Raw genomic sequence first — 72,089 nt, 5'->3', positions numbered from 1 at the left:
GAAGGGTCAGGGATGGTGAGGGAGGGGGGGAGGGGAGTAAGTGTGGATGAGAGGGAAGGGGGAATTTTCGAGCTAGTTAAATGGCTCAGTGGGCCAGGTAGAAGATAATGTTCAACACCTTTTCTCTTCTCATCCAGTGAGATACAGGAGAACAGCTCCCCTCAACTGAAGGAAAAGTAGAGAGAGTGGGAAAAGGAGAAGGAAAGGGAACTTGTCAACACTTGTTGACACTATCTACCACCAACCCACAAACACCTTCCAACTAGTGAGCAAACTTTTGAATGAACAGAATGCTCACACTCAATACAGCTTTTTTCCAAAATAAGGATTTTGTTTTAAGGTAATGCATTAATACTCTATAAGACTATAGTGAACTGGAATATGTGGTCAAATCAGTGCTTTTAGTTTACTATGTTGTAGGTACTGTATGACAGGTCATATGGCTGACTTGTTTTAAAAGATGATACATTTAATCTGGCAACTCTGAAAGTGACCTGTGTGCCTATCCCAAAAGGAATAACATTACATCAAACAAGTGGCTCTTATTCAAATGCCCTTAGCTGCAACAAGGGGGAAGTTTTGTTTTGCAACGACAGGCAGCACCAAGCGATCAACAAAATATTGAGGTAAAAGATGGAACTAAAGCTATAGGCCGGCTGGATTCTCAATAGACAAGACTGATCGGCGGTGATATTCATTACGAGATTAAAAACGTTCACTCTGCTCTGATCAATGACTCGGCTTACTTTGATGATGCTTTCTCTGCACCAGCAGCAGTGGAACACTATTACTCTAACACTCAACTTGCCTGTTCCAGTTCATTTAGGCTCCTGTCTAGTTACTTGAACCCACGAGGGGGCTCCGGTCAAGTAATGGGACCTTTTATAATGGTCTAGAAAAGGCTCGTTACTGTACTGAACAGTCAATTTTTGTGACCTCAATCACACACAGCTGGGGAAAAGCACGAGTGTACTGAAGCGCAAACTCTACTCAGTAAACACTAAATGATGTGACTCAGAAGTTAGGGGAGACTAAGAAGTCCGGGGCAAGACCGCTGATCTAGGGATGCTCTACGTACTGTACAGCTCCAAGCCTTAAAGTGAAGTTTACCTACTAGTCCACGCGATCAACGCCCCGAGCCCCTCTTTGCCCGGCTGCCCGAAAAACTCTTAACGTCTCCGTCCGGATCGTCTCGGGCACGCTGGACGTCCGTAAACACCCTACCAAATAGGCCACAAACTTCTTTCTAATGAACATGTTCAGCAATGATATATAAACGGTTAGAACAACAAGACAACTTGGACAGACAGACAAACGATCAAAAGAAGATTCCATCAACTTAACTGTGCTAATTCCCCAAGCGAGAAAATAAGTGCCAAGACGCGCTTTAGCTCATTCACACGGTAGGGAAGAGAGATTGCATGGTACAAAAAATGTCAAGATAATGTAAATGACCCAATGCTAGAGAGGAAATGCTGGCCTCAGGATTATATTGAGGATATGCAACCCCAACCCGGGTGGGCATTTTGGGGGTCGGGGCGGGGAAAGGCTGGTTAAGCTGGATCTTGGTCGCCCAACTCGCTCACCCCGGGCCGTAAGTCAACATTGAGCTGGGGAACATAAACGCCCACTTGAGACACCGAACACCAAAGAGGGATTAACGGAAAAATGGTCTTAATTTAAGACCCCATGAAAATATACAAGGAAATCATAGTATTAAAAAAGAATTAACCTACCTAATATTTAAATTTCTTATCACGTACCAATATCAATAATAAATACACAACAAATGATGCAATGGATCTTTTCAAACACAAAGAGTGTGATGAAAATGCCGAACTTAGGACGAAGGATTGGAATGATGGTGCCAAGTCCTTTCCCGTCATCACAGCAGAGCTCCAGCAGTTAACAAATTCACTTTGCACAGGGAATGCAACCAACCAAAATGTCCACACCATACTCTGGATGAGATTTAATCCTTGACACAGCAAATACATCTAAATATACAACTGGTTACCATGTTAAGTTAAAGCATGCTAAATTTACAGGAGATATCTCACTGGTGAGCAGCAACCATAGGCATAAGTTATCAGAACTAATGAATGTACACAGAAAACCCATCCCTTTCCCCGTAACTGCGTTTCTACAAGCACTTCTTCGGAAAGCACTCGAGTCATCTTCTCTCCATTGCAAAATGGTGTAGGTGATGTAGACATCTTTGGCAGTGTTGGAGAGAGGTGTTGGTATTGGAGCTCCACTGTGGGAAGGGGTGGTGGTGGTGGTGGTGGTGGTAGAGGAGGAGTAAGAGGAGGTGGTGGTGATGGTGGTGGTGGAGAGGTGAAGGGGCCACCGCCGCCACTACCACATTAGCTTACATCCTGGTCCTCCACATCCTGCACCTGTTCTTTCTCTCTCTGCTCTCCATCTCCACCTGGAACACAATATATATATAGAGTCATAAACTGTAGTGACTGCACCTTTTGTCCACACACTACAAAGATGAACCACCTAAAAGGTGTTAAACACAAATGTTAACCGAAGTTACAAAGAACAAAATCTAAGACAGTTGTTAAGTCAAAGTGGGCCATTGTTGACATAGCACAATATTACTCGACAAACTGTATGTCCACAATATGTAATGCCCGAGAACTTTTAAGTACGTGTGGATGGAGATGGTCACATGGTGGATAATTCTACAAGGTTACACTTACCATAGTTAGTTAATATGAAGGGCAGCGTCTACATACACGCAGTCTATCTTAAAGTAATGACGGAAGTGTTGGTAAAGCTTCAAGACCAACGAGCGTGTCAAAGAGAACAGCTAAATAATAATACGACCTAAACAAACAGCTAAATAATAATACGACCTAAACAAACAGCTAAATAATAATACGACCTAAACAGCTAAATAATAATAACCTAAAACAGCTAAATAATAATACGACCTAAACAAACAGCTAAATAATAATACGACCTAAAACAGCTAAATAATAATATGACCTAAACAATCAGAGACTTAAATTAAGAAAAATTAACCTAACCCAATAACTACAAAAATGCTATCAACATCTAAATAAGGTTACCTACTTCTTGTGTGGTGATGCTGCTATCAGGAAGAAGCCTGGAGCTGCCTAACTAATTCCAGCAACATCTGCAGACCTCAGATGAACTTAACTCTATAGCCATATAAAAAATGTAAAACTATAATAGTCAGAAAGCAATTAAGTGTCAAGTTCCCCCTATGTGTGTGTGTGTGTGTGTGTAAAAATGCTTGAGAAAAAAAAAGTAATATATTTGTAAACAAGACAAGCAAGGTAAACATTATATGCTCCCCTTTAAAACCAGGGAAGAGAGTAGGGAGAAGGGTGATAAATGATCTTGTTTCCATAAAGATTTCCTTACATTACCACCTAGACATTTCCTTACATCACCACCTAAACATTTCCTTACATAACCACCTAGACATTTCTTTACTGGTGTTCGTAGGGGTCAAGTCACCATCACAGACCACTATTAGTTGCCCTTATGAGCTCTGTCGTAGGGGTTTACATAGATGACGTTACCCAGGAACTCACTTTCTCCCTGCATATCTGAGGTCCATAACGTGAGGTTGTCTCGTAACAGCTGCATAATAAGAGTAGAGTCCTTGTAGCTTTCCTCTGATAATGTGTCCAACTCTGCAATTGCATCATCAAACGCAGCCTTCGCCAGACGGCATGCTCGTTCCGGACTGTTCAAAATCTCGTAGTAGAAAACGGAGAAGTTGAGGGCCAGACCCAACCTGTAAGATAAAACAGTCACTTGAAAAGACGCGCACAAACACAGAATAGGAAGAGACAGAGGCAATATAGAGTTCTGAAATGCCAAAAAAATACTTCTAAACCATCTATGAAACCTTAAGAAAACACTAAACATATACACATGAACCAGCTCATTAATGAAAGTCACCCGTACCTAAAATTAAACACGAGAGTAATATAACACAGCCAATACCAATGACCACCAAATAGTACACAATGGCCATCAATCACATTCCTTATATTAATGTCAATCAATCACATTCCTAACCTTACCATCAATCACACCACAAGAAAATGCAACAATCACAGTCAAGTTAAAAAAAAATAAATTTCACTCTAAGAAAGAATTAATTCCTCTCGGCAAGATTAACAACACAACCAATACAGTAAACATCAGTTGTGACCAAGGAGGGGGAGGAAGAGAGGAAAGGGAGGGAGGGAGGGAGGGAGGAGGGAGGGAGGAGGGGAGGTGAGGTAAGGAGGAATGAGGGAGGGAGGGAGGGAGGGAGGACAGAAGGAACTCACCTGATGGGATGTGTGGGGGGCAGCTCTGTCATGGCAATATCGCTGGCAGCCTTGTACGCCACGAGGGAGTTCTCAGCGGCTGCCTTCCTGTCGTTACTCGTGGCAAACTCGGCCAGATACCTGTGGAGGAGGGCAGACGTACGTGTGTGTCTCTAGGTACTGCACCAAGAATATATATTTTTTTTTTATGTTGGTCGGGGCAAAGTGGTTAATTTATTTGAGCCTCTGCACCAAAAATTTTATTGTTGGTCGGCAGAGTATTTTTTTTTAAAGAGCAGTAACATGCCGTTTAAAGCCACTGGGATATATATATAAATATATATTTCTGGATGACCAACAACTGTTAAGGTACACTTCACTGGGGTCATTCAGTGCGGGAGTTGCAGAAACATTGGCAAGGGTTCGAGAGCTTTCACAGTAAAAAATAAATAAATAAAAAAAAGGGAGATTCTGAATTTTGTTAGAGAACAATTTTAAAGTTTGAATAATGTCAACAAGAGTGAGGTACAATACAGTACTGTATCCCCATGTTTAGGGTTAGTGTATGCGACAGGAGGCCACATTACTTTTACTGTTCACTCTTCATCCCAGTGACAATGACTAACAACTCAATCCTTTAACCATGTCCTCAGGGGTAAATATTGTTCCAGAACATCAAGGTTTTAATGAGGATAAAAGGCTTCTAAGTGTAGGTATGCTGGACAACAACACCTGTAGTTCCAGAACAGCACCGGTCTAGGGGATCCCTGGAACAATTCACGCTCAAACTTGTGTCTCACCTCTTCGTACAGCAATTGTGAAGACAGAATTATGTCAGCACATCATAGCTAAGGATACAAAGCAATGAACCACACTACACAAGGGTTCAATTTAGCCTAAGCAGAACAAAGAATTGTTTTGAGTAGGGTAATGTGGGTGGTGGTGACGGTGGCCTTGAACAAAATAGCATTTGTCATAAAACAGATTCTAAAACATCTGAGGAGGACAATCTAAACGAGCGGTTAGGGGAAACGACTTCCACGGAACTATATTTACCCCTGCTTCTAGTTCTTCCGTTGCCAGTGGCACACTCGGCAAGATACCTGTTGGCAGAGATGTCAGAGCTCGTAAAATACTGCCAACAGGGGTTCCTGGACGAGTCGCACACAAGGCTTCACATGAGCATGTCTTGTCTTTCCACTGCCTCCTGCCAATACTAAATTTAGGACAAAAACAAAGGCTAAGATGCCTGTTAAAACTGAAGAATGAACCAACTTAACTGCAAAACTAAACTCTTTCTTGTAAAATTTAATAACTAAATATATATTAACCTGAGACACCTAAGATGACACAAACTACCAAATTAAAGCAATTTCCCAACATATATAATGGAAATTTTCACACCTCAACCATACACATCACTACAGTACTCTGACATACCCAACACTACCACAACTCTCCCCTTATCAAGTGTGTACTGTACTGTGTGAGGAATGTCCAACTTGCCCACCATCTTCCCCAGATCAAAACTTCACCCATAAATGTTGTTGAAGCAGACAAGCATTTTCTTACTCAAGCTACACTGAGGATATTATACCTTGCCTAACATTATTTCCCTGCTATCTCCACTATGTTATCCCACTACTGTACTGATACTTACTACATTTTCAACCTATATTTGAATTTGCTGTCCAGTTTATCAATCTATGCATAATGGATGCTCTTTTTTCCTTCACTTGTCATGAACTCCTACAGTACAATGGTGGAACCAATTCATAATATCAGTGATGAGGAATGTATGTGTGTGTGTGTGTGTGTGTGTGTGTGTGTGTGTGTGTGTGTTAGTAATGATTACAAGTTGCTAAAAAAAATAAGAGACTGATGGGTGGAGAGGCTGAAGGAGGTCGAGATGTGTTACACCTGTACAATGGTAATAGCTCTTCCACACGAGAACATTACGTTGATACCATACGTGATACTCATAATTGTCACGTTCCAAAATAATGAAATGCTTTAATATATAAATGAGTAACTGTGGTTAATATTTGTCAAGATATACTGTACAGTGAAACCTCTATTTAATGGACTATGTGGAGAGGGAAATCCATTATATCAAGGCTCCATTAGATGTGAAACCCCCCATCTAACGGATTACGTGGATAGAGAAGTCCGCCATATGGATATTTCACTCATCTAACGAATTGTGGATAGAAACTTCTGCTATATGGAGGTTTCACCAGAGAGTTGAGCAGCCAAGTATGTTTCACCAGAGGAACAGGAATGACCAAGATGACCTACACAACTATATCCATGACCTCACCTGTGGTAGTCACCCTTCATCTTGTAGAAGAACACACGGCTCTCTCCAGCAGAAGCGGTGGGGATGAGGTGTTTGTCCAAGAGACCCAAGATGTCGGAGCAAATATCCTTTAACTCTTTTTCCACCTGAAGAAAGTTAAAAAATAAAATAAAATAAATAAATAAAGCATACATTTTAAGTTTTCATCATCATACACAATACTTAAAAGGACCAGGATGTCCTCAGTGCATGAATACAAAGGGTCGAAGGAAGAACCTGCTGGACTAAAGGAATAAGTCAAGAGTATTTGAAATTATGTGAGCAAAAGTTGTGGTGGCAACACTGGTGAATGATGGAATGCCGTACAAGGTCAGTTCCAAGGTCAAGTCTGAAAGAGTTTACTGTACACAACAAAATGATGGGTGGCATTGGAAGGGTTCAAGTGGGGTGGGTGGGTGTGTGTGTGTTGTGTGTGTGTGTGTGTGTGTTGTGTGTGTGTTGTGTGTGTGTTGTGTGTGTGTTGTGTGTGTGTGTGTGTTAAATTTTTCCAAAATTTTAAAAATTCTAATTTTAAATAGTAGCAAATTCCAAAAATGCCAAGTCACATTTCTTTGATGCACAGTAGTGTTGGTTAAGAAAGGTGTGTCTCACTCTACAAATAGTCACCTACAGTACCATGATTTGTATTTCAAGTACTGATTACAGTAAATTATAAAATGTTAACCAATTATCAAACAAAATTACAGAAAACTTGAAGAATCAACTCATAATATTTTGTTGTGAATGAGTAAAGGAAAAACCACATTACACCTGCAAACACTGTACTGTACATACTGTAATTACCTTTAAAATTCACATCTATTGTTTACATGTCATCTAAAACAACATTTTCTCTGAATTCATCACCAGTTAGGCTCAACGTTTACATCTGCGTTGATGACCAGCTCGGCAGTTTTCACAAGTACTGTACATATTCCCACCCATCCTGTCTGCTACAATTAGTCTTATAAAATTCTATGCACACATTTCCAATAATTACAAAATCCAATCCTTAAGGAGAACTTGGAATGTGTTGTCCACTAACCCCTTTACAGACTCGGTACTGTCACTTATTTATCTCGACATTGAACAGGTATTTGTGGTCGAAGTCAACACATCCACAGGTGAACAGTTTTATGTTTAATCAATGAGGAAACTTGAGTATTCATAAACAAAGAACAAAAGTCGTGCTCAACAACTAGACTTAATGTCAGCCACAGTGACCTACCTGCAGTAACACGAGACAGAGGAACCATTTAGCTACGATACAAACCTGTGTCCTGTAATTCCTGATCATCTCCAACTTCTCCTCACCGCCCTTGTTCTCTTCTTTCTGCTCAATAGACGAGATGATCCGCCATGAGGCTCGTCGTGCGCCGATGACGTTCTTGTATGCGACAGATAAGAGGTTTCGCTCCTCTACTGTTAGCTCCACGTCCATTGACGCCACCATCTTCATGGCTTCCACCATTTCTGTAAAAGACAATATTCCCTATTTAATATAACCATGACCAAATTTGTCAAGTCATAAAGAACAGCATAAACGAGACTCAATGACAAGAAAAGATTTTACCCAAGTAAAGTACCGGGTAGTAACGGTACAGTCCGAGTCAAAAGCTCACTCCCTCCCAAAATGAAGCATTGACCCCTAAACGAGATAAAACAGGCTAAGTACTGTACTGTAATTTCAGAGATTCATTCCTGTGACTCAGTTTCACCACGGGGAGCGAGCTGTTGGCATTTTGTGACCCAACCTGTAGCGCCAGAGACTAACTTCTATAGGTTCAGGACAAGTTACTGCCTCACACACAATGAGGTTATGTCTATTTCAAGCCAATAAATTATCTCTAAACCTACTGTGAATCAGACTGTAACTCCTACACATTAACCTATATTTAACCCCTAAAACAGCGGTCATCATCGGTGGAAATTTCATGTTCATTTGTGTTCCACTGTTGTACACCTGGAGGGGAGTCGGGGAATAATTGTTAGACTTTAAGGGTTAATGTCACTCCTCACAGGGGCATGTTTGGACCATAGTAATTAATGTTAAGTTATTTCTTAAGAGATATGGTAATAATTGAATCACACCTAATGGGTCTCATCTCTACATGGCAGCATCTATAAAACAACAAAATTCCTGTAAAGTATTCAAGCTGGAAATATCTGAACTACTAGTGGCTAATGGAACACCGGGACAGATGTTACAGTACTACCCGAAGGACAGTCTACCTTCTTACTCTCTCCTCATGGACTTGCCTTACCTGACCAAATTAACAGCAATTGTAGTTTATAGGTTAATATTTTGTCTTAAGAGAGTTTCTTTAGTTCCCAGTATCTCTTTATCAGTGTGTGTAATCTATTTACCATTCCACACATACAGCACAGTACACTGGTCCCTCTTGCATCATTGTCCTTATCACTGTATCCGCCGCCTCACCTCTCGCCCTTTGTTGGGGGAAACCCAGACATTATAAATGGATCACAGTGTTCACTCTCATAAAAGCAGAAGTTAACCCCACGTCTCACTAGATAGCAACACACACAGCAAGCCAGGTTTACTATGCTATGCAGTTCTACTCTCGACCGCTGTGCCGTGTACACACTTGTTCTGCCTCTACATAACTTACAACTACATGCAACAGTCACCGGTTCCCATCAACACCTCAAGATGCTCTCAAACTGGGACAGATTCAGCGTGGTGTTACCGTTTCAAACCCTCGACTCACAACAGCGCCACACAATGTTTCTTATATCCACTTTGAACATTTTTTTGACCACTCATCGCCCCAAAACTGTCATATTGTACCAAGCAGGAGCAGATATTTCAGCTGCTCAAGCAATAGCAAACAAATAATGCTAAAACCCCAACCAAAAGATCCATCATCACATTAGAAGCCATCACTGAATTCAGCTTAACTAACCTAAAGCAATAGGGTAGTGTACTGTACAAGCTTGGGATTGCTTCCATGTAGATCTACACCCTCTTAACATTCTCAAAATTACTTTGACTTCCCCCCACACTCAAATCCAGAGGGAACCACATCCTACTGTTTCAATTTGTCATAAATTATTTTGACACAATGTCATTAAGCAATTTAAATTTTTTTTTCTATGATAATCTTATTGCACCTCCCTGCTCCTCCGTCCCGGAACACCTCCCCCCCACCTCCTGTGTCTGTCTCTGATATCCAAATTTCAGACAAGTGAGATCATAGAAAACATTCATTAAATAAAGAGTGATATCACTGTACAAGTTTCCGTCGTCCCAATTCACGGAAGCTGTGTCAACGGCAACACATTCCTCCCGAGAAACTGTCAGTGTAATGTGATGACCAGAAGTGTGTCCCTGTACCCCATCCCAACCACATCTATCATCTCCTCTACCAAGGTATGCTCCACAAGAACTCATCTTTCATACCACACTGTCTTCTTCCTCAACAGTGTTTTCTTCACATTCAATATTCCAGCAATATAATGTGTGGCCGCAATGGAAGAGGAAAGTTCCAAGGCCAACAGAAAAATCTGCTTAGTTGTCTCCCACAGGAAGAGATGTAGATAAACCCTAAAATGAAACACCCCAGTGGTCAGTCCCTTCATGTTTGTTTCCCATAATCCTCTTATAAAACAACTAAAGCTCCCTTAGGTTTATGTATACTGTACTGTAGTTGTCTCCACGGCTGACACTAAACCCTCTTGTCCAGTTAAGCCCCATCCTTGATTCAACACATCCACCCATCCCAAACCTACTGTACCTGTGTGACATTTAATTCAGAGACAGAAACACCTTGCTCAGAAATGCAAGTCCTTGTATGACTCCTCTGCACTGCCAGCCCAGCCTACCCAACACACGCACTCATCAAACAGTACTCCTTATTACAGCCATAGTTATCATGCACTATAACACTTCACTAATTATCCTTACAGCACAGGGAAGCATGTAAACTGTGACCACCACAATGGCCTGCACAGTCTGGGGAAAAACACACACACACACACACACACACACACACATTAAAGCTGCATACATATTATAACTCAGGGAACTACCAGCTGCCAGTAAAATGCATGTGGTAGTTACTTAAACTTGTAAAATATTAAAGCTAAGCTGACTGTGATGCAAGTGGCTCTCCTCGGGGGAAGTGAGATTAACAGCACCAACACACAGATAAAGTCAATGAAGCCATTTATGAGGACATGTACAGTATATTCAAAATTACCTGTACACATCTGGGGCTGGGTCAGGTCTTTAATGTACAGACTGTCAAAGATACACAAAGAAAGCTGCCCTATTTACCCAATTCTCTCTGTAATAAGTACTGTATGTCCCCTCTCAGTGTCCATCATCACAAACACCTCTACTTTTCATAGGCTAAGATTCATTCACTTCCACTAAAGAAAGACAACTGTCAGGATTTAACCAACTATGTTATGACCTCATCTAACATTAAACCATTGTTGATGATTATGCCTCTTGCTGAAACTATCGATATACTGTACTATAAAGGTACTGTGTGTAACAACTTTTCACTAGTACAGTAATGACTTGGTCGAATGGTGAAACAAAATGCAGCTAAATAAATCACCACCTTGAGCTGCTATGGACTGTATATTTCTGTTATAAGATAAAAGATTTAGGTAAGTTAAGGCTCTTATAGTAATGAACTTGTTATTGATTTTATCTGTCAAGAGTTATCAATGTCCGTTGTTGTATTCTATGCCGGACATGTTAGGTCCCATGAAGGGAAACACTACCAAATAAACATGTTGTTTATCCATTCATTGGTGCTCTTAATTATCCTTTGTATAAGTGGATTAGAAGACAACAGTTTATTGGGAAAAATTAAAATAAAATAATAAAATTCCAGCAAGCTTATAGGATCAACTGCCTCATCTCCAACACACAGCAGTTACCACCAGACAACACCATCAAGGGAGATCACTTTACCTTTTGCAGGATCTAAGACGATAAAAAATCTGGTATTGAGCAAGGAAATAAAGAATGTTGCTCACCATGACACTGTAGTATTCCTGAGGGTGGGGTGGGGTGGGCCATGCATGAACCCGACCCACCCTAGGATCACTGGGTGGGGTGGGGTTTGGGTGGGGTCATGTGTCAGTGATCAGAATGTTCAGTAATGTTAAATCTCTGGGAGCATCATAGGAGCTGCCTTTCCTATCAAGATTCAAAACATGATTATCAAAAATTAAAGTTGTTGTTGTTCATTATCAAACATGCATTCAGTATAAAAGAAATAAATTTAAAAGGAAAATTTGAAAAAATAAATGTGAGGCCCATTTTCTAAACCTCTGCAGTTACTGGTGTATTGATCAATCATGAACAGCATCCCCGGGTGTAGATGTAACAGCATAAAATAAAGCTGTGAATTATTGATTAATCACCAGCACAGCATCCAAGGCTGTACCATAGATGTAACAGCATAAAATAAAGCTGCAATTATTGATTAATCACCAGCACAGCATCCAAGGCTGTACCATAGATGTAACAGCATAAAATAAAGCTGCAATTATTGATTAATCACCAGCACAGCATCCAAGGCTGTACTATAGATGTAACAGCATAAAATAAAGCTGTGAATTATTGATTAATCACCAGCACAGCATCCAAGGCTGTACCATAGATGTAACAGCATAAAATAAAGCTGCAATTATTGATTAATCACCAGCACAGCATCCAAGGCTGTACCATAGATGTAACAGCATAAAATAAAGCTGTGAATTATTGATTAATCACCAGCACAGCATCCAAGGCTGTACTATAGATGTAACAGCATAAAATAAAGCTGTGAATTATTGATTAACCACCAGCACAGCATCCAAGGCTATACCATAGATGTAACAGCATAAAATAAAGCTGTGAATTATTGATTAACCACCAGCACAGCATCCAAGGAAGTAGATGAAACAGAGCAAAATCAAACTGTATGAAGACCTTAAGTTTAGTGAGTTCTGAATACATCCACCTTACCTTACCTCCCCTAAAAATCAATGTCAAGGTCCTGATATAATAAAGCACATGTCCAAGATCTTACCAAGAATAGTCCAGATTCTCTAAACACTCTCGTTAAGGTGTAGAAGAGGGGCACTGCTACACTTACCATATACCGTGCTATACATTATATCCCATGCAAAATCTCCCCAAGCATTACGGAATTTTCATAACTAATTCCATTTTTGGAACTGCCTCGCCTCATTCTGGAATTGTCTGGTAGGTTTTTTTCGTCGCCACCCCTTACCTGCCACTCAGGGATCTAGTCAGTCAAGTGGTCAACGGACACCTTGCAGTCATGGGGAAGACGTCTTTGACTACCACAAAACATACAGTACATAGGGGAAATATTTTACAAAACTCAAAAGTTCTTTCTGAAACAAAGCACAAGGAGATAATCAGTCTCCTGAAGGATCCCAGTTGATCCAGGAGCCGTGGGCATCAAAGCTAAACAAGTGACCGAGTTTTGTCGCTGGATCAAGGAAAATAAATCCCAATTACTGAACCCGGTAATTCTCCTGAACTGAACCTCATAGATATTTGTGTTCTGGCAAATAAATAATAAAGTTCTTAACTTATACCACAACCTCAGGTCAGGTAGAGGCTGGGGGAGGCGTGTCAGTGCTATTGTCCATCACCAGCTCGCGTGCCAACCCTCGGCTCAGGAACACCAAAGAAGGGCAAGATTACATAAACCGTAGCAAAGACTATTAATGAACTTTGTCCACAGCCTATGTTGTCACACACTAGTAACAGCTTATTGTTCTAGTTAAAAGAAGGAGTCTGATTAAAAACTACGAGAAATTATTATGTAGGTCACAAGCGAGATAAATGGTCATGATTCCCAAAATGTACACAGCATAATTCACCTGACAAAGAATCATGCACAGGAAGAGTAACAGTATGTGTCGACATTTGACCATACCTAACCCTTCTCGGAGCAGGTGACAAGAGTCTAGGTCAGTGTTTCGCGGGAACAAACAATTACCCATTTTCCTTCTACCTACCGAGTATTGCCCATTTTCCTTCTGCCTGCCGAATTATCCCGTTTAAAACCCACGAGTAATATTCTAAGCATTAAAATCAATATATGACATAAAAGAAAATTTATATACCCTTAACACCTTCTCTACGGGGACGCCATTTTTTATATTTAGCCAACGGCAAACGATTTTATTTAGCTCGGAGGCGAAACCGCAAACAAGGGGTTAAGCTTACACACCTCAGCTTATTTCACCTGATCGTTAACCACCCAAGCATAAATTACCCTAACTACCTAATCCAACCTCACCACCTCGTAGATAACTTTCACGCGATTAATATTCATACGGGATAAACTGGGGTGTCTAATCTTCAGGTGACCAATAACTTTTTTAAAACATCTATGGGCAATTTTCACACGCACACCTCTCACGCGTTAGGGCCAACGACACCACCTCCAGTTATGGCAGTTTTGTTGAAATTTCTCTCTCACCCTTTTGGTCAGCCGCTGTACTGTACTAAGAGAGGGAATCAATAGCTCAACGTGGGGTAAGACTCGTATTAACCTTTTATACTTCCGGCTTTAACCCGATTGGAGATTAATGCTCCGTCGCCACCAGGACAAGGTGTGGCCGCATGGAGGTACATAACGCTGTATTGGTCTGCCGCGACGCTTTACTTAACTAGATCACGCTACAACGCTCGTCAGGAATTGTCCCAAAGTATCATCAAGCGGCGATAAAAACTCTCTGATAGTTTGGCATTAGTTCGTGAGTCGCTCGGTCAGCCTCTAACCTAACCACACCCACAACCTCCCGCGTGGTGAAACAACTCCAGGAATAAACACTCGAGACTCTGAGGACTACACAGAGCTCTGAGGTCCACCTTGAGGCTTTACACCACATTACCTGGACATAATTCACCTTTCCTCACACACCTGTCTCTCCTTTCACCTGTTAATTACTTCCTCAAAGGTAATAAGACTTTAAAACGTATATTAAGAGGTGAAACCAGACCCTGATTATTGGAACATTCCTTTGTAACTTAAGGGAGAGCATGGCAGCCATTTATAGTGAGGTTCATTATATTATTGACTATCTCCCTCATCTGCCCTCCCCCCCCCCTCGTCCACGCCCTGACCCTGACCCCCCCCCCCAACCCCCCTCTTGGTGTCCTGGGGTGGTGGGAGGGGTCGCCGTCCCCCCCCATAACCTATATCCCTAGATAATGTGTCCTGGAGGGTGGAGAGCGAGAGGCCATCACCTCACCCTCGACCTCCACCAATGATCGATAACACGCGGTCCTATAACTGCGCCTTTTCAAATGTCAAAAAATTAAGAGAGGCGGCTGATCACGCCCACTCTCCCCGCGCCGCCCACCATCATTATAACAACCATTATCTAATATCCCGGGCATGGAGGACAACAGGGTAGAGTAATACAGGCCCCCATCACCTCCTAGGGCTGGTATAAACCTCATAAGCCTGGACCTCACCGCGCCTCGACTGTCAACTTGAAACATCATCGGGCTAGGTACCTCGTCCGCCCGCCCTGTAATATTAACACCAAATTATCCACATTATAACCATCCTACCGTCATATCTCTCTGCTTGTTCGGCGAGCTTGGCCCTGTACACATTATCCTCTCTCTCCGTCATGGTGGAAACGCGCTGATGACGCCGATAAATGGGGATATAGGGAAGTTTTTGGCACAGCACAAGAACCTTCGCACAATATGGCCGCACCCGACAGCTGTCTCGCCCAGCCGTGTATTCCTCCGCGTCTACACCTGCTGCCTCGCCACACCCGCCACCTTTGAACCACCGCGCAGAAAACTGAACCAAACATTTTACATTAAAAAACCATCTAATATTAATTTAAATCTAATTAATTATCTATATATTACAGTCTTATCTCCCCATATATCACCTTAATTCCCTTCAAATCTTATTAATTCTTTATAAATACGAAAAATAGCCTCAAGAACACTTTTAAATGCACTTTTTAAATCTGTCAAACTAAATAATTCTTCCTCAATACTCATTTAAATATAACATAAAAATTACAATCTCACATACAATGAAAATAAACACATTAACTCCCTCAAAACACCCTGAATTTTCCCTCATATTGTTTTAACTCCTTCAAAACTTAATTAATTCTCCATAAACACAGAAAAACTTAACCAAAACCCAGGACAAAAATGACCTAAATTACCCCTTAAAACAAATAAGTTATCCATCAATACCGTCTCATCTCCCTCAACACCAAACTAATTATCAATAAATATCAAAAACTCCCTCAAAACATTCTCCCTAACCCACAAACACCGCCACCCATTATATAGAAAACGGCTTAAAATAAAAATAAAATAAATCTATTAACTAACTACAAATACATTCAGTAACAACCTATATAATAATGATGATAATAGTAATAATAATAATAATAATAATAATAATAATAATAATAATAATAATAATAATAATAATAATAAAAATAATAATAATAATAATAATAATAATAATAATAATAATAATAATAATAATAATAATAATAATAATAATAATTATAATAATAATAATAATAACAATAATAATAATAATAATAATAATAACAATAATAATAATAATATCAATAATAATAATATCAATAATAATAATAATAATAATAATAATAATAATAATAATAATAATATCAATAATAATAATAATGCAGTATTATTATTATTATTTATACAGTAAAATTGCCATACAGGTTTACAATTGAATATGTAATATAAATCCAGGCATGTATACAGTAATAATATGAATACAAACAGTGTATGTATACAGTGTAGTGAGAGGCCTGGGAGCATACAGTGTAGCAAGGCCTGGGGAGCATACACAGGTAGTAAGGCCTTGGGAGTATACAGTGTAGTAAGGCTCTGGGAGCATACAGTAGTGAGGCCCTGGGGAGTATACAGTGTAGCACTGGGAGAGCACAGGTAGTAAGGCCTGGGAGACACAGTGTAGTGAGGCCCTGGGGAGCATACAGTAGTAACTGGGAGAGACAGTAGCAAGGCCTGGGGAGTATACACAGTGTGCAAGGCCTTGGGAGCATAAAGTGTAAGGCCTTGGGGAGTATACATAGTAAGGCCTTGGGAGTACAGTGTAGTAATGTCCAGAGCACAGGAAGGCCCTAAGAGAGCAGTGTAGTAAGGCCTTGGGAGTATACAGTGTAGGAAGGCCTTGGGAGTATACAGTGTAGTAAGGCCTTGGGAGTATACAGTGTAGTAAGGCCTTGGGAGTATACAGTGTAGGAAGGCCTTGGGAGTATACAGTGTAGTAAGGCCTTGGGAGTATACATGTTAATGCAGGCTCTGGATAGTATAGTGATAAACTCATTTCAAATTGTTATATCCGATAAACAATTAATAACAGTTATTATTGATATGAACACTATATTTTAATACACACGAGGCTATTAATGAAAAAAAATCATCTTTTGTATTTTGTTTTAGTTTTTCTCATACGTGTTCACTGAATCTGATATTTTTCCTCTTGTTATTGAAATAGATTGAACAGTTTTTTTTGAAAGGTTTGAAAAATATTGACGTTTTATAAATACCGTATGGGTGAATTCTCATCGATTAGGCTGTCTGCCTCTCTGTCTGTGTTTGTCTGTCTGTCTCTCTCTCTCTCTCTCTCTCTCTCTCTCCTAATGTAATCTAACCCAACCTAACTTAACCAAACCTCACGAGCCTAACCCAACCTAACCAAACTTAACCTAACCTAAAAGAAAATTAACATAGGTATCTAGGTTAAGTTCTGTTGAATCGACAGTGTACACCATTACTAGTTCATCTATACACGTACATGCATGTATGTATGTATGTATGTATGTATGTATGTATGTATGTATGTATGTATGTATGTATGTATGTATGTATGTATCGACTTGTGAGGATTAGCCTTGGTTGAGGACGCGCCTTGACTCATAGAGGTGAGGGAGTGAGTCATGGGGGTGAAGTAGTGAGTCATGGGGAGTGAGGGAGGTGGTAGTCATGAGGAAGGTGAGGAGAGTGAGAGGTGAGGGAGGAATGACAGACACGTTGACAATGATACGAGATGATAAGTTATCTGAAGGCTGCCTCCCCACAGAGAGGGCAGATCAGAAAAGAGAGAGAGAGAGATACTGTCCCAGCCACCCTCCCTTCAAATCTTACCCTTACACTATAACACAGACACCTGAGTAGACCCACACTACTGATGAAGGGAACCAGCAGCCCCACGCCCCCGCCCCACTACTACGTCTGTCTACCCTTTCCTCTCTCTGCATATGCGTCCCTGTCTGTCTGTCCCTCTGTCTACCCGCCCCTGTCCATATCTGTCTACCCGTCCCTCTGTCTGTCTGTCGATAACACAACCATCCATTTTCAGATCCCGAGATACCGTCGTGTACCCTGATGACCGAAAATGGAACTAAAATTGATTACTCGGTCACTGGGTCAAAGGTCACCTGATCAATAGTTGTTTTGGGGGAGGTCACGTAAAGGTCAATTGAGAGAGATGATCCTGCTTACACACACACACACACACAGGTGACCCACACACACACACACAGGTGACCCACCACCTGTACACCATATCACCACTATCATAACCTACAACTCACACCTTTAATAACCTTAATTAAACCTTTGCTCACCTGGCGAAAAAAAACACCTGAAAATTTTAGCATAAGTCAATTTCCTTTCTTACGAGAATTTAAATATAAGTGTTGAGGGCTAAGTCGCTTTAAGTACAGAATTTGTCTTTGACGTAATAATATACTTTACGATTTATTAAGTAATTTAGTAGTTTATGGAGTTTTAAGTAGAACGTTGTCTTAGGAATGTACTTAAGGGTAAAATGTAAGTATGTGTGAGGTGACGAGTTAGGGAACGTGATCTTGGTGTATATACTGGGATTATAAAATGTACTGACTCATTATTGCTTATGCTACTTTCTTCTTCTTCTTCTTCTTCATCTTCTTCTTCTCCTTCATCTTCTTCTTCTTACCTTTCGTCCTTCTTCCCATCTCCACCTCCTCTTCTCTACCACTTCTCCTCCACTCCCTCCTCCTCTCTATCCCTCTCTCCCTCTCTTCCTCTCCTCCAAGTCAACCATTGCCCACACATGATCTTGGTACTCGTAAGCATGTTGCAATACTCGAGTGATGATGCAAACGTCCACCTCTTCATACTGCTAAGCTCTTTAAGTGTGTGCGTGTGCGTGTGCGTGTGCGTGTGCGTGTGTGTGTGTGTGTGCCCTGGTTAATGGCCCCGTGTCCTGAAAACATAACATTAACCACTCGTAACTTAACCTCAGAGATCATATTACAACTTTAGGTTATTAATCTGTTTTATATATGGTCATTAATGGATCACCTGAGAATTAAACACCTCAGCGTTTAAGGTTCTGTTTTAACTTTGTGTTTTAAGAAAGATTTAAAATACTGAGATTGTGTTTAATTTATGCTGCCTTGAGGACGACGGTTTACTCTGAGTACGATAACTTAATCCCTTGAGTACGATAACTTAACCCCTTGAGTACGATAACTTAATTCCTTGAGTACGATAACTTAATTCCTTGAGTACGATAACTTCACCCCTTGAGTACGATAACTTAACCCCTTGAGTACGATAACTTAATCCCTTGAGTACGATAACTTAATCCCTTGAGTACGATAACTTCACCCCTTGAGTACGATAACTTCACCCCTTGAGTACGATAACTTCACCCCTTGAGTACGATAACTTCACCCCTTGAATACGATAACTTCACCCCTTGAGTACGATAACTTAATTCCTTGAGTACGATAACTTAATTCCTTGAGTACGATAACTTCACCCCTTGAATACGATAACTTCACCCCTTGAGTACGATAACTTCACCCCTTGAATACGATAACTTCACCCCTTGAGTACGATAACTTAACCCCTTGAGTACGATAACTTAACCCCATTTATGTTATCTGTTTATTTATTTATTAATTTCACCCAAAATAATTATCATAAAGCCTAACTGGCAGCCACATGTGACGTCACCAATGTAAACACTAACGTCAAGTAGCCATGATTCTTGTCAGGTAATTATAATCAGACACCTGGTTATCTTTGAGGGGGGGTGGGGGGGGTAGAAGGGAGGGGGAGAGGAGGAAGAGAAGGGAGTGGGAGAGGGAGGTGAGTGGGAGAGGGGAGAGGAGGAAGAGAAGGGAGTGGGAGAGGGAGGTGAGTGGGAGAGGGGAGAGGAGGAAAGAGGTAAGGAAGATTGACACAGCAAGAGTGTATTGAGTGGTCGAAATGTCTGTCTGTCTGTCTGTCTGCCTGTCTGTCTGTCTGTCTATTTATCTATTTATGTGCAAGACGAGAGTAGACACACACACACACACACACACACACACACACACATACACGGATGTTTCGTGATGGCCGATGTAATGGTGACGTATGTGTGACGCCATCAATAACAGGTGTGATGTCAAAGGTATAGTGGTGACGTAGGAGTGACGTCATCAATTACATGTGTGAGGTTACAGGTGTGGTGGTGACGTAAGAGTGACGTCATCAGTGACAAGTATAATGGCGACCTTTACCTGTTAGGGAGGAGAGAGTTGGACTGCCCACTTTCTCGCCCACTTACACCACCTACACCATCACCCACACCACCACCCACACCATCACCCACACCATCAGTCGTTATAGCCGTTAACGGACAGACAATCGTTAATAATGCGAGAATTTGAATTTAAATCTTACTACTATTTGCATGTTGTAATGGAAGGGTAAGCTGCCCCCCCCCCTCCTCTCTCTTCCTCCTAAAACTGTTAATAAAATGTAATTAAACAAAATATTATCGGTGGTTTAAACAAAATATTATCGGGGGTTTAAACAAAATATTATCGGTGGTTTAAACAAAATATTATCGGTGGTTTAAACAAAATATTATCGGGGGTTTAAACAAAATATTATCGGGGGTTTAAACAAAATATTATCGGGGGTTTAAACAAAATATTATCGGTGGTTTAAACAAAATATTATCGGTGGTTTAAACAAAATATTATCGGGGGTTTAAACAAAATATTATCGGGGGTTTAAACAAAATATTATCGGTGGTTTAAACAAAATATTATCGGTGGTTTAAACAAAATATTATCGGGGGTTTAAACAAAATATTATCGGTGGTTTAAACAAAATATTATCGGGGGTTTAAACAAAATATTATCGGTGGTTTAAACAAAATATTATCGGTGGTTTAAACAAAATATTATCGGTGGTTTAAACAAAATATTATCGGTTTAAACAAAATATTATCGGTGGTTTAAACAAAATATTATCGGGGGTTTAAACAAAATATTATCGGGGGTTTAAACAAAATATTATCGGTGGTTTAAACAAAATATTATCGGGGGTTTAAACAAAATATTATCGGTGGTTTAAACAAAATATTATCGGGGGTTTAAACAAAATATTATCGGTGGTTTAAACAAAATATTATCGGGGTTTAAACAAAATATTATCGGGGGTTTAAACAAAATATTATCGGGGGTTTAAACAAAATATTATCGGTGGTTTAAACAAAATATTATCGGGGGTTTAAACAAAATATTATCGGGGGTTTAAACAAAATATTATCGGTGGTTTAAACAAAATATTATCGGTGGTTTAAACAAAATATTATCGGTGGTTTAAACAAAATGTTATCGGTGGTTTAAACTAAATATTATCGGGGGTTGTCATAATTTTCAAGGCGTGACGGACAAGGCTCACGGGGGGCGAGAGTTAAGTGTTGCGTTGATCGAGCGAGTAGTGACTGACCCTGCATTTGTTGTAGCTACACCTGACTGACTGACTGACTGGTTCATTAACTGACTAATTGACTGAATGACAAAGAATGACACTAAAATATTAAGATATAACGGTCACACACACACACACACACACACACACGTGACAGATGCTGAATGGTTATCTCAGTGGGCGAGACGTGGTGGATGTTAATTGGTTAAAGGTTACCTGTGTGTGACGTGGTGGATGTTAATTGGTTAAAGGTTACCTGTGTGTGACGTGGCGGATGCTAATTGGCTAAAGGTTACCTATGTGTGACGTAGAGGATGTCAATTGGTTCTAGGTTACCCACTGTACGTGTGACGTGTCGAATGTTAATAGGTTAAAGATTATCTATGTCTATGTGTGACGTGGCGGGTAGTAAGTGGTCAGAATGTGTGTATATTAAATCACGATATTCCAGGGAATAAAATATAATAATACTAATAATAATAATACTAATAATAATAATAATAATACTATTAATCAGTTATCAGTGACACACACTGACACAGATACAGACGCACACACACACACACACACCTGCACAACACACACACACCTGCACAACACACACACACACCTGCACAACACCCTCCCAGTGCGCATGTTTCAAGCACAACTCTACCTCTTCCTCCTCATCCACCAAGCACCACACCTAATAATGTCTCATCTTGAGGACATAGCATTATTAATCTGTCATATCCATAATTAATCGTCCATTATTTCAGAGCTTGGTGGAAGAAATACCTAAAATGGAGTGAATTTAATGTGTCGACGAGTAGAGACAGCACAGAGAATCGATCTGAGAGGGAACCACTTCTCTTATAGACATTATCTCCAGCATTTTGGAGTTGTTATTGAAATATTATGTAAAATATGTATTAATTAGTATTTAGGGTTCGGTATGTATTTAATAAGGGGGGTTGTTAGTGTAGAAAAGTGGTGTTGTGGTTGGGACTAGTTTGTGTAGCGGAGGAGATGGATGACCTAAAGCACGCGGTTACCATGGCAACAGTCAATACTAACAGTCTCAACAACCTTCTCTTAGCATTTAACCACAACTTACACGCTCATTACACCTCATTTAACTTCATTCCTACTCCTATTGTGTTAATGAGGCTAAAATATATCACTCTTCATTCATTGGAACTGATTTACGGTGGAAGTTTAAGAAATATGATTATTGAGGGAGGAGAAGAGCCTTTGGTAGTCCTGGCCAAAGTGTCCATTGACGGAGGCGGGAACACGGTAACACACCTCCCTGTACCTCCTCTACTACCTTAAACACTAATATATACGTCTATTTACTACAACAGGTACATCTTTCTCTTGACTACATTAAACTTATCGCCGTAAATATGAAACAAAGGAGTGCCGGTAGTTATCGTTCACCTGGCATCATCTTCTACGGGTGAGTCATTCAACGTCTACGGTAGCAACCTTAACCCCGCTAACATGTCACATATCTTCATTAATAGACCAATAAATAATATCAAAATTAAATCTCAGTAATAATGTAATAAAATAAATAATATATACAAGAAGGAGTAATATATGTATGGGTGATAGGTAGAGTTAGAGGGTGTTATATGACGGTGTAGTGAGGTTAGAATGCGGGGTTCTGGGTAGAAGGTAAAGTCATGCACAGATACACGACTTTGAATCAGGATGCCGACTCGCTTAGTCACTTGGGAGAGTCACACACCTACACACATACCTGGTCACCACACTTACCATTACTACACCATCACACACACACAGATGGTCACCACACCATTAAACACACTCATGGTCACCACACACGCACACAGAAATACATATACTGTAGATACAACTTCATTTAATACACGTAACTCTCCCTAACACCTATTCCTTGGCACTGGGTCATGGAACTCCTTAACTCAGGGTGTGGTTGTTGTGTTGGCGACAGCTTCTACACCTTAAACAAATTTACGCCTAGGTGACCATTGGGCCGGCCAGCCTTGTTACACGAGGGGCGACCATTATGGGTGTGTGTGAGCGTAATGGTGGGTGTTTATATTGGATGTATTTACGTACATAACACTTGCGCTTACATACACGTACTGTACACACACAAGCATGTAGTTATACCCTTACATACATACATGATTCTGTGACCTTTGACTCCTTGCAATGACCTCTTAGAAACTGTAGGTCAGGTCATAAAAAATGGAACGCTAATTGGTATATATAATTCTGTATTCATGAAGAATTTATCAGACGCCAACCACTTAACAAATACTTCTCGTTTTGGTGGTGATACACGACTGTTTTCGTCAGCCATTTTGGAGTTCCTGAATAATATTGACACGAGTTATATTTTCTTTATCATACATTTCAATATATAATAAATATTCCTCAATTTAATGATTCTGTGAGTTGAATATTGGTGATGAATTCTGCAAGCGGCACACGTTAAATTTTCCACCTTAACTGGTAGCGTGGGAGTGCATCTAAATGACTCACTTACGCTACAACACCAAGATGGATTCTCAAAATAATATTATTACTTTACATTTTCCACCTTAACTGGATATTGTCAGCACGTCTTTAACTGACTCACATGAGGAATGAGACCAAAATAACTTTCTAACTTACACAGGGAAATTTGTCACCAACTTATGGGTTTATTTAACTGGTGAAATCTAGAAGGACATTGAATTAAGGAGACATCTAGTTATGAATATGTTTATGCTTAATCTCAAAAAAACTTAGTCAGTATATAGTTCTCAATATTTTTAATCCCCTCCTTGTCAATATTAAGAGGTATATATAAATTATCTGTGTCTTTATGTTTATTCGTGTACTAGTTTTGTCCCTGTGCTCTAAAATTTAACACTAATTACTCTGCACTACATAGGAACCACACGTCATTTCTTTCATAACTCCTAAGAAAAAATAACAATAATAATAATAACAAAACACCATCTATGGAGTCAACTTGAAACTAACCCCACCAAAATGACCCCGTTTAGTAATTTATATTATTATTAAATGACAGCGGGATACGTATATTGTTGAGGAGGTTTTATACTTACTAAGTGGTAAAGTAGGATGATGGGGGAATGAAAGGGGAGAAAGAAACAGTGGGTGGAGAGAGAGGAGGAGAAAGAGGGAATGAGATTGGGCGTGGAGAAAGAAGAGGAAGGATGGAGGGAATGAGGGCTAGATCACACTCAATAATGCTTCTACTGTTTGTTGATATTCATGTGAGGCCTCTTGTGACGTCATAAGAGAAGGAAGACTCAGTACCCGGATATCTCCCAAAAGGACTCCAGCTACGATAGTCCTCCCCTCAAGGATAGTCAGTACACACAAACACGTGTATAGTAACGGGAGTTTGACGATATAGTTAACAATTTCACTTTATATGCAGATGGGAGTTTAGAAATATCTTCTATAGAAATAAAACAGCAAAGACAGACAGACAGACAGATAGATAGACAGATAGATATGCAGTAAAATTGTGTTATAAGTTCGTATTAATTCATAGACAGATAGACAGTTCACATAACCTCACGCTTCATCAACTACTATTGTCTTTTAAACGCATAATAAAGTTAATAATTAAACTAGTCCATTAACCATTACAATTAACAATAAATAATAACTCCATAAATAATTAAAGACGTTAAAAGCTTGTTATCACACAAACTTATAGATAATAATGTACTAAGTCAACCTGGTCAACAAAGCGTGAGTGTTGCGTTGTCTGGTTAAACTCCTGTTGCTCGTAAATTAATCCCAACGGACGTAACAAGTACACGGGCACCTTATTACAACGGACAAAATTCCACCACATGTCTCCCTGTTGGATACAAATTCACCAAGAGTATCAAAAATATCCCACTAGCTCTAATTTCTGTTCGGCTTCAAGTCCGGGTATCCCTGTCTAAGCTAAGCTGTGCTAGGATAGGCTAGGATAGGCTAGGATAGGTTACGTAACTGTCCCAACACACTCTATACCACATACCTCTAAACGTATCACAACAAATAATAAATTCCCCGAGATAACAAGCCACCAAGCCGGGGCCCTGCAGACCGGGATCCAAGAGACCTAACAGTTTATTTGAAGAAGAGATTATAAACGGAGTCATATTTCAGGTAAGAGAGAGAGAGAGAGACAAATGGAGGTGGTAGAGAAGGTGGAGTAGGAAGTTGGCTGCTTACATCCGGGACTGTCATGGCTGGCGTGACATGCGGCCAGGGTGGGTGTGGGGGGGGGGGAATCATTACATTCTTGGCCACGCCCTCTACTACCTCACGTCTTCCAATCACTGCGTTAACTCCTATCTACAGAATTAATCATATAGAATTTTATAAAGGGTATGACAGAATATCCCTCACACCTTCCATCCCAAGAATTTCACTTTTAACTAACATTCATACTATGTAATTACCTGAAATGCTTATTAATTATCTAGATGAAAAATAATACTGGAAATGTGACGGTAATTAGTGGAAAGGTGGACATTCCTTCACCATTTTGTAAGACTTGTGGTTAACTACCAAGATATGACTACCACAAGACAGTTAGTTGACCTTTGCCACAACAGTAAAATGTCTTGTTAGTTGGTAATGCAATGGATAAAGATTTTAATGACAGACAAGGGGATAGTTCAGTTTTAATTTACTTCAAAGTCTTAATGAATTTTAGATAATAAATTCCCTTCATAATACTATAATCTTTTCTAATTCTAAAACTTAATGTGGTGATAAAAAATTTCCTTTATGGAAAACTGAAAAATAATGTTACGCATCGCTAATATTTTCCCATGATTAAAATTCAGTTTCTTCACCGAATATTAAAATGTTCAGTGAAATTAAATTGGTTATAATGGGGTATAAAGCATTATAACTGGTCTATGGTGTAACTGATATTATCACTGTTTTAAAAAGAAAATTAAGAGGAAAAAATATCACGTCAATATTATTATTAATTGGTTAGTACTGTACCATTGTAACCTGTACTAGTAGGCCATAAAATAGTAATAATACTAGTAGTAGAAGTAGTGGTAATAGTAGTGTTAGTAATTATATTATTAAATATCATGGGCATTAGGAACCTTAGCTTATTTCACCTGATGATTTAACACCCAAACACTACCACCATTGAGTTAGGTTAACAGTAAGGTGAAACAGGCTGAGAGGTTCCTAATCTTCACGATATCAGTAGCAACACAAATTATAATCACCTGGGAGGGAAACACTGCCGCCATCAACTCCTACACATTTTCAAAAGGTTCACATGTTAAATTTCTTCACTATAGCCAATATTTACAAGTAATCATTCGTCCACTCAAGCCAAGATATGATAATTGATAAATAAATAAAGATAAGAGTATAGCTGTCAAAACATGTGCATAAATTACACTCGACCTCTTAAAGACTCAAGCTGAAGGGCAGGATAGTCAGTGCTGCCTGTTGGACATCATAAGACCCTTCCCTTGTGATCAATAATTATTCTTTTCCGCATTTAAATTAGGTTATAGAGATATTTAATACAGAAGAAAATATTGTTCTTTATCTCAAGAATACCCAGTGTGATCATCAGGAATTGTGTTGTAAGTTATTCCGGGTTTTTTTTAGATTGTCTTCACCAGAAATTCAAAGTCAACTGAGATTATGTTTTCACGCCCACCACCATCACCTATTTTCACCTTCCTAAATATCTAGTAACTTATTTCACTGTCTAGTTACTGACACTTGTAATAAATTTTGTTACTTTATATTTAAATTAACTTTTTTGAATATATTGATCCCGTTTATACAATGATTAATGGAGAAAGAACCATCTCATTAGACCAGCTCATCCGCACAGTAAAACGTTTATGATATATATAAAAACATATACAGTATAATGCTATATTTATCTTTATTTTTAGTTATTAATGACTTATGTATTTCTTTCCCTGGATACGCACTTAAAGTACCCTAATTAGTTGTTGAACCGTCGTAACAAAACACCCCCAATCTAATATTTTCAATTAGGTTAGGTTAGGGTGGATTTAGTTAATTCCCGGACACTGTCTATTTGCCTCACAGTTCAACACATCAACCAGTTAGATACTTCCTATGTCTCATCTTAGGAGGAAAATTCAACCCGTGATGGTAGTAGTTATGGTTGTGGTGGTGGTGGTAGTCGTGATAATTGTAGTCAAGGTGATAGTACTGTAGTAGCAATTGTAGTTGCAGTAGTAGTCATTGCAGTTGTGGTAGTGCTGTACATGGTGGTGGTAGTGAACAGTGATAGAGAGGGTAGTTGTAAAGGTAATATAATAATTTATGTATTTTTCAATCTTCTCAAGGTTTTTCCCACTGTCATGCACGGTGACCAAACCCAAGGCCATACACACACACACGCTCTCAACTATTCCCTGCCATTCATTACCGTAGCTCCTGTATTCTGCTGTAATATTCCCTTCATGTAACAAGATTAAATATTTAGCAGCAGGAAGAACCCAAGCAATGTATAATTTGAATAGGACACTTACATACAAAACTTAATTATTGCTCCAAATATCAGATAAATCATTAAATACTTATCTAACACTAATAACTACCTAATTACCTTGTTAACTTAAGCTATGAAGGACTCTAAGCACATTATATCACCCCATGAAGAATAATTTCAGTATAATATATCTGAAGAAGGAATAAGAGAAGCTCTACAAGTGGCTACAGGAGTATAGGAATACCTCAGGCTGGTACACCTCCTCAGGCGTGGTGTATGTTCCTTGATCTGAACCTAAGTATAATTTCTAAACCCAGGAACCAAGTACTACCTCATCACTGGGAACTTACAAGAGGCTGAGAGTCACAAACCCCAAAATTTTTCCCTGGTGATTCGGTCAATGTAGCATTTCCTGACAACTTAGAAATGGCTAACAGAATGCTACGCGAATACAGGTTTTGGTACATGATATATAGTCGACTCCATAAAATAGGTTTTTAACCATATAACCAGTATTGCATTCCTGTAATCCAGGCATGGGCAACCTTTCCTCAGTCATGGGCTGCATTACAATTTAGGTAATTTTCTGCTGGCCTACCCACCAAAAATTTTCTGTGGGCCTATCCACCAAAATTTATATCCTACTTAACCCAAAGGTAATGTTAATATATTTGCAGGGACAGTTTACAAACCGCCTTTTTCCCATTCATGAAACATATCCATCATATTAATTTTTAAAGTAACAGAAGATGAGTGAAGCAGTCTATGAATATGTTGATTTTTCCTACAGTTAAAACATTTGTCTTACTTATGAGACACAAATATCTCAGTGTAGGTACTCCTCAGCACGCTGATTCCGAATCTACGGTGCACGATTCGATTGCGGGGTAATTAGTGGTTGCTATGACGCTTGAAAATTTTTAATTACTGGAAGTACTTAATTTGTTAAACCCTGAGTGACCACTGCCCGTGGCTCCACTTGGACTTACCCACCCTTAGTTAATTCCCAAGTGACCCACTGCCACATAGCAGCTTATCCATCAAACAGACCGCGCCTAACTTGGGCCGTAATGTCACACAAGTTAAAAGGTTTACCGTATATTGTTGACTATATTTATTTATTTCATTGTTACATTTTTCTAGTTACTTACTCTTAGGTGATGAAACAATAACAAATTGTGTGAGAAGATTAATCTTTTAATAAATATTGCTTTACTCACCATAAAGTGGCTGCATCTACCTGAACCACGGGCCACATTAAATAGAATTTCTCTATCACTCCACAGGCTGCGCAAACACATGGTCCGGGCCACAGGTTGCCCATGCCTGCTGTAATTAATGTTCACGGAGATATTTACACGTCTCCAATGGACAAGAATACACCGTTCATTAACTCAGTAACAGGTTTCTCTCCTCTGGTGAGTCATGGCTCTCCATTATCAACAATGAAGGAGTGTCAAGGCTGTCCCAGTTGCTGAGTCATGTGCGGTGAATTCTTGTCTGTTTTGCATCTTTGTAAATAGTGGGTAGTGGTATATACACAGGCAACAGGCACAAAAAAAAACTTCAGGGACCCAATTTCACAGTGTCTGAGGTGAATCTATGCCATTCTGAGACAAGTGGCAACAGAGATAAATACTTAATATAAACAAGATTAATGTTGAAGGAGACATTAACTGAACATCCTCTACAAGACACATCACTACAGACAACACCTATCCTTACAAGATGAACACATGGCCATTGTCAAAAACCCAAGACATCTTTTTAAGACAACATAGGAACACAAACACATCTTCAATATGTTTATAATAATACCACAAGTTTCAATATGTTAAAAGGAGATGTTTTAAGTGCTATCAGAAACAGTAAGGAGAGAGAGGAGACAGCAAGAATCATGACTGTTTTAACCCCTTCACTACAGGTATGTCTCTTTTAATATTTTGATTTGGCTAACGTCAGGAGATTTTATCCAGTATAGAGGGATTAAAATTCAAGTTTGAGAATGTTAAACTCTGCCAGTATATATCATCTCAATACATACAGAAAGCCCCAACTTGGCCATAATGTCACTCGAGTTATTGTAACACTTTAGTACAATCAAATTAAACAGGGAAGAAGGGCCAAAAAGAAGTTTTCAGTTTTTATTACAAGATTTTCATATACAGTATTAAAATATTGCTTTATATCTACCAGTAAAGAGAGTCACATCAAGCTGGTGTAGACGACACTATATCAAGCAGGAGTAAAGCGGGTCTCTCATTGCAACTCTTTGGACCACACTCACTATATAAGGCCTTAGATAACCTTCCATGAATCATAACACACTCATCAGCAACTGAGAAGTGACCACATTACCTCACAGCTCTGACTGACACTGGTGATAGCTGCTACTTCACTCAAGATCAATCTAAGGTTCCATCCTACACAATGTAATTATCAACTAAACTTAATTATAACATTATGTCAATTTGAAGTTACTAAGGGTAGTTGACATAGGTCCATACACACCTCTAACTGCTCTATGTCACATCAAACGCTCCATGCAGTTTGTTATATATCAATGTTAAGTCCTACACTCGTTAACATATTCAGGGATAACCATATGAGAAATTGGAACCCAGTACATTATTGCCATGCCAGTAGTTTGATGCCGGACAGTGAATAGACTGATCATAGACCCAGGAAGATAGGAGGAGGAGGAGGAGGAGGAGGAGGATCTCTCTTACCTGCCCCAAACATCCACGACCAGAACACATGAACACACCTGGGACAAACTCAGTAAAAGACTTGGGTAAAATGATGAGAATAATCAGGCATCCATCATAAGGGTCAGATTATAAATATACATCAATTATAAAAAAATAAAGATAAAAATATTCTGATATAATCCCCTACCATCATATTATTCAACTAATTCAAACTAATCAATTAACTCTTTGCACTTAAGAATAATAATCCCCATCTTGTTTCCTCTTAAACAGTAATGCAATATGGTCATTTATCATCTTATATTTACAGCAAGTTATTGGGTCATTCCCGGCAAATTCATCAATATTGATCCTAAAAAAAATCATGATCTCTAGACTTGGCAACCACTACCCTAAACGAAAGTTACATTAATAACTTCAACGTTTGTTTTTGTTATCGCTCTTATTTGTACTTATCATTAAGGAAACTATCTCATACATACACCTACAACCAGATCATTGAGGGAATTAATGTTCTTATGCATCATCACTAAACAAACCCTCATTCTGTGTTCACGACTTTACTCTTGGTTCAATTCTGTGACATTAATCTTTTCCAGCTATTGTAATTAAAGTTATCCAGCTATTTAACACTTAGGGAAAGATCAGTACATTGTATCGTAATAAATGTAATGTAATGCCTCCTTCTGGTAACTTATTTGCTATAGTAATCTGTACAGCTTAAGAGTCTTACTATACCAGGTCAGAGAGGAATGATAAGAGTTTGTTGGAGAATTTGACTTCTTTAACAAACTCGTATATGAAGCATTTTTAAAGTAATCATCTGCATAAATAAACTATATTTCGTACTCACAACGTCTGACAGTGAGAGGAATAACATGAAGGAAATACTGTACTCAATATGCAGGAAACATTAAGTACTTGTTACGTCCCCTATGGCCAAAATTGGATTCCCATTTCTCCATATACGAACAACAGGGAAAGTCATTTAGAAATTAGTAATGAAATATTCTACATAATGAGTGAGTCACAAACACTACAAAATTTCTACAATTGTTTTGCACTAAAAGCATGTGTTGCAAAATGTGGTACTGTATGATTTTGGTTATTTCACCCTGAGTAAAACATTATTCTTACCCTCAGCTTAAAGGAGACAAATGCTAACTTGACCCACAGGTTACTACAGTATTATAAACCCACGCTGGTGACCGACACACACACGCTGATAACTAACACACTCAAGGGAGTAATTCTAGTATTCAGAACACTTCAAAATTGTATAAAACATGAACTGTCAGCAATACAGTTAGTATGCAAATTAGATTTAAAATATTCATCTAAATTCTATGTATGGTTTCATAATGCAAACATGCAAGAATAATGGTTATTTACCTGAATAGTTCAAGAGGTAAAAAAAATGCCTTATAGAAAAGCTTTTGCAGTGCACCGCAAGGCATTGTAAGAATTGTACATACAACTTGGATAAATGATTGAGCTTGTAATATACAGTTTGTGTAGTTTTTATGCAAATAGAATATCTTCTCCCTGTCAAGGTGTCAGATGCTACTTGAAAAACATAATACCTGACCTCTGAGTCTGACTGTAAAACTTGTAAAGTAAGTGAGGTCGACCTTCACATTAATGGCAACAGTTCCAGCAGACTTTCCTTACTCCTCCGGCACCTCAATCTGTCCCATTGGTTTCATGTCCTCAGCCACCTTGAACAAACATCCGGTGCTGGCCACAATGTCCTCGATGCTCACACCATCCGCAATCTCTGTCAACGTCAGACCATTTTCTTTGTCCACAGTGAAGACACACTGAAAAGAAATAGGAGTTTCTTTCAATATCAAGGAAATATTCATCACATTAAAAAACATAAGAGAAGAATGTCCTCTACTGTACTATATGTTCTTCTCTTTTCTGACTAATAACTTATTAGTGAGGCAACAAGTAAAAATTTCCTAAGTACGTTTATTTATATCACCAAACAAATCAACCTTTAATTATACATCCTCCAAAGTCCCATGTACTGTACAGTCAACCAGATGCCTCTCTTGTTGCTCCACGAACCCTGAGATTCAGACTCGTGAACCCGAAGCAGGAGACCGATTCATTACTCCTTCCATTGATGCTTCGTATTCACGCGTTTGAATCCCGAGGTTCGTGGAATAGCAAGCAGAGGCTACAAGACTTCTGTTGGTGACTGTATCTGTATCTGCCATCACAAGAGAACCATCAGAACATAACACAGCATCATAAACACTGGAGAAATGCCAACAAGAGCACCAAAGAAATCTAATACAGACATAATGAAAAAGGACAAGTAACTAACCTTTTCAGTAATAATCATATCAACACAGTTCTTGCCGGTGAGAGGGAGGGAACAGGCTTCAACTATCTTGTAGTCTCCCTTCTTGGACGAGTGTTCCATGGTGACCACGACCTTGGTGCCGGGCGACGTCACCAGGTCCATGGCTCCTCCCATTCCCTTCACCATCTTGCCCTGGTGAATCAGGAATACTGTAATACTCCCATAAAGCTTATCACCGCCCTAAGCTAAAAGACAATAGCTAAGGTAGTTTATCTCATGGCGCTATAACTAAAAATATATATCCTGATAATTAAAATGAAAAATCTGCTTAAATTTGTCTGTACACATCCCATCCATTGATATAAAAAACATTACAACAAGCTGGTTCATATATACAGAGAATTAGCCACGATAATCATACTGTACTATTATTACCGTAACTTGGGATAATGGGATATTCTAACACTGTACTCACTGGGATCATCCAATTAGCCAGATCACCGTACTGGGACACCTCCATAGCTCCCAAGATGGTCAGGTTCACATGTCCACTGAGGAAGAAAATTAAGATAAAATATATATATAAAAAATGTTCCTAGGTATTCCTTCCCATCACAATATACTGGAGAGTCTACCCCACTACCCAACACCTGGAAGACAACACCACACTGTCCCTACACTTTCATAACTCAAGATGTCTCCAGATGACTACCATGTCTCACAGCTACCATAGTTTATACTCAAGTTAGTATGGTTTCAATTAAATGGTTTGCAATATATCTAAAGCCCAGTTCACACTAGCCTACAGTATTTTGATGGCTGCCTGACGTAGTACAGCTATCAATGATGTCAGGAAGATGGCGGTCCTTTCAGATGGGGAGTAAAATGCTAAACAAATCCCTATTTTGGCAACATCTTCCTCACAGCTACACACACGGCCAGCAAGGAGAAGACAATGGTCACAATAATTACGTACCGAGAAGCCACTTTGAGACACTAAATAATTTATGTTGTGAGAAACAGATTAAGCTGCTTCATTTATTCAGTTTGTTAGATATTATTTGTTGTTTATTTATATTTCAATGAGGCAAGGTTAGGCACTTGATGGACCACCGGCTTCCTGATACCCTCAATGGGTGTACCATGCCAGAGGCGGCAGTCAATACAGGCTGGTTTGAACTGTGCTTAAATCAGTCATTTACTAAGATACATCAGGTGAGAGAGAGAGGAACACTACAACCCTTGACTCACTCACTCACTCACTCACTCACCCTCTGATCATGGCAAAACTCTCATCAGAACTGAAGAAAGATGCTCCAGGGATGACTGTGACCGTCTCCTTCCCTGCGTTGATGAGGTCGGGGTCCTGACTCCCGGGTACAGGGAACGGCCCCAGACCCAGCACACCATTCTCACTCTGCAGTTGTACGTTCATCCCTGTAACACACCTGATGGTCACTACCAACACACTATTACAGTTACACAATTTATACGATTCATGTGCAAATATCATCAAAAAGATCTCATTAGTGTGAACAGTTGGGTATATTATGTTAAATATTACTGAGACAGGTATATAAGCAACATTGTGTCTCCTGAACTTTCACATCTCTTACCGTAATATCCAACTGAAACATATTAAATCAAAGTTCTTGAGTATTTATTGGGAATTATAGTGTAGTAATCTTAATGTTTGAGTGAGGTTTTCCTTCCTATATATAAAGATTATAAAGCTGAGGCCCGAGACTTACCATCAGGGATGTAGTTACTAGCAAGCATAGGCATCCCAATACCAAGGTTAGCATACATGCCATCCTGGAACTCCAAGGCAGCTCTCCTTACAATACGTTCCCTCATGGCCACTGCTGGGTTGGAGGCCGCTGCACTCTTCTTCTTCTCTTTCCGTAGAGTCAGGCGCTACATGTAGAGACATCAGTTAGTGTCACACGCGTACACTCGCACACTCCTGCCACCTCTTCTCCTGAACCACAAACCCTACGATTCAGATTCACAAACCCAAAGCAATAGACACTGAGGCATTAATCTGTCCATAAGTGCTTCAGATTCACAAGTCTAAATCTCAGGGTTCATGTTTCAGGAGGAGAGGAGACAGGGCTTCTGTGGGTGACTCTACAGTACAAGTAAGATAATGGGGAAAAGATAACTGCTTTTATGTAAGTTACTGAGCTATGGGGGGTGAGGGGGGGAGATGAAAGAACAATAATTTATAATGTTTAATACTGTACTGTATCTGACATTATTTAACTGGGCCAGATACAGTAATACTCATTTACTTCTGTTATGATACAGGGTGAGCCAGAAGTAACAGATATAGTACTCAAGTGTGTTTCTTGCCCCACTCTGTATAATAGAGCTCAATACTGTACCTATAAAGACTTCAATTATCTAAAATGTTGGATTACCTCAAGAATCTTCACTGCAGCTTATTCTACCTAAATATTAACCATCCTAACACTACCTTAACCTAAAGATTAACCACCCTAATCTAACCTATCCCCCCCCCCCCCAAATAATGTTAAGTTAGGTTAATCTTGAGGTGAAATAAGCTGGAGTGGAGATTCTTCAGGTGATCCAAAACATCAGCATAAAGACAAGTTATCAACAATATGGGGATCTTCCTCTCAACACACAGTACCTCAATCCTCTTCTCATACTTCTCCCCGAGGACAACACAGTTGACATATATCGCTGGGATGTGGACCGAATCTTCAGGGATCTCGCCAATCTCGACTATCTCCTCTACCTCCACTATTGTCGTCTTTGCCGCCTTAGACATAGGCAGATTGAAGTTGCGGGCCGTCTTTCTGTAATAGGAAAACCTCGCTTGTTACCTAAAACACACACCATAATACAAGTCACCATTCACCCCCTTCACAACATTGACGCCGCTTTTAATATTTTATTTGGTTAACGTCGGACGATTTTATTCAGAACAGAGCGACCTCGATACATAAAGGGTCAGGAAGATCTATTAAAAATCCTGAATTTGACTCTTATAAACATGTATCTTGTGCCACTTCATCATAACAATGCCTCGTTTTCTTGTAGTTTCTCCTTCCTTGATCCACCCAATAAAATTTTTGAATAGCAGGAAAGATAATAAGTGGATGGATGGATATATAGATAAAATAGATAGATTCAAACAGATATCAGCAGCTAGACAGACAGAAAGTCAGATAGACAGATGGCTAGATACAGACAGACAAACAGACAGAGAATATGTATATAAGTCAACCCACAACCTGCCACAGTACAGCACCACAACAACCAAACAAATTCTTCAACAAACCTGAAGATGAGGTTACCCGCTCTGTCAGCTTTCCACGCCTTGATGAGAGCAAAGTCTCCCGTGATGGCTTCCTCCATGATGTAGTTGCGGCCGTTGAAGACTCGAGTCTCCCGGGCGGAGCTCTGTATGTTGACCACGCCGCCCTCACCGTACCTGTAGAGCCGTACTGATGGTCAATGCTTGTGAGGATTTCATTTTGGTTATTGATCAATGTTGTCACTAGTTATTAATGGTAAATAAACAAACATAGATGCATACTCACATCAACACACACACAAGAGGATGTAAAATTTACTTAAGAGTTTTAATGCAACAGTGACAATCTGGTCAAACACCTCACCAGGGGAAGGAAACAATGTAACTCAGCTCTTCCCTCACGCCATAAAATTAATCCCTTGGTCTTCCATCAATTCCTAAGAGTAATCAAGAAGTTATGTTCAAGACTCCAAACCAGCGTGAAATGGGAAGGACCTTGGACTAGACATGACCATTAATGAAGAGGACTATCATGTGTAAGAGAGGTGTTGAGGACCTCTTAGAACCTTACAGGGAGTTGTTGAAAGACTTGTGAAAGAAGTCTGAACAGAAATGAATCACTTCCTATTTCAAGACACAAGTACTGTACACCATACAGTCTTGAGTCACATATACCTTGAGCCACACTTCCCCTAACACTATTTCTCCCACAATGTCTTAAGTTTACCAAAGTTACATTTATCCAATATGCTTTTTTCAAGGAACTTCACCCCCAAGTTTGGTGAGACTAATGTATGCACATAACAGGTGATTGTCATGAACAGCTACAAAAGGAAACTAACAATCTTAATTTCTGACAGGTATCACATCTTCACCACTTGATCACAGTAACCAAGACCAACTGCTTAAATGGCTAACAAGCTGATGACTGATGGAATGAATACAACTCACTTGATCGGTGACCCTCCTTCATGTACAAGAGTGCCATAGCCTGTAGGGGTGTAGAAGGCAGGTATACCAGCACCACCAGCACGACAGCGTTCAGCTAGTGTCCCCTGCAACACATTCACCGAGTCTCATCTTATACCGAAAAAGTGAGTGTCTTAGTTCACAATATTATTACCAGTATGATGGGCAAAAATTTATGTACTGTAATAACAATGATATATTTCTAACCAACCCAAGTCATGGTACCATTACCTTATGACACAATCCTGTCCACTAAAAGCACCACAAAGTCCTATACAGTATCTCATGTTTCAGAGCTCACCTGTGGGGTCAACTCCACCTCCAGCTCCCCACTCAGGTACTGCCTCTCAAACTCGGCGTTCTCCCCGACGTACGAGGAGATCATGCGCTTGATCTGCTTCTGGTTGAGCAACAGACCCAGACCAAAGTTGTCGACGCCGGCATTGTTGCTCACCACCGTCAGGTTGTCCACCTTCGTCTTCAGCAGAGCTCCGATGAGGTTCTCCGGGATGCCACAGAGACCAAAGCCTGTTGTTGAGATGCAGGAGGTGAGGTACGTGTAACATCACTCCCTCTTACACTACTCCACCTCTGTTTCAATACAATCAGTACAGTAATGTTTATTTTTATAAGACTTATCTATATAAACATATTTCTTATTCTTAACACCACAAAAACACAACAATATGATCACATCAACATAAAATATGCTTTACTTAAATGAATGCATATGTACATTAATGAATTTTACCGTCATATCTTAAACATTTCATCACAAGTTACTATATACAGTACAGTAGTACAGTATCTCATCTGGTTTACAGTCACATAAAAAAATTTGGACCACATGAAATTTAGCCCCACCTCAGTTTATTTCACCTGATGATTAAACTCCCTAACACTACCTGGAAGGGTTAGGTTAGAGTAGGCTAGCATTAGGGCATTTAATATTAAATTGAAATAAGCTGTGAGAACTAATTTTCACATGCCCTTAAAAAATTTAATTAGTATAAAGTGCAACAGTTGAGGCACACAAAGCTCTCAGCAAACATCTGACCTCCAACCAGCAACTTGGATCCAGGAGTGATATCCTTCACAGCTTCCAGCGCCGACTCACAAAACCGGGCATCATGGCGGACGCTGGTCGACAAGAAGTATAAACTGCCCTGAAAGATAAGATACTGTAATACTCTACTGTTGGCCGGCATCACTGGTCTTACTATAATTATACAGACATCAATAATGTATATAATTCACACAAATACAGTAGATATGGAAGTATAAGTGTTGTACAGCTGTCAGAGTTAGGTTTACAAATGGATAAACATGTATATAAACTATGCAGGTTTACAGTTTAGCATAAATATAGACAATGTAGGTATACGGTGCACATAGGCCGTGGGAGTATACAGTGTACCGAGACAGTGCTGCAGGTAACAGTAAGGCAACTTGACCAAGGATAACTGTCAGCTGCTTATTGCCAGGAGGCTCCTTTACTTAGGCTTACTCTTGGTCTCTATCAGTAACAGTTTGTCTTCAGGAGTATTAGTGGAAGTTTGTTTGATAGAATTCAACAAGCATTACAGTGTGCTTGGACTATCCGAGGCTGACGGGTCACTATCACAGAGTAAGAAGAATGGGTTTGGTAACACTCTAGCACAGAGGTCCAGAGTATACAGCAAATTTGTTTCTTACCTCCAGACTATCCCAAAGCAGCTGGGGGAATTGTGATTTATCTAATTTAGTTTTTTTTATTAGTTCTTTTCATAGAGAAATGTGTTCTGTTCTCCTGGGAACATAATGTGTGATGCTTCAACTGCTCACCAAAGCTTCCCACTGACCAACTCAACATTAAGTGACTGAACGCTTCATGGCAATCTTTTTATCGAACCTAAAATATATTAACGGTACAATACTTCCACCCCAGAACAGGCAAGTTAGGTAGGTCTCATTAGTTCATATTATCTATAAAATAATGTCTACAATTAATCACATACATAATGTAACGGTCACTGGGAAACTTTCATATGTTGCTGACTATGAAGTGTTCAACAAATGCAAAAAATAAATTTAACGTCGCCAGGAGGACGGAGCGTACATATTTATTTATAACAAACAAGAGAAAAACTAAATAAAATAAACTGTAGTCCTGTTTTGGGAAATGGCTGAGGTAAAAGACATTATGTTTTGTAGAAAAAATTGCTGGTTAACCTGGACCACTGTTCCAGAGTATTACCCAAGCGATCTTTGTTACCTCAAGAACACACAGTACGAAAAAATAATGACGAATCGCAATGTTCATATTATTACGATGATATTTCTCGTCCTGAACACTAACCTACAACCACCTACCAATGTCACCTTTGTCTCACACACAGGAACAGATCATCAACAACTGCTACTTTACCAGTACTGTATAAAATTTATTTGAGATAAGTTAGGTTAGACCAAGGTTGGTTCCTCGTATCTCCAATAATCGCAGAAATATCACACAAATTACAAATCCTCGTCATTTTATGGGGGATTTCACGAGGTAAATAAACTTTTATCCTCAATAGAATAATCCCCTCGAGTCCCTGGATAACATATGAGTGTGGTCCAGTACTGCCCCAAAATTCTCAGGCAGGAATCACAAAACCCAAACCAATCATTAATTCCTGGAGAAGACATTGTGGGTACTAAAGAGATCAAGAAGTTATTCTTTTGATCTAGAAACATCCTCTAGATTAGTTAGATTAGATAAAGATGAATTATTTATTAATTACGAAATATTCCTATATAAGAAACCATTGGTCGTCTAAAAGTTAAAAATATAATTAAGATTCACCTAGACTCTTATTGGGAACATAGACATAAACAACAACTAATACACTAAAAAATAAACATATATTGAATTTACGTCAGAGTATATCTATAAAAATTAAGATATTTACCTAACACCGTCAAGACAAACCCACCACCTGAGGTCTTACACCACACATAAACCCTCTTAAACACAATATATACAAACTATATATAAAAAAACACAAACCCTTCATTGATAATTACCTGATTAACTTGAGCGATACGAGTGACATGGTTGGTGTGAGAAGATAAACGTAATATTCCTCTTAATAACGCCATCACGACTGTCCCCCTTAGCTGATGAAGCCCGGCAGCAACACCTTCCCTCACACTCATCAGGAAACTTTATTATTATAACTAAATTCTCTCAAACCCTCATGTACACATCGTCATTTGGTATTTAATTTCACTCTATAGATTTATAGATTTTATTTAGTATTATTTTTATATATTTGGTGTTGTTATTCTTGTAGAAATTAGATATAAGTTCAAGGTCATTTTATTATGATTTTTTATAATATTTGAGCTATGGTGGATGTTGTGTTTAACAGTATATTATATTTTTGTTTATATTTGACTAATTTTAAATGATCTTTGTCTCTTAGTTTGATGAGATGTGAAATAAGATAAAAATGTATGTCTTTCCAGGGGTGGGGGGGGATGGGAAGGGGAAGAGGGAAGAAGATTGAAAGGAAGAGAAAAGGGAAGAGGAGATAGAAAGGGGCAAGAGGAAGTAACGTAGAACGAGGGAGAAAGGGTGAGGGAGGGAAGTTATGGGAATGAGAGGGGGGAGGGTCGACACACACCTTCGTCTCCACCAATCAGCGAGTATTTACAATGTTCTCCGCTGCCAGATGTACGACTTCAAGGTATATGAAACGATCATATGACCTTGATCTTCTTAAAGCATTATATAATACTCCTGACTGAAAATAACTAAAAATATCTTCTCACCTGATCTTCGAATCCCAGTTTTAATTAGAAATGACACTGATTATTCTTAGTACCTGAACGAAACTTAACCTAACCAAGGTTGTTGAAGACATTTATATTATTATTATAAGGAATATAAAAAACTTATGATAATGCTCTATCTTGTATTTCTGTCTGCCTTTTCTCTCTCAATTCCATTCATATTTAGTTTCCCTCATTGTCCTACTGTCCTTTTTTTCTCAACTTCTTTCAATCATTTACTTTTCCTAATTTGCTCTCTCCATTTTTTCTCTCAACTTAATTTAATTACTTAGGTTTCCTTCTTTCTCTCCCTCTAGCAAGGTGTGTATGGCGGTTTTAGATAAAATTATCTATTTAAGTATCTACATTAAACCCTGGCAATAAGGCGTTACGTTTCTGGGTATCTTGTTTCTTAGCTTTATCTCTTATGCTCTGTATTTCATTGGATCACCTGAAGAATCTCCACCCCAGCTTATTTCACCTAAAGATTAACCTCCCTAACGCTATTTGGGGGGGGGGTGAGGTTAGCTTTGGGGTGGTTAATCTTTAGGTGAAATAAGCTGGGGTGGAGATTCCTCAGGTGATCTTCTAATGTACCAGTGTGACTGATTATCTTAACACTTCTGGTACAGTTTCACACTTAGGTCTCACGAAGATCAGATTGGAGTATATAAAAACCCAAAGGCCACGTTTCAAATAATCACCTTTATTAAAAATATCTATAATATACAATAAATAAATTATACTTATGTACATTGGTCAATAAATTCAGCACGATGCATAAAATGGGAGCACAAAATTTATGGTTTGTAAGTTACCTCACCTGTTAAAAGACGGCTGCCAGCGCCATCTGGTGAGGGTTGCTGAACTACCTGAGTCAAGTGACCTCCCAAGAGCCCTCATGACCATAAGTGGGAGGTCTGTCATAATTTTCCTTTCAGTTCAGTAGTATTTGACTGGAAACATGTGCAAATGTGTCTGTCCAGTGTCTGTTACTGTCACACCAGAGGGTTAGTTAAGATACATTGATTATCACAAGTTACGTTTATTCCCAGTTTAGGGTTAAAACTATCCAAGGTTCCTATGTTAAGTCCTCCTTGTTAGTGGAAGTCAGAGAGACACTCGGTTATGGCGGAGCTTCAGTGTAATTTCGACATCACTCTGGCCACCATCATTGTACTGCTACCGCTTCAGTCTGTCAACCAATCAGATGTTCTCTCGAGTCAAATTTAACCTAAGTCCTAAAACCTCATCTGTTCCAAGACCCTGGTAACAATATTCACTCCATCAATAATTTCAGTAATAAAACATTCATAATGATACAATGAACAAGGACTTTGATGATGCTTATACACACATATATACATACATACATGGGTACAGTATATGTAAATCTTTTTTAATTCATACACTGGGCATGCACACAACACAGCATCATATGCAACATCCAGGACTGAAAAATAAAATAAAAATAAACTTCTCATAAATATCATAAAAACAAAATCTAGAATAATCTGATATAATATTTTACTTAGTTTACAGATCAAAATTATTACCATAATTATATGTGTTCGGTCGAGCGGCGGTGCAGCTCCGTACAGCACTGACAGAGACGAACACTGCTTGTACGGTATCACACGTTGGGTAAACGGACTGTCATCGTTCAGGAGTGAAAAAAAACCCCCATAGCCACTGGCAACTAAGCGCCATTATAACCTACAGTATATTGGCACAGAGAAACAATTGGCCTTCTACAGGGTTCTCAAAATATTGTCATCGAAAAATCCTCCTCGTGCGCCACCTTCCATAATAACAATAGTGTACAGTAGACTCGATCTCTTGTGTGTCTACTGTAACATGACATCACGGCCCACCAAATTGAGGAACTACACAAGGCAAGAGAAAAATTTGAATAAATAAGTTACATAAACTAGTGTTAGTATGATGTGATAACTGTAAGACTCAGTGTTGATGTTATGTGATGGTGACAACTAAACCTTTAGAAAGCAATTACAAAATATACTATACAGTACAGGTACAGCATAGTGTTTATATATATATATACAGGTATTTAATTATAAACAACAGCTGTGTAGTAGTTTTCTGTAGATATGAAGTGAGAGTTAATATAAAAAAAGGTGAATTTAAGGTATGGTAAAGGGACAAAATAATGATAAAGGCTTAACAGTGTTCAACATCTTACTGTAACATGTGAAGGCGGGTCCCATAGTGAGAACAGTGTGGCTCCAACACACTGCAGACTAAACCTTTGGTACACACGGAGGCAGCTTGGCCCCACTATACTCGACCACCCTTATTTCCTCAACCGTAAAGTTAGGCACCTATTTATAGGTGGGTAGACTGGGAGTACCCCGGGGTCGAACCAGCGACCCTTAGGATGAGAGGCGAGTACTGTACACTTGACCGCCCCACCTCTTCTTAAGGTAACAACACATATTTAACAATAATCAATCATCTCATGTAATACACACACTGTACTGTGTGTGTGATCGTAACCACTGTGTGTGTGTGAGACAATAACACTACCACAGTATCACCAACAGACACAGTATCACAGGTTACTTCACAGTATAAATAATAATAATAATGCATACATCGGGAATATGTTCACTAATGTTAGCTTTGTTAAACTTCACACACATATACTCTACGTTTTGGAGGGAGATGGCAAGAGCAGTTAACAAAGTATACAATACTTCATGGCGACTTGTGTATGACTGGTACCTACACCGTATAGTCCTGGCAGTACTCAGTACATGTATGGCAACAACAGTCAAAATGGCAACCTTTCCTAATACGCCAGCCACTTGACCAGACTAGAAGGTCAACAACAGTCATGAACCAACTACTATTGAGCGTTTGGTCTATGTTTCACGTTATCATTGAGCAATTTAAGGTATGGATGCATTAAGAGATCTCCGTTTACCTTTACGGCCTCTGATTATTGTCAAGGTAAAGGCAAGAACACCTTAAAAAGGATGGAATGATGGAAGGAAAGAAGAAAGAAGGAAGGAAGGGGAGATGTGGAGGTGACAGTATACATGTTGTGTTGAGCCAGAGCGGGCCCGAGACAGCAAGCATCATGGCTAGACACAACGATACATTAAACCACCAGTAAGGTTTATTTATCAAACATACCGGCGTGGCTGGCAGTACACGGGTTTAATTATATAGCTTTGGCTACCACTTTCTTTTTTAATATATAACTGTTGTTGGAAAACTTGTACTAATAGTGGCGTATAGTTAAATCAGGCGCGTATGTCCCTTGTACACTAGGCTACGTTTATCTCTTGGTTGTAAAGTCTCGATATTAGCGGAGGAATACCAAGTCTCTTACCCAGATCAATGGTTCTTCTTCGACGAGTTTTTTCAGTATTTTCTTTATTACTTTCCCTTTCTCTATCTCCTTTATCATCTTGGTCTGTTATTTTCTTCGTATGTTTGTCTTCTTTCGGCTCAGTTTCGTCATTATCGTTGATTATGTGCGTTTCTTCAGGCTGATCAATGTTTTCTTCTTTAACGTTGGTTATTGTTTTGTTTACCTGATGGTCAATGTTTTCTTCACCTTTAACCTTTGGTGTGTTTGTGTGTTTAATGACTTTGTCACTTTCATTCTCTCCTTCCTTCGTTTTCTTTATGATTTTATCTTTCTCACCATTATCAGCATCAACACCACTCTCACTATTATCAACACCCTCCTCATTATCACTGCCATCATCACCACCATCACCATCCATCATCCTTGGTTCTCTAGGAATGCCATCACCCTGACCAACCTCCTCCACAGTATCGACAGCCTTCCCTATCCTATTAAACGCTATGTTAGTGTTGCCTTCTGTCTCGGCTGGCTGTGGGTTCTTGAATTCCCCGGCGTTGTGAGATAACAGAGACACACTACCAAAGTTACCCACGCCGGAGAGTGGTAACTGAGCGGCGTTGATTTTACGGTAACTGAGAGCCATAGGAAGGTTGGCGTCATAGTGGTGCTGGGAGTTCTCACAGTTAACGTAGTACCACCAGTTACATTGCAAGATAGACTGGTCAAACAGGGTCATGTTGGGGCACAGGAAGCTGGTAAGTGTGTTACCCATGGCAGCCGGAAGACATAAGTGGAACACCTGTAACAATAAGAATATATTAATAATATGAACAATAATGGGGATAATAGAAAGAATAATAATAATTATAATAATATAAATTTTACTTCCTCATAACAAACCCAGGAACGTCAGGTAGTCAAGATATTAATAGCAACATTACAATATCAGAAGTGTACTACAAGAGGACGTGTATTGGTAGAAGTGGATCACCTTGCAGCCCAGTTGTGCGTCAGCGTATATGCCAGGCAGATACTTCTGTTCCTCGCAGAAGAACTTGGTCCTGGGCACCTCAACGTGGTCACTGGCTGGAGGAGGACTGGGTGTAGGAGAGTAACCAGGGGGATGAAACTCAGCAGGGGCTTCACGCACCACAAACGTCTTGGCAGCGAAGGAAGGGACGTGATCTGTGTCTGCTGGTGTGTCGGCGTTAATCTGTTCAGAGAGAGAGAGACAATGTTATCCAAGTGACAGTGATGGCGAGGTGGATGTTGACTGATGTCCTTGTGCATTTAATGGTCTTTTAGAATATATAAACCGAATGAGGAACACCCTATAGATGGCAGTAGAGAAAAACGTGAAGAGAATCAAGAGCTTGGTGACACAGCCTCCAACAAGGATAAAAGTATTACAGGTCAGATAGGGAGTTAAAGACAAACAAACTGACAACCACAGAAATGTTACAATCGAAAAGATTGAAGTAGGAAGACAGAGAAGGAGCGATTGTATTGAGAAAATATGACAATGGACGAAGGATTTTGACACCCCTACCGAGACAACAGGAGTCACAGAGTTCATTCTGAAATTCATCTATCACCCCGAGTACATATAGTTTTTTGAGTGACTATACAAGACCACAATGGTAATATAACGGAGATTAACAACTTTGAAAACAAGACAATTGATAACTATTAGCGTGGGTTGTGTTAGGACATCAATAAAAGACCCTATTTCACTACTGTACTGACAAATTAATAACAGTGTAAATAAAATATAAAAAAGTAGACAAGTGACATCACGCCAGCATACATAGTGAAGCACTGTGGTGGAACATCTTCAGACAGTTCAGTAGAGACACCAAGTTATTCAGGACGTTTACTTAGGGAAGGTCTTCAATCAAAATACATCACACAGACAGTGACATAAGCTCGAGCTATAGAAGTGTGAGTTGAATTTCGTCAATTACAGCTGGAAGACGGACACACAGACCACAAGACACATTGGATGGTTATAAGCCGAAACACTAAGACAGGTAAGCAGTATGTCCTACAGTCCTAAAGCCTCACCACAACACCAGACAATAGGTGGCGGCCGCACGAGTCAATGTTTACACTTGGCGGTACAACTCTCTCATCTCTTAATGTACATCTGAGGATCAACAACTTCTGACTGACACTAAAGACTAAATCAAACTCATAAATTGGAATCTGGTTTATGATCTAAATTGGGACGTCAATCTTACTATTAATGAGATTAAATGACCAATTAGTAAAGTGAGGATAGAGAACTTGAGAACAAACATAATTAAACAGGTATGGTCAGTAGAGGTCAACTTACACTGTTACTACCAAGGGGTAATAAGGACCCTTCAGGATGCAGTATAAAAGCATGATCGGTTTCCTAATGACAGCGTTAAATATGAACTAAGAAATCTTCATTCCTTCATGCTCTTGGATTTACAGATATTACACTAAGGCTGTGGACATACCTTAAGCACCTCACCCAGGATAGGGCCAACAGTGCCTGCATGAGACGACGTGAACGGGGGCGGTGGTCTGAATGGTGGCGGGTCTTGAGAGAGGAACTGGGGCGCCTGTTGATTATGACCCACGAAGAACTGTTTAGGTTTATTCTGTTCATGTCCTTGGCCAGGCTGAAGAAACACAGGACTCTGCCCAGAATTTCGGAAAGGGACCGACACAGCGAACAACTTAGCGCCGGGAGGAGGAGCCCTATGAAGGCCTTGTACAGGAACCCGGAGAGGGGCCCGGGGAGGAGGTCTACGCTGAGACTGTCGAAACCCTCCCGGACGATTCTGTCGCCTGAGACTGTTTTGTGACCACTGACGTCTGTAAGGTCTCGCATTACCCTGACGACGGTTGCCTGGAGGAGGAGGCGGCAGTAACCTAAAGGCTGGCCCAGGTCTGTAAAACGTAAACAAAAGAATCAAGTCACAGGAAAGTACAGGTATTGTATGAACACAACCACATCAATCATATAAGAATATTTAAATAATCTTAAGACAAAATGCCTAACCTACCCCATGATGGAAACTGTCCCCGGGTCTTCTTTAACAATGATAAATTTATCTAAGGAGTCCATCAACCATTAGAGCCTCAACACACAAGTTTACCTGAGAGAAACTAGACCAAAACCTACAAGGGAAACCTTAAATTTTGAGAACTTAACCAAACTTAATTAAAAAAAATGAACCTAGGAATCATAATTTTCATCAGCGAGGCCACACAGTACCTAGCCCAGCGTCTTGGAGGTGGTCTAGAGGCGTTGGAATCTTGTCTCCTTTCTGCTGCTGCTCCCGGAGTCTGGTGGTCGTCTGATCTTATGGCCGAGGTTCCGTTCTGTGAGCTGCTGCGGGCTGTGTTATCCTGTGGGGGAGGGAGGGAGGGTGTTAGTACAGTACATCTCTTATAGGGACTGACCATCTCTAGCATTTAATTCTTTTTGTACGTCTCTCTCGCTACCATATTCTTACCTCTCTCCCTGATCCATCTCCATATCTCCACATCTTCATCTCTCTCTACCTTATCTCTCTTTCCCTCTCTACAATAGCGACTAAAGAGGAAAACATTACCCCACTGTCTCCCTCACACACACACACAGTACTCACGTTCTTGCGGTAGTGGCCACCAGCAGTGTTGCGGATGGACTGTGGGAAGCCGTCCTCATCCCCAAACCCGATCCCTGCAAGAATAATGTCGTTACTTATATGTGGGGGGGTTGTGGGGGGTTGTGGATGTGTGAGTGTTGTGGGTGTGTTACGGTTGTGGAATAATGATTATAAAAAATCCCTCATCCAACCAGTACTGCAGGTCTACTGCGGCCTTGAGCCACCACACCAACACCCTAACACTACCACCACCACCCTGAAACCACAACACCCAGAAACACCCTCCGACCCCCTTTTCTGCAGTACCAATCACAAGAACCTTAAAATCTGCTTCCAAAATATAGACGTCCCAGGGGTCACAAGGGGGTGTGGGGGGGTCAAGGTCACGGTAGGGGGGGGGGGGTTTGCGGCGGCCTTCACAGATGACCTGAAGTTCAACCTCTGATACACTAGGTGACGACAGCGTGACCAACACTACTCACACACTTTCACTCCCCCAACTCTCAATGTCAAGTACCCATTTACAGCTGGGCCGACTTGCGGTACCCTGAGATAGAACCAACGAACACTTAGCATAAGAGATGAGTGTTATATCCACTCTTTGGGCATTACGAACATACAAATTGTCTTTTAAAATATATTCTATACATTACAAACACCATATCTGAAGATAATAATTAACATATAACTTCCTTTATAAGAAACTGTACAAACTTATGTTATTATTACTGTAACAAGTTGGTTATAGAAGATGACCTCACAACTTTAGTGTTAGGAGATTAGTGTAAACAAACAACCTCATCTTTCGTAACAGTGGCCAGAGAAAAGATATTTATTAGTATATTTTTGTGTTATATACAAGATGTGATCACCTGAAGAGTCACCACCCCAGTTTATTTCCATACTTCACCTGAAGATTAACCACCCTAATGCTATTTATGGGGATGAGGATAGGTTTGGTTAGAGTAAGTCAGGATAGGTTAACATAAGAACACGAGTCTGCAATAGGCCGGTTGGCGAAATAAACTTGGGTGGAGATTCTAGTGATGTCCAGGATTTACCAATAATGTTTGTAAAATCGTAGTTAAATTTATACCCAATACCAGAGAAATGAAATCCTTGTAGAAATTTAAAGATGTCGAAGTTTGACTTTGTGAAATATAATACAATCAACCCAAAAACAATTTCATAAGATGTGAAAAATAATCAAAATGGAAGCTATGACAATATGACGTCACTAAATTAATTATCATAAAATGAATCGTCAATGAAAATGGTTTAAAACATTGTGAAAGTCAATGATTTGTTATAAGATCAACCCCTAGGTAAATTTCTACTAGACATTTTGATGTAAACAGTGCGTGAAATAAGACACCCCCCCAAAAAAAAAAATCGATGAAATTTGTTATAAACTCAACACCAGATAAACTCCACTATACAGTTATATAAACAGTGTGTGTGAAGTAGGACTCACCAAAGTCAAAATTGGCCTTAATGCCGCCATAGTCCTTGATCCTGAACAGGTAGGAGTCCCTGATGCCACAGTCGATGCTCCAGCCGTATTTGTTGTCCACCACACAGATGGCGCCACAACAACCTGCCATGGCGCGAGAACCCCTTAGTAACACCTTCACACCCAAGCAACTACAAGATGTGTCTAGTGATCTGTACACACAATTAAATTAAGTATCTTTACGGAGGCGATCGATGAATTTCACAATGAACACTACGACTCCTGTTGTCTCTGTAGGGTTGTCCAAGTTCTTCGTCCGTTGTGTTATATTGTCTCACAAAATCGCAAATATACTTTTTTGATTGAGTGTACTGTACATGTGTCATGGGATATTCAAAACCATGGTAATCCTCCATTGTCCAACACTGAGGGCCGCCACCATGCAACTACAGAATAATTGTAGAATAAATCTGTTAATCTGTACAACCACTGAAGCTCCTGAACAATTGTGGTATAATCTGTTCATCATGCAAAAAAAAAGAACAATTTATAAAAAGATCTGTACAACTTAAAGAAAACAATGGGGAGATGACTATAACTGGAGCCAAACAACGAGGATTTAAAACCATAGACCAATTTCTCAAAGATTCTTGCGTAAAATTTTTCCTTTAACGAGAATATATTTGGTTACGGGGATTTTGTGTTTAGATATATGGTAAAAAGTTAAAATTAACATACAAACATTTAACTATCATGTCCTAGTGATGATATTTGTATACGTGAAATAACCTGTTTCTTTGTGTATCAAGTATATAATATAAACTGTTGTGATCAAACTGGTTATGTTAGGTTATGCTAGGTTACACCAGGCAAGGTTAGGCGGGATTACGTTATCTTAGGCTAAGCTAAGTTCGGTTAGGCCAGGTTAGGTAATGAGGCATTTTGTCCAGTAGTTATAACAATTCTGACAGTAAGATGCACAGAGTTCCTAGCTCGTAACCCAGAATGAGCACAGCCACGATAATAGACTACACAGGCGGTCAGTTGTGGTGCAGGAAATTTATGTAACGAAACCTGTCTGCCTAATAGTTCGTCCACACGATGCACGTTAATATTCTATGGCTAGTAACATCTCGTTTCTCACTCTTATAAAAAAAAGAGTCCGTATTATTTTTTTTTATGGAAGGTATTGTTGTTATTACTCCCAAATATTCAGTGTTTGTAAACTCAAGACTCAAGAACTTTCAGTACAACAAATCAACAAATACATACGAGGGAACATCTTGTTATTGTTGGTGTTATGATATTACTGCACTTCAACTATCTGTGTATCAGGATGAACGAGAAGTGAAAATTTTTACGTCGATTGTATCAGACACAGAACGAGGTTTCCCCCAGGGCAGCTAGGGGCAGATGTTGACCTATATCTGACATGTGGTAGTGGTAGAGCCAAAAAAAAAACATGTAGGAATGTAGCGCTCTCTACTAGCTCTTTCACTATGTGCTATTTACCATAGAACGTCTAATGAAATACACTATAAACGGCACAACAGTTATTTAAAAGCTGTGAAAGATCTAGTCATTTATATTAACTGTTGTATCTGACGCGGCGTGTCCTTGTGTATAAAATATAACTTCGCTGTTGATATAATTAAGGTCAATTTAGGTCGTATCCGGTAAAATAGGGGAGAGAAACCGGGTCTGGTCGCTAATAAACCAGTTGACTGACATTACAACGATCATAGAGACAGCGAGAAAGGTGATATAGGAGGCTATATAGTCTTAGTAAAGATATAATGACCCAAAGCCACTAGCCTGTCGTAAAACTTGGTTGAACAGGTAGAGGATACGGCAATTTATTTTCAAGTACAGTATAACCTTCCTAATTCTGTCTCATATATTTCCTACATCATAAAACAAAGATATAATGTTTAAATGTCAATGATCACTCTTTATAAATGTTTAATCATAAGATATCTTACGCTCGGGTTTAATATAAATCAGCTCTTTAACCATGAAGCCTTTTAATGATAGCTAAAACATGTGATCATCTAGGAAATTCAAATTAAAAAAAAAACAATAACATTAAACATCAGTGGCGTAATAATACTTGTAACAGCAGCTTGTGTCCCTCTACTATTAATAAGTCAAGCTACCACTCAAAACCTATAATTTCTATAATTAATAAGAACTAGTGAAAGGTGCTTAACTACATGAGATAACAGCATAGTGAGCACTTCAAATAAAATTACTGGAGACTTAGGAAACATTATTATTTACTATACACACAAATATAAAAATTTAGGTGATTGGGGTATCGTTTAGTTACCAGTTCCTCAACAAAAATAATGACCCAATTGTAAACTTGTCTGACGATGTTACTGAATATCTTATCTATCTATCTATCATTTCCGGTAGTAACTTGGGAAGTGCTTGACTGCCTCGGCTGCACCCCTCACTACACCTCAGTAGCTTCAAAGAATTCCAACTCGTCACCTTCCAAGAAGCAACAATGTACAGTTGAAGACACACACACTCTCTCTCTCTCTCCTCTGCGTTAACTTTTCAACACCATTCACCAACAATAACTACAATAAAATCAACTATCTCCGTGGGTATTGACTACTGACGGTACATTTCAAAAGTCAAGATATTCGTCATCAACTGTAATGGTTTTGAGTTGCCATTTGTGTAAAGTTCAACAAAAGGCGGCAAGATTTAAACCTGGACACATATTGATTAAATACGCTGTATACAAATGGATACTGCAGCTTCTATTTCCTGCATTTGTGTAAGTTCAACACCTAAGAGTAAAAGTCAGGAAGAAATAAGCTTGAATACACTTATAAATGGATGATGCAGCGTTTTCCTGTTTTATTGTGACAAAAAACGTAATGCTGTTACGGTTGCCTCCAGATACCAAGTTGATCAGTGTTATAATGTTGCTCAGACAGGATATTATTTTAAATTATTGTAAGTGTATCGTTCATTCATCGCCTCATGTTATCATTTACAGAAAGTGAAGATCATTTTTTGAGTACGTACAAAGTTGGTCGCCTTGTCACAGCCGAAACGAATTTCCCACGATATATTTTTTTTTTACCATTTGTGATCTTCCATGGCTACATAACTACTTTATCTACAAATATGATTATCACGTATCTATTAATTGCTAGTAATTTTTAGTGATATTTCTTTTAAGTTTCCAGACGTGGATAAGGAGGCTTCACTCAAACAGCTAACGGAATGCAAGGGAAACTTTCACTCGATTATACATGGACTTACACGTAATATTCTGACATTGTGTTGAATAAAATTGCAAACATTACTTGAGTCAGCACATACATCCCTGCTAGTATTATAATGACACGGATTGTATTGGCTTGTGATAACTGCTGAAAGTAACTTGTTAACAGGAAACATTTATTTTTTCCTTACTTCATATAATGGAACAACTTTCTCCAGTCATGGTTGTTTGTGTACAGAAACTAGTGATAATTTTCATACGGGATGTAACCTTACTGTTAATATAAATTTAGAAAACTGTGTTGGCGTTTTATATTATTGTTGTTGTGTTTGGAAAGAAGCAAACAATATTTTCCGAGGAAGTTTATTGTTACTGTGATTTTTGTTACCCTACGCTACGTCAATTTCTCATTCTGTTGGTGAAATTATTTACCTGACTTTTAGATGTTGTATGTGACCTACTCTAACCTTGCAGAATCTAGCACGGTATTAAAACCTAAGACAACTGAACAAGTGGGTTAGTATTTATTAATTATTTTTAGTGATAGGTTTTTTATCCAGACAGAAATTATAGATTAGATTCGGATTTTCTCCTTCCGCCACACCACAAACCCTACCAAATACCTTAACTTATTCCATACTACAAATACGATTTTTACATGAATATTTAGACTATTATTCTTAAACCTTTCCCCACTGTATGTGAAAATATGTGTAACTGGTCAAATGATGTAATTACTCATTTAGGAAAGGTAAACTGTATCTTCATTACAATTAACAAGTCATCATTTATCATTCACACACCAATATGATATACGGTATAACGTTTTTTTCAGAATGTATGAAAAAATTCTTTAAATTATTATATTTATGGGATTACCTGTATAGCAGCTGACTACACCATCCGTACCCCAACATCTTAAACTGTAGCCCAACATGATATTAGACTGTACCCCTAACAGTCTATTAAACTGTAAACCTATGCACAATAAAACTACCTCACATGATCTGCCAACAGTCGAACACACACACACACACACACGCGCGCCCTCCTCACTATGGGTAAAATAACCGGATCCAAGCTGCTGTAACCCGTCAACAACTACCTTTCACCCGAGTCTGTCCGCCTTACCAGTACTATCTCAATCACGGGGGCAGTCCCAAGATCTCTCGTGTACGGTTGAGGAAAACAATTTCTTTATCCAGAGAACTAGTTTGAGATAAGATAAACCGGTCTAACCTAACTTAACACTAATCTAACCTAATCCTGACTTAATAAAACCTAATCTAACTCTAACCTAACGTAACGCTAACCTAAAACGTGACCTAATCTAATATAACGCTGGCCTAATTTAATCAAACCTAATCTAATACGTTAACCTAACTCTAACAACCAAACCTAACCCCCGGCAGAATTAAGATGTCCCAATGTGAAGGTGAAATAAGTTAGGGGCTAGTCTTCAGGTGACCCTAAATATATTAATGAATATTCTACTTATTTAATTTATCTAACTACAGAACATAGACAAACAAACGCGCCTTGTGGGGACAATAACTCGAGAAAAACACAACATGAACCAGACTCAATTCTAAACAGTACAGGGTGTGTCAATAAGCTACCTAACCCACTTTAAAACATAATAAACTCACAAAGAATATTATCAAAACAACACAATACACAGGTGGAAGTTTACTAAGACAAAAAACAAATTACATGAATTGTTTGTCAAGAATTATAAAATCAGTATGGTGTATCAATATTGTTCTGGAGATTATTAAGTTTTAAAATACGTCAAATAATTTATGGATATCCTACAATTTCTCCACCACTATAATTGTAAGAGAAAGTTTGTTAATGTGGATGATTAATGCGCTCTTAGGCTTGGTGGAAACTCTTTAATATTGGTATTTTATGGTGAACTAGAGTATACAGGCTGGGTTGTGAGTACAGAGTGGCATAGGAACTAGGTTGGGAGGTTAAACATGACGGAAATAATTAAATTACCTAACCTAACCAAATCTGACCTAACCTAAACCCCCAAACTGAATTATCATTGTTAGGTTGTAGGGGAAAGTGGATTAGTTAATATTTATTGGCAATGTAAGAAATAGTGTTCGAGGAAACAGCATCAATCTAAATCAATGAATTACCTAAATATAGTAACATTACAGCTATATACAATTTACATCTACTTAATAACCAATCATTAAGAAGCGCAATAACATGAGGCTACGTCTTGTAACGGGCAGACACAACACCCTGAATCTCTCTACACAAAAACCTGATGATCTTCACAGTTTCTCTAGCATATTTCCAAAGGTTCAATGCTCCCAAGACCAAAACTAATTTAACTCTAGCATAACAACCTGGAACTAATGAACTCTGGGGACAATTATGTTTCTGTCTGTACAAATAATGCAAGTGATTCCATTAATCTCGATAAACAGGTAAATAATGAATAAATGACGTAAAATGTAGACACAATGAGCCTTTCCCATCTTAATATACAAGGTGATGTGATATAATTAAGTATAATAACTATAATAATGTAGTTATAACCTTGAAATATGTGTGTGTAGTACTTGATTCACCACCCATTACGTTTTTGCTTTTCTTTTTACAGAACAAAATAAAAAGAAACTTACAGAAAACTGGAAACAGAGATTAAGGATCAGCTTACCTATACAAGCTGCTAGGACCACGAGCACACCCAGCACAGTCTTCATCTCGTAGTGTGTTTTGAAGTCTTTACAGAAGCGGTGTGGTATTAAAATAAGGTAGTGGCTGGCGACAGGTTTTTTGCCTACGCCAGCCCTTGGAAACAGACCTGGTTTTCTGCTGGAAGGCACGTACAGCCTGCAATGGTGAAGATGTGTGTCAGTAGACCATTTTCTAAATAAAGACGGGTATGGTGGACATTAGGGTCTTGTCTGAGAAGGGTGTGGTGGTGGGAAACAAGAATTGAAGAGCCAAAGTCCAACCAGTAATACAGTGTTATGCCTCAATGAAATGTGACATTCATTCTTTTCTATATTTCGGACACCCTTCCCACCAATTTGTCCGGACGATAGAGGCTTCACTTATTAACGCAATTTAGAATGACCTCAGCAGCTATGGGTAGTCACTGACTAGATAAATTTACGACCTTGTCTGGGGAATGTTGACCCAGTAGAGTGTTGGTTTGGTCATAAATTCATAAAACTATTATCCAAAGCCTAGATTTGTTACTCTAAATTTAAGGTGGAGTTAAATTCTGGAAAAGTTGACAATTCACACTTGATAGATACATATTTTGGTTAGGGTTGGTTTAACTAGGTTAGGTTAAGTTAGGTTCGATTAGGTTTAGTTAAGTTTTGTTGAGTTAGGTTAGGTTAGATTATTAGGTTATGTTAGGTTGTATTAGGGTTAGGTTAGGTTCTATTAAAGTAAGGTTAGGTTTCTGTGAAGGTTGGGTTAAGTTTGGTTGTTGACCCGTGTCTGTACTCATTACATACCATCACCACACAAACCGCACAGTACAATACCTGACTACCATGTGCGGCAAACTATCACTTAAGCTCTTGTAATGATAATCCACAAAATTGTTTTATCTCCACGAAAAATATAAAAAAGTCGAAAGTTTAAGATCAGGTGGCTGACATATCATCACTATTACAATACTTAAAACATCTCTTGGGGCTAAATTACGCATTTCTCCAACCAAATATTTGTAAGAGAAAAAAGTGTTTCTCAGTTAGGCTCCAAAAAGTGGATAACGTCTTGTATTATGATTATACTTCCAGGGAATTACTGGTTTTTATATAAATGCTCAGCAACAAGGGTATAATTCAATCTACAACTGCTACAGCATAGTCTAGTATAAAAACAATGACTGAACAATTTGCTACAGACAGCCATTGAGTTGCACTGAGTAGCCTATAGCCTAGTCACCATGACGCTAAACCACGCATCACTCAGTTATGTCAACATTCACGGATTTCCTGTTAATTGCACCATCTCGCTTATGTGCCCCCTGTCAGTATGATAGATAATGTTCTCATGTTCTTCCTGCCAGCTTGATAGATAATGTTCTTTTATGTTCCCCCTACCAGGATGATAGTCAGTTCTCATTAATGTTCTTCCTGCCAGCATGAAAAACAATGTTCTCATTAATATATTAAAACTTTTAAAATGTTTATATGATTCCAGATTTTTTTCTACCAGATGCCAAAATTATATCTTGTAAACAAAAGTCAAGAGAAAGGGTTCAATGAAAGCACTGGTTGACATTTACCAACTCAACATTCTTGTTCGGGCGTTGAACGATTACCGGTTTGGTCTATATATTTTTTTTATGAAGAGATCCAGGAAATCTAACTCAACGTAAAGTAAAGCTAATCGGTGAACATTAGGCGCACATGTGAACTAACTGATGCTTGATATTATTATTATTATTATTTTGTAAATGAAACTTAACGAAGTCAATAACCAATTCTTGATTACCTTTACTAGTTCACACGGCAGTTCTTCAATACATGTGTTCGGCTGTGAAAGTGTAATGCAGTGATATCAAGATGGTTATCGGGATAAACTTAATTGTTTTAAAAGTAACAAGATGGTTAAGACACAAATTTTATTACACATAATTGTATTTGTTGAAGATTTATGGAAATAATAATCCAGTAAACCAATTTCACTACTAACAAGCAAATAAAACCCAGGACAAACAAACACAAAATAAAATAGCCCATTATAGATATACTAAGAACCGCCTTCCTGGTTATATATAAACCTAACTAATCCATATTTCTGCCTCACTGACTCTAATAACCGGAAAGTGTCGTGACAATGAGCGCAAGACGATGAAGGAAGTATTACAATGATGATATATAAGGGAAAGAGATCCGGCTGCCACACTTCACCACCTACACACTTTTGAGTTATTAAGGCTAACCACTATCGTAGTCTCGCAATAAAACACACTAAAGGCATCAAATTTAAAACAAAAATCTACTTTTACTAGATATGGTGAATTAGGATGATTTAGGAGTACAAAATTAACGTACAGAGAAATTTCTATTTAACGGACTATATGAAGAGGAAAATCCGTTATATCGAAGGTTTGTTAGATGTGAAACTTCCATCTAACGGAGAGAAGTCCGTTATATGGAGGTTTACTGTACTGAAAATATGTGGGAAGGTTGGTGGGCCACGGATACCACCAGCCTAGCCTCGTGGAAGAGAGCAAGTTTACCTATAACGAGAAGAGTGAGAATCGGAAATACTTCCAGGTAAAGTTTCTCTAAAAGTACAGGTATGTGAAACTAGTGTACTAACATTGGTATTATTCACTATTGAGTACGTATAAATATAAGATTTTCTCAATAATAGGTAACCAGTGCAAGATAATATTAATATTCACGAGACTTTTAAGCATTGTCTTCCAAACTTTCTTTAAAAAAATATTCTCAACACCTGCTCAGTAAATTCTTAAGAAATCAATATAAATTAGGAAGCATTTATTAATAATTATTCCTAATAAAACCGAAGTATTCAATAATTCCTTAAAATTTAACTAAGAATTTGGTTGAGTAAGATAATAATGATTAGTTCAGTTCAACCACTCGCTTTCACCTCTGGTATACAAGGAGTCGAGCCCCACCACCCTAACTGGCAACTGCGGCAGGACCAGTCGGGACGGATACCAGTTAGTTTCTCCTTTTTTATTTTTGTTTTTGTGGGCATCAGGTAATGGTCAATGCCAAGGCTGATAATGATATCGTTTACCCGAGCGAATATTAGTAATACTTCCGAAACAGATATTATTGGTGTGTGTGTGTGTGTGTGTGTGTGTCAATCTGTCTGTCTGCCCATTTCATTGCGGGATCCATTCCCGTATATAAACAAATATTGACTTCAAAATGTTAATCGTATACGAACAATATACTGAATGAGTGTACAAGTATGAGAATAATGTAAACTGAACTTCACATAGCATTTTCCGGTCCATTCCACCCGAGACTAAAACAAACTTGGGTACAGACAGATTTTGCTAGAGGTGGGCATGTAATACCCTTTACACTAACACTGGACACTAAAGGTAAAAACAAAGTAACATAATTACCCAGACAACTATTAAATTGATAAATGATAAAATAATAAAATATCGAGTCACAGACCACAAGAATAGTGAACAGGAACGGCGATAAAAATGAACGTAACATTACTAAATTAAGTACGAGCTAACATGGCTTTGCTTGACTTGTAAACTACGGATATTTAGAATTATATTTAACACAAAATATAGTATATACGATCATCTAGGTAAAATTAGCGTTGGATCAGAGTAAACAGTAGGTGTCAATATTTGGTTTCCTGACAAGATGTGGTTACAGCTTCAGTATTTTTATTATTACTAGTATAAGGAAACATTACTCACTATATTATTACTGCTATTGCACTTATCATTACTATTACTATGATTATCTACCATTAAAAGAATCACTAGTATTATTCCCAGAAGATAATAGTCCAGTCAGTCTCTTCCGAACCAATACTAGGATACTTACTGAACAGCAAAAACACCATTAACTAGGAAATAAAAAAGTCTTAATAAATGTTCAATGACACAATCACCAAACCGTTCTATTTACAACAATAATTCATTTACAGATTTACATATTGTTGAAAGTTGAGTAATGGGAGGTAAATCGTATTAAAATAAAGCTTAAATGTGTTTTTTAATTATCGTTCATCTGTCAGCTATTGATTTTAATATTATGGTAACCCAAATTTCTATACCGGAATATAAGGGAGGATAACGGTAAAGGAGAGAGGATAAGGGTAAAGGGTAAAGGAGGGTGAGGGTAAGGGGGGGTGGAGGTGTGTCGGGGTGAAGGTGGAAGAGTGAAAGAGATGAGAGGGAAGGAATGAAAGGAAGGGAAAGCAGAGGGGGGGGGGTGAGGGAAGAGGAAGAGGACTGTCTGGGGGGTGGGGAGGACAGGTTTATGTTGAGGGAGGGAGGGAGGAGAGAGCAAGAAAGGGAGGGTGAGAAGGGAAGGCTGAGGGAGGGAGGAAGGGGAGATAATCGCAGGAGGGAGAGGAGGCGAGGGGGAGAGTTTTTTAGTTTAAAAAATTTATTGACAAAGCTTGGAGTACAGTTTGCCTATTGCGAGTAATTCAGTCAGGTCTTGACACTGAGGGTGGTATCACTTCTCACTGCCACGCAGGACAGAGGTTCATACACAAAGAAATACAACATATTCATTAATAGCTATATATATATATAGAGGTCAGATTCATGTGGGTAATGTCACTGTTCACTGCCATGCAGGACAGAGGTTCGTACACAAAGAAATGCATCATATTCATTAGCAGTATATATAGGTCAGAGTCGTGTGGGTGATGTCACTGTTCGCTGCCATGCAAGACTGGTTCATATACATTGGACGTCATATTCTAATTGAAGACTAATCAGTGTGGGCTAGTAAATTTGGGATAAACAGCAAGAATGTCCTCAAGCACCCCCGATTCAATGTAGTTACAAAGTTCATGATACAATAAGCCAGGTGGCCTGAAGTCTTTGACAGTGTCACATTCAATAACATAGTGTTCAAGTGTATGTTTTAAAGATTTATCACAAAGTTTACATGCTGAGTGTTCCGGTATGGCTACAGCGTTACTAACTTGCCAGGTGTGTCTGTATCCTAGCCGAATTCTGGCCACGACTACATCACATTGTCTGGCTCTGCCCTTATGCTGGCCATACCGGTACCTCTCGTCACAAAATTTGTCATATTTACTAATGCTACAACTGTCAGGTCTCTCTGCATTTCTCAGTTCTTCTAGATCAGAGTTCATGATTCTGACTTGAATGTTTTTAAGTACAACATTGGACAGGCCAAGGTCACGGTCAACATTTTCTTTCTTACATGCCTCATTGGCCAGTCTATCAGCACGGTCATGATACTTAATTCCAACATGGGACGGAATCCACACAAATTCGATACGAGAGTTGTTCTCATTGGCAGTTATCACATTCCTTTTAATATCACATACAACTTTAGACAGAGCCTGACGGGCTGTTCATTGATTTCAAAGCACTTTGAGAGTCACAGACTATCACCCCACCCCCATTTTCTTTAAGGTAGTCTGTGGCTAAGTAGATTCCAGTTAGTTCCGTTTGTGTTGTGCTGGCCCAGTTGTTCAGCCTTTGCTTGTTTGACACTATCATCTCTTTTTCTTTATATATTACAATTGCACAGCCTGTTCTACCTGTGTTTGTCTGCACAGAACCATCAGTTAAAGCACAACATTCACTTGATTTAATACTCTGTATGTGTCTGTTAATAGTTTCTAGTGTGACATCTCATGAAGGGAGAGTCGCAGGGGGGGGAGGGGGTGAGGGGGGAGGGGGTGAGAGGGGAGGAGTGAGAGGGAGAGGGGGGTTGCAGGAGGGGGTGAGGGAGAAGGTTGGGTGCTGCGTACGAGAGAAAGTGCGGTCAGACAAGGTGGAGTCTAACCAGGTGACTGTACACCCCCTCCCTCAGAACATATGCCAGAGATCCAGCACACAACTCTCGCTCACAACCCCCAGTACACAACGTCACAACCCACACAACCCCCAGTACACACAACGTCACAACCCACACAACCCCCGCTCACAACCCAAGCAAATGACATTCCACGATTTCTTCAAAATATACAAGTTAGGTTAAGTTGGTGGGTGAGAGTTTTGTCATATAACTGATGTAGGACACCAACCTACTTCCCTGTAAGAGTCCTGTAGTCCTGTGCCAAGGCTTGTACGATCCTACCTAACCTAGTCTTAGCTAACCAAGCCTTACCTATCCTAACGTAACCTAACCTAAATTAACTTAACCTACAGAATACTAACTTAGTCTAGCCCGGCCTAATCTAATCTAAATATAAGCTACCTTATCCTAACATGACTGGATTAAGTTATGTAGGAAGCAATGAGAAACTGTGTGGCGGTATTTTGTTCAGTAGGAGAGAGGTTGGGGGGAGGGGGGGCGGAGAGAGATAACGGAGTGTCCTTCACTCTCTACGGGTCAGGAGGGTAGTAAGAGTATCCGCTTGGGTCCTGCCTCGCCCGAACCGAGTTACCGCAACATTACTTAACGCAACATTAACTTCTGTAAATTATATATATAAATGTTATTGTCTGGTGGTTTACATTGATACACAGTTTGCGTGCTGAAAGACCTTGATTATTGGAGCATTAAATTTTAAATATAATCATAATATAGCCTCCTGTAAGATTTGTAAATACGAAAAAATAAATTTAATATATCGTCGTTTTATACAAGTCAATTTAACTAAAATAAAAATATAAATAAAACGGAGCCAGTTAGATAAACGATGAAATTTATCTCTGAAGTTTAACGCCTTCACTGCGGGGCGTCACCTTTTTTTATTTATTTAACACCAGACGATTTGTATTCAGCAGAGCTTTCCCCCCCCGGACCCACGTGGTAAAGGACAGATAGTTAACCTTTACGCATAAAAAGCCACACCTCCACCCACCCCTCCTTCCCTCCCTCCCGGTATTAGAAAGTTGACACCCACCACCAACACCTGACAGCTCTACCACCACACACGGTCACCAGACAGCACCCTCAACCACTACTACCCTCTACCACCATCACTAGTTCACTACCCTCCACAACCAACATCACCAATATCACCCTCAACCACTACCGTTACCCTCCACCACTACCATTACTACCACCACTACCCTCCCTCACCAACCACCCACCTCATCACCACAAATGTCCACTACCGGAAGAAAAATACAGCTCAAGGCACCACGTAAGAACATAATTATTATCACTTCTACAAGGAATTTTAACCCACATGAGTATCCAAAGCAAAGCTCAATTCTAATTCCTTCAGTCTGAGTGTTTGTGCAACATTTTTTTTATATATCTACAACACGTTTTTGCAAGCTTTCGCCAGCGGCTGTGTTGGAAAACTAGAACGATGGCTCCTCTCTGTCAGCTGGTAACAGACACACAGACACACGAGACATATGATCACCCTCAACACTTCCTCACAAACACTGTATAATCTTCTCATCAACCTCTACTATGGGGGAAGGGACCAAGAGAAGGGAAAAGTGTAAGTCTTTATAACGGAACTGACTGACTGCAGGGCGCTACATCTCATGGCGGAGTAACATGACTCACCAAGATGCTTTACGCTACTGCCGTGATTTATTACTTTATTGAAACCATCTTAAACATTTCTAAAGGATTTAATAAAGTAAAAATAAATCAGATCAACGGTTAACAAGTTGGTAAGTTGTAAATTATAAATAAAATTGCCTGAGAGACGAGATGCGTTCTTATATCCCGAGGTAAATGAGGAAAACAGTTTAGGAACCACTGGGAATAATCCAGTTACAAATTCTCGTAATTTTCTTATACAGTAAAAGTTTCTCAAAGGTCTGTACGATAAATATTCCCTCCACACTACTACTACTACTACTACTACTAATAATAATAATAATATACAATACGTAGCTGCCTGGTGTAAGATAAAATAAACAATTAACCTTCAAAACATCACAATTACACAAAAAGCTCTACTGCGTTAACAGTTTTCTTTAGCACTTCGGGGATGAAGTTAACATAATGAATCTCCGCAAAGAATATGTACGCTCATTAGTCAGGCCAATCTCAGCATTATATTGACATTTTCTGCAGTTTAAAGTTTTAGATCGACTCAAAACAGTATCGGAAATTGTGGTATTTTATAACGTGGTAGAGATATTCACCAAACGTCCCTTAAGAGACTGTGAGCACCAGAGACGAAATTCATTTATTGTAGAAATTCTCTATGATTTTGCTGTAGTGTGGAGACAAATGAGGAAACAGTCAAGGTAAAGTTATGTTAGTTTTGTGGATTAATATAAGCATTTTAAATTATCAATTATCGATGAAAAAGGGTTTATTATCATTACTCCCGCGCTTACGAACTGTCCTTAATGCTGGAGCTATAAAATCACTATTCCCTATCAGAATAAACAACAAACGGCGATAATAACTATATTGCTCAGGGATATTTACGGATACAATAAAAATAATCAGATACGGCTGTTCTTTTGTGTTTCTTAAATAAATAAAACGATAAATGTGTACATAAGAGAAGTAAATATATATTATTAACGACATATGAGTGTTGTCCGTTATTACTCAATGTATACAAATACAATAGACCTACTTGTAAGGTATATGACCCGAATAGCAACTTAGGAGTGTCTTATAGAGAGCTAGTCAGTTATGTACAACGTATTCGCCAAATCTTGTTCTTCCAATTAGTGGTATTTATTCTTTCTCGTTCTCTCTTTCTCTCATGTTTATTGATAACATCTTCGGTGCTGTGTGTTGCATTCTAGTAAAGTGTGTCATGTAGCAAGGAGGAGGGGAGGAGGAGGGAGAGAATGAGGGAAGAGGAGGAAGGTGTGGCTGGCGAACACAACTCCACAACTCTAATACTGTACAGTCGTAACACTCGTCTTGGCCAGTCCTGTGTGCGTGATCATGACTGCTGATTAACGAAATTCCGCGCGCTGCCCTCCCCCCCTCTCCCCCACACGCCATACAGTACTCTCTCAATCATTTTCATGTGTTCTCTCTCTCTCTCAAAGATTTTAACACATACACACTCCCTCTCAGGCATTTACATACACACATGCGCACACATAACTATATTGCACAACGTATGAAGCAACAAACACACACACACACACTTGTCTGGTTTGCTTGGCGTTGCTTTCACCGCCGGCAGGAGGGTTGTGAGATCCCCTCCTTACAACCACCTGGGAACGATCGCCTCTAGGTCACTCCTTTAGATATTCAGTCACTCAAAGAAACTATCTCTACTCGGGGTGATCGATGAGTTTCAGAGTGAACACTGCGACTCCTGTTGTCTCGGGAGGGTTGTCAAAATCCTTCGTCAATCGTGTCATATTTTTTCAACACAATTTTGTAGATCTTTTTTTATGAGTGACTGTATGTAGTATTGACGGTAACTATCATTACCTGTCAACCAATTTATAACAGGCAAGTGCTGTAATTCAGTTATAAATTTTAGAAATTACAAGTATTAAAAGTTGCAAGTGTTACAATTAAGTGTAAAGTCCTTGTTAGATATCTTATAAGTATTGTAGTAGTGTAAGTAAGAACGCAGTACACTATACGCCCTCCCCCTACAACACACCAGGTCACTCTGCGTTTATAGACCAATCGGGGGTGATGACGTATTGGTGACGTAGCGATACTTCTGTGATGGCCTGTTCATGACGTAGTGATATGTCTGATGTGTTGGTGACGTAGTGATGACGCAACACTAATGCAGTGATGACATGTAAGTGACGACGTGGTGATAAGGTGATAACATGCTGTGACGTGATGCTGAGTGGTACTTTGCCATGACGTATAGTGACGTGGCACTAATTGACTGGTGCTTTAGGATGATATAATGATGACGTGGCATTAATTGACTGATGCTTTAGGATGATATAATGATGACGTGGCACTAATTGACTGGTAAAATCAGAATATATAAATACTGCCTTAATAAGAGTTAAAAAATAACCTTTATATGTTGTATTGTGTTACACCTATACCGGTACATCACCTTCCCCCTGATCTAGTTGTGTTATCCTGCCTCTTGTTACCTGTGAACTGGGCAGGTGAGAGGGCAGGTAACCTCATTTACTATGGTCAACAATAACTAACTAAAGGAGGCGATGTACAGAGCTCCTTTAGCACGTCCGTTGTGTGTGAGGTACAAGGGGGGCACTGAGGACGGCCAGTTGATGACCAGCGGGCCTGAGGTGTGGGGACAGCGGCATCTAGCACGTGAGGAGGATGTAATAAGGTGTGTTAGGTGTTATCTGGTTAATTGTCTATATGTTTACAGCGGCTATTATCACTAACGAACGTTTAACGAAAGGGACACAATATCACCACTAACGCCAAGAATAACGAAATATCAATGAAAAGTCAGGATGTCACCACTAAGACCAGATTAACGAATGCTCAACGAAAAGAATAGAATATTGTTACTAATACCAGGATTAACGAAAGGTCGACGAAAAGGTTACACTTATGATCAACGCTGAAATAACGAGACGATAAGCATCAACATCTTCTCAGGTGTAAATAACCAAGAAGGTCGACGAAGTAATAACGAAGGTGACAAACTAGTTAACGAGACACAAGGCCACAATGAACGAGAGAGAGAGAGCCGGGGTCAACTACCTGGCAGTGTTATGAGCAACAAGGTGACTTAGTATTCGTCTCGGCAACATACCTGTGGGAGCCTCTTACCTGTGTGTATCAATATCCCAAAGTGCCATAACCAATCTGAGTGCCTGTGGAGGGTTGACACTGTGGAGGTTAACACTGTGGGGGGGTTGGCACTGTGGGAGGTTAGCAATGTGAAGGGGTTGGCAGTGTGGAGGGTTGGCACTGTGGGGGTGGCACTGTGGAGGGTTGGCACTGTGGGGGTGGCACTGCGGGGGTTGGCACTGTGGAGGGTTGGCACTGTGGGGTTGGCACTGTGGAGGGTTGGCACTGCGGAGGGTTGGCACTGCGGGGGTTGGCACACACAGAAATGCATAAATCTCTGACTATCTATCCAAATCTTTACCCACTTCGCTTGCCAGTGGGGGCATAAAAGAGCAGTAATTCATGTTGGTTCTTATGCACAAAGGGTACAAGGTCGTGTTTTAGCTGTTGATGTACGGAAGGGCTTATACACACATCGTGGAGTGACGTCATTTCCTGTTTAGTGTAGGGGAAATGGGAGGCTGGGGAGAGTGATAGAGAAAGGAGCGATGGAGAGGTGTAGGGAAGGAAAGAGAGAGGGCGGATAAGGTGAAATAAATCGTAAAATTCCAACAAATTCAGTTCCTTTAAAAAGGCCACTAAAATCATTTATATCTAAAAAAAAAAAAAAACTTCTATAAACCTCCTATGTCCACCCCCCTAAAATCCGGCGACCAGTTCCACCAGTTAGCGAGGAGCCATGACAGCCCGCCAGCCAATCACAGCGCTGGAAAGACCGGTTTAATGCTCATTAGGTAAAAACGTCTGCGTTCCAACTTTCACTTCCATTCTGAACAAAAATATGTGTGGTGTTGATCCTGAGAGAGACACAGACAGATAAAAAGAGCGAGAGAGACGTGGATAAAGAGATAACTAAAGAACGAGAAAGATCCATCGTGGCACCAATTGCTTGCAGCCACACACACACTCCCATGGTAGTGTGAAAAACAATACAATTTACGAACACACACAACTCTCGTCTCCGTCCCACTAACCCTTATAGCAAACTAATAGACCACAAGAAACAAATTATTAGGTTAGGTTTTTCACCGCCTGTACTGTAACACATTCAATGGTCTCTTACTGTGAGTATCGTCTACATTATTAAAGTTATCGTTTATACCACAAGGGTAATGTTTATATCTGTAAGTCTCATTATTATGTCATACTCCTGTCAAAACAACACGACAGACATTTATTTGTTAAAAACTGTCTGACGTTACATACTGTCAATATTGATTTTACTGATTCACACTTAAGTGACGTAAGAATCACAATACTGCCCCCATTGGTCGATTACTTGTGAAGGATGTTGAAGCGAGTTTATTGGCTGACAGACAGTGACGTGAACACGACTCGAGGCATGACGTCATCGGTAAAAGTAGATGCTTATAATTATTAACTGTCCAGGATGAACCCAGCCAGTTAACTCGGCAACTCACACAGAGATAATCACACAAAGGTTATTAGAGCATGTTAATTCCTCCTATAAACCAACACAACTAAAACAAAAACACAAAACATATACCAAGACGCCTGAAATATATGCTCGACTTTCTACCATACTGCTGAGTCATCAAAACAAAAACCATTTCCTATGGCTTGAAAAGATCGTAAAAATGATAATGAAGTGAAAACGTGAGTGTAAGTTGCGATCTTCATGGCTGAACCTAAGCTCTCTGTGATCACAATAAACACATTAGTGATATTAGTTAGACAATCACGGTATAGAAAGTTTAGAAACACTTAACATACCCGGACATAAATGGAATCATCTCTTTACTACTTTTACGGCTGTTATCTACTATTACAACTACAATTTTCACTACTACAACTCTACTACTATTACAACTCTTCTACTACTACAACCACCACCACCTACAACAATTACCACCACCAGCTATAACAACTACCACCATTACAACACGCCCAAAACAACATTAAAATAACAAGCACAAACACTACACATAATGAGGCAATTTTTCGACCACAATTCAAGCTCTAAAAAAAATAAAAAAGTCAGCGTTGTCAATCCACTCCCTCCGTGAGGTGTAAACGCCACAACACTCACACACTACCTTCAAACACCAGCACCTCCCCGCTAGTCACCCAAACCTCGGCCACGACTCAGCAGCACAGACAGGAGGACTCAGGCACCACACCACCACAACGAAGCTACCTGACTAAACCCAATCTCCTGTGGGCTGAACGTTAGATTAGCTCAGATACAGCAGCAGACGCCCACAGCTGACAAGAGGACTTTGATATTGAACCAGTTTATTTAGCCAGAAAAATACAGAGTGGATAATAACAACAATATTGGCATGGCTGAACCAATTGAGACCCTGAGCTCTCTTTGTGGTACTGGATATACGTTATTATAGGTTGACCCGTGTGAATTGTCAGGTCACGTCTAGACCATAGCCACAACAACTATCGTCGTTGGTCGTCCACTTCCCAACACCGGCTATGACACATCCGACTCTAACAGAAATAAAGTGAACGCCATATCCGGGTCTTAATGAACACCAACCGGCCTTACAGAAAGCAATCACGCGTCACAAATACCTCTACCATAGCGTTTAAAACCAATCTAAAACTCCATTAACTTGAATTTGTTGTGAGAAGAGAAAAGTCACCCAGTTTCTCTAATTCAACGACAATTAATTACTAAAACATCAAAGGCTACAGTTACAGATTCCAAAATGATTTCATAAACATTATTCACGATTAGTATTCATTATAACACAACAATCTCTTTCATTAACCTTATCTTTACAACTACAAATATTAAGTACACGTTTCTATTGATAACTAAAAATATACACAAATTATTGTTTGTTTTAGTTTGTGCTGAAGCCGAGCCGGTATGGCGAGCATCGGCTGACTCACTAACACACAAACAATCATCTGTTGTTTTGTCATGTTCAATGCTGCGGTTCAGTTTCCAAGACACACATTCAACGTTCTAGCCTGAAAGACCCAGGAGTAATATACAACTTTTTTACAGTTTTACAGACATATACAGTACATGGACGTCTAGTCAAGCTTAAAAGATCTATATACATCATCACAAACGTCTTAGGTGAACTTATTGACACACCCCCCCCACACACACACATTAATCAACTATGTATTTCTTTTTGGGCCTCTCAAAATATAAGTCAATTAATCTATCTATCTATCAATGTACGAGTGTTTTTAAGATGTGACCAACTGAAGAATGGTTAGCTACGTATGATTGGCAACGCTGACTAGTCTACGTCACCCCCCCAGGACGTATTGTACTTAATTTCTTCAAATATTACCTTACAGCAGTCAAACACCTCGAGTGCATCACAGCATCTCAATTAATAACAAACTACCCCCATCTTTCAGTGAAAAATTCAAGATCTTTATGTGACCACTGTTACAGCTTATTGATGAGGATGAATGTAGTCAGTCTAGCGATCAGTGTTTTTCAGTGTATGACCCGAGCAAACAGTAATGAACGGACCACGAATTACCGGCTATGATGGAACAATGAATCTAGACAGGTATAGGGCAAATCATCGCAGAGGTGACCTAGGCCTGACCACCTAATTACATCTCGACTTTTGTTAAAACTTTTACTGAATACATTACGGTGTTGAACTTAAAAAAATATATTATCCCGTTCCATCGATACATTCCGGATATTTGCGTTTGTGTCGAGACTAAAATGCATAGCTAAAGCGTTTATTTGCGGTCGTCAGCTTATTTTTAAGTCTTGTTGTGGTGTGGAGATGTGCTGACTGCTGACGTGGAATGAAAGTATAATGAATGGAAAGAAAGCTTGACTGTAAACCATGAACTCAACACAAGACGATTTCCTGCAGTTTCTTCTCGTTGTTGACCGTGTTGCTCTGAACTAACTCTTAACACAAGGCCTTACTCACCAAACTAATTAAAAATAGTCAAAACGTGTGTTCTAATACATATTAGCATAAGTTTGTTTTTTAATCTACGTAGCCAAAAGGTGGAAACGGGTAAAAATTAGACAAAATAGGTGTCATTCCTCGATTCGACCTACACTCTAGCCTAATAGACCTACACAATATGCTACACTATTAAACCTACACACTGTTTTAGCCTTGGATCAAATAATATACTCTACTGTAGACTTGACATATTACAAAACTGCTGTTACGATTTCCATTTGTTTTGGCGAGAACCCATTGAGGTGTTTGGTAAAGGCATTATTAACATATATTTAATTCAATATAAGGAATTTCACGTTTTAATCTATACTGCTACAGCGATATCAGTTTACTTCAGTGTAACACAAACAATAACAGGAACTCTTTTAAGTTTACGTTGTCAAAGCCAGGCTGTAAGTTCCCTCCACTACGACGCATGGCAACTTTTCCCCACAACAAGGCATAACAACTGTAAGTTTTATAATTACCCCAAAATTACCACACATCATCATTTTATGGCCCTTTCCACTTGAGTAAACTGGCAGTCTGTGTGAGTGGTAGTCTTAGAGAATGAGTGTTTGTCTACCTCGCTGAACAGCTGTGGGAAAGCAGGTGTAGTGCAGGTAGGTTATCGAGTCTAAAACATGCATGGACACGTGTGGGCGTCTGTGTTCCGACTGCATGGTAAATAAATCCGCCACCTCGTCAAACTTAACGTGAATGAACCTAACCTAACCTGACCAAATTCGGTAAAATTGCAGATCACAGCAACCAAAGAATCTGATAAAAATGTGTTACCTAATATAAGAAAATTATCGTAGAAAAAATAGTTCTGTCGAATAAGTGTAGTGAATTTCCGGAATTCTGTGGTTGCTGTTTTACTGCAATATTACCCCAAATTCAACCTAACCTAACCACTAAACAGCAAATAAACTTATGGACATTTCTACCAGTGGCATTTTATCCGGTAGTAAAATTGTAATGAGGATTCAGTCCATAGTTAACAAGTCCCACGTGCGTCTGTTAGGGCGAGTCATTCCCCACGAGCCGTCGACCGACTCTATCCTCACGTTCACCAACTTAATGTAGTGGAACAGCTGCAAGAACACTAACAAGAAACGATACTGACATTCATTTACCCTCACAACACATGAATAGTATTGTTAAAAAAAATCTTGTAAATCATTTCCTAGTTCTTACAAATGCAGATCACCTGAACTATCTCCATCTCAGCTTTTTTCACCTTAAGATTAACTACCTAACGCTAATCTAACCTAGCGTATCCTAATCTAACCTACCCCCTCAATACTGTCAGGGTGGTTAATCTGAAGGTGAAATAAACTGGGGTAGAGAGTCTTCGGGTAATCAATTCACTTTCATGTGATTTAAGTTAATTTAAGTGTGATATATATTATAATAGAAGTTCGCCTCGGGCACCCCCAAGAGAGAGCTGTGACCAGAAGCGGTTTTGATTCTTCCTGGGAAAATTCTTCACCTACAACAGCTTTAAAAGACAAAATATTAGCGCCATATCCCAACTTTCTAATACCTGTACTCACCTGTATCATCGATGTGTAGTTGTCAATTATAAAACCTTTCCTCGGTGGTAAATTTAGAGAGTTGCGAAGACTTGATTTGAAAGTCGGATGGTGATGATGCAAGTGAAAACAGTTTGAGGGGCGTGAGGCGAGAGGAGGAGCGCGAGAGACAACCGACCACATCGGCACCAGGCAGGTAACTGAGGCCGCTTGTGGGTCACGCCGGCCTCACTGCCCACCACAACACCCACCCCAGGATCCTCCAATAGCCACTCCAGGATGCAGGTGAGCTAATTATTACACCTTTAAATATTCCTACAGTATCTAGTGTATTATATGAGCCCTAATTAATGGCAGTCAACTGTCTGAAAATGACTTAATAGCGAATGTTTGTTTGTCAGGGATTGTCAAAATGCAGGTCGCCAGATGCCATACCCTTCCTCGATACAGCTGGGCGTATTAGATCATCTTCGATATTCTTATTATTTCCGGTATGTTATATAGTAGTATATCCTCTTGACTGTAAACAGCTAAATTCTGGTTGGTTTAATGTCTGTAGGAATACAAAGGTCT

At 39.4% G+C, this 72,089-nt stretch overlaps 3 protein-coding genes across 4 annotated transcripts in view; all 3 read right to left on the bottom strand.

Moving 5' to 3' along the window:
* The window catches only part of LOC121869034 (14-3-3 protein epsilon), a 17,566-nt gene extending 2,157 nt beyond the window's left edge, over nt 1-15,409 (bottom strand). The window contains exons 1-6 of the mRNA XM_042370114.1: nt 15,227-15,409; nt 7,916-8,115; nt 6,625-6,749; nt 4,326-4,445; nt 3,576-3,781; nt 1-2,431 (exon numbers count right to left, since the gene is read on the bottom strand). The exon at nt 1-2,431 is cut by the window's left edge and continues 2,157 nt beyond it. Coding sequence (XP_042226048.1) covers nt 2,367-2,431; nt 3,576-3,781; nt 4,326-4,445; nt 6,625-6,749; nt 7,916-8,115; nt 15,227-15,290 — 780 coding nt within the window. The 5' untranslated portion in view covers nt 15,291-15,409 and the 3' untranslated portion in view covers nt 1-2,366. The remainder of the gene's footprint in view (nt 2,432-3,575; nt 3,782-4,325; nt 4,446-6,624; nt 6,750-7,915; nt 8,116-15,226) is intronic.
* A 14,680-nt stretch (nt 15,410-30,089) lies between these two features.
* On the bottom strand, nt 30,090-40,427 carry LOC121869033 (succinyl-CoA:3-ketoacid coenzyme A transferase 1, mitochondrial-like). Its single transcript, XM_042370113.1, has 11 exons — nt 40,288-40,427; nt 38,297-38,405; nt 37,541-37,767; nt 37,222-37,325; nt 36,295-36,447; nt 35,641-35,809; nt 34,736-34,901; nt 34,256-34,421; nt 33,460-33,535; nt 33,006-33,176; nt 30,090-32,490 (listed from the first exon to the last, which is right to left on the bottom strand). Exons 1-11 carry the CDS (start codon nt 40,417-40,419, stop codon nt 32,338-32,340), a joined length of 1,626 nt encoding a protein of 541 aa, XP_042226047.1. The 5' UTR covers nt 40,420-40,427; the 3' UTR covers nt 30,090-32,337.
* A 1,296-nt stretch (nt 40,428-41,723) lies between these two features.
* On the bottom strand, nt 41,724-71,707 carry LOC121869032. Of its 2 annotated transcripts, XM_042370111.1 has the most exons (8): nt 71,538-71,707; nt 55,384-55,559; nt 49,478-49,600; nt 48,004-48,077; nt 47,628-47,761; nt 46,864-47,299; nt 45,369-45,590; nt 41,724-45,176 (listed from the first exon to the last, which is right to left on the bottom strand). In XM_042370111.1, exons 2-8 carry the CDS (start codon nt 55,427-55,429, stop codon nt 44,331-44,333), a joined length of 1,881 nt encoding a protein of 626 aa, XP_042226045.1. In that variant the 5' UTR covers nt 55,430-55,559; nt 71,538-71,707; the 3' UTR covers nt 41,724-44,330. The 2 variants fall into 2 exon arrangements, with proteins under 2 accessions (XP_042226045.1, XP_042226046.1); XM_042370112.1 differs by lacking the exon at nt 49,478-49,600.
* Nucleotides 71,708-72,089: the final 382 nt, after the last annotated feature.

This window comes from Homarus americanus, unplaced genomic scaffold (assembly GCF_018991925.1).
Source record: "Homarus americanus isolate GMGI-L3 unplaced genomic scaffold, GMGI_Hamer_2.0 scaffold24694, whole genome shotgun sequence".
NCBI lineage: Eukaryota > Metazoa > Arthropoda > Malacostraca > Decapoda > Nephropidae > Homarus > Homarus americanus.
Note: the sequence above shows the minus strand (reverse complement) of the source record. Positions and strands in the feature narration are given on the sequence as shown.

Bases quoted from the DNA above. Each gene is read 5' to 3' on its own strand.
- LOC121869032 (XM_042370111.1), bottom strand. From the start codon at position 55,429: ATGAAGACTGTGCTGGGTGTGCTCGTGGTCCTAGCAGCTTGTATAG. The intron at 48,078-49,477 runs GTGAGTCCTACT...TTATTCTTGCAG, and splicing joins TAAGGCCAATTTTGACTTTG to GGATCGGGTTTGGGGATGAG. The intron at 47,300-47,627 runs GTACTGTGTGGC...TACGTTTTACAG, and splicing joins CCTCCAAGACGCTGGGCTAG to ACCTGGGCCAGCCTTTAGGT.
- LOC121869033 (XM_042370113.1), bottom strand. From the start codon at position 40,419: ATGAGTGTGAGGGAAGGTGTTGCTGCCGGGCTTCATCAGCTAAGGGGG. The intron at 34,902-35,640 runs GTACTGTGTGTT...CTCTACATGTAG, and splicing joins AGTATGAGAAGAGGATTGAG to CGCCTGACTCTACGGAAAGA. The intron at 33,177-33,459 runs GTGAGTACAGTG...CTGATTCACCAG, and splicing joins TGGCTAATTGGATGATCCCA to GGCAAGATGGTGAAGGGAAT.